The sequence below is a fragment of the Helianthus annuus genome, chromosome 17, assembly GCF_002127325.2.
Source record: "Helianthus annuus cultivar XRQ/B chromosome 17, HanXRQr2.0-SUNRISE, whole genome shotgun sequence".
In the NCBI taxonomy this organism is placed as follows: domain Eukaryota; kingdom Viridiplantae; phylum Streptophyta; class Magnoliopsida; order Asterales; family Asteraceae; genus Helianthus; species Helianthus annuus.
In genome coordinates this window covers 137613132-137685220 of record NC_035449.2, presented here as the reverse complement: position 1 = coordinate 137685220, position 72089 = coordinate 137613132, and the positions used below count along the sequence as shown (strand labels likewise).

At 37.4% G+C, this 72089-nt stretch overlaps 4 protein-coding genes across 4 annotated transcripts; 2 read left to right on the top strand and 2 right to left on the bottom strand.

Annotated features, from left to right (window-relative positions):
• The first annotated feature begins 7141 nt into the window (after window positions 1-7141).
• On the top strand, window positions 7142-9024 carry LOC110924623. Its single transcript, XM_022168615.1, has 3 exons — window positions 7142-7238; window positions 7325-7782; window positions 7879-9024. The coding sequence occupies exons 1-3, from the start codon at window positions 7142-7144 to the stop codon at window positions 9022-9024; spliced, it is 1701 nt and encodes a 566-aa protein (XP_022024307.1).
• A 20820-nt stretch (window positions 9025-29844) lies between these two features.
• On the top strand, window positions 29845-40879 carry LOC110921436 (ABC transporter G family member 29). Its single transcript, XM_035986489.1, has 22 exons — window positions 29845-30241; window positions 30722-30937; window positions 32100-32184; window positions 32272-32431; window positions 32893-32969; window positions 33059-33112; window positions 33225-33315; window positions 33785-34086; window positions 35467-36065; window positions 36250-36410; window positions 36535-36644; window positions 36716-36869; window positions 37372-37446; window positions 37526-37668; window positions 37797-38132; window positions 38266-38556; window positions 38626-38709; window positions 38877-39010; window positions 39088-39315; window positions 39866-40037; window positions 40222-40476; window positions 40559-40879. Exons 1-22 carry the CDS (start codon window positions 29871-29873, stop codon window positions 40829-40831), a joined length of 4371 nt encoding a protein of 1456 aa, XP_035842382.1. The 5' UTR covers window positions 29845-29870; the 3' UTR covers window positions 40832-40879.
• A 15864-nt stretch (window positions 40880-56743) lies between these two features.
• On the bottom strand, window positions 56744-57217 carry LOC110924622 (DNA-binding protein HEXBP-like). The gene has a single exon (XM_022168614.1). It carries the CDS (start codon window positions 57215-57217, stop codon window positions 56744-56746), a length of 474 nt encoding a protein of 157 aa, XP_022024306.1.
• A 1258-nt stretch (window positions 57218-58475) lies between these two features.
• LOC110924621 (proline-rich receptor-like protein kinase PERK2) lies at window positions 58476-59105 on the bottom strand. Its single transcript, XM_022168613.1, has one exon. It carries the CDS (start codon window positions 59103-59105, stop codon window positions 58476-58478), a length of 630 nt encoding a protein of 209 aa, XP_022024305.1.
• Between the last annotated feature and the right edge of the window lie 12984 nt (window positions 59106-72089).

The window sequence follows — 72089 nt, the reverse complement described above, 5'->3', positions numbered from 1 at the left end:
CCTACTATGGTCATGCCTTTGGATAAGGCTATTGAGAAGTACGTAGACGGTTTTCCAGATCCTATTCAGGATATTTTCACTGGAAGCAACCCTACAACCGTCCGACAGGCCATTGAGCTAGCTGCAACCCTTACTGAATCACAAGTCAAAAAGGGTAAACTCCACAGGAAAGGTGACAAGAAACAGAAACAGTCTGATAGCACCACTGAGAAAAAGGGCAAGAAGGCTGCTGAGTCTTCCAAGAAATCTAGGAAGCGTAAGGCTTCCAAGAACTTCGCTGTTACTACTCAGACTAATCAGGCAGCCCAGAATCAGCCTGCACAACCTGCTGCCAAGAGGCAGTATGCTGGGAATGCACCTCTGTGCAACAGATGTAACAGCCATCACCAGCCACAGTTGCAATTCCACATCTGCACAAATTGTGGCAAATCTGGTCATCTTGCGAATACCTGCCGTTTTGCTCCGAACCAAAATCAGGCAGTTCAAAACCAAGTAGCACAAAACCCTGCCCAAAATCCTGCACGACCTCACTATCCGCCTGGTTCATGTTTCAACTGTGGGGATCTGACCCACTACAGGAACAACTGCCGAAGGTTGGCAAACGCAAATCAGGCACCGGCTCGTGGTAGATCTTTTAATCTTAATGCAAATGAGGCACGCGCAGATAACGAAGTGGTGAATGGTACATTCCTTGTTAACAACCATCATGCTTCTGTTCTATTTGATTTGGGTGCCGATAAAAGTTTTGTGTCCTTAGCATTTGAGCCTTTGCTTTCGATGACTAGAACAAAACTAGGAAAGCCCTTGACAGTAGAAGTAGCTAGTGGTGAACCTGTTGTACTCGACTCTGTTCTTCGAAATTGCCAGTTGAACCTTAACAACCATCTTTTCCCTATTGACCTCACACTGATGCAACTCGGGAGCTTTAATGTAATAGTGGGAATGGATTGGTTAGCCAAATACCATGCTGAGGTGGTTTGTTTTGAGAAGATTGTCCGTATACCGCTTTCGACTGGTAAGATCTTAGAAGTTCGTGGGGAGAAACCCGTTAAACTCATGTCTTGGATGCAAGCCCAAAAATACCTACGAAAGAAATATGTTGCTTTCTTGGCACATGTCGTAGAGGAGAAAGGTAAGGGTAAGACTATCCAAGATATCCCTGTTGTTCGGGATTATCCTGAGGTATTTCCTGAAGAATTACCTGGTTTACCCCCTGTACGCCAAGTTAAGTTTCGTATCGATCTTGTGCCTAGTGCAAATCCTGTTGCTAAGTCACCTTATCGTCTTGCACCGTCTGAGATGCAAGAGTTATCTAAGCAGCTTCAGGAGCTTTCTGATAAAGGATTCATCCGTCCGAGCTTTTCACCTTGGGGTGCTCCTATCCTATTTGTGAAAAAGAAAGTTGGATCATTTAGGATGTGTATCGATTATCATGAGCTTAACAAGCTTACCATCAAGAATCAATATCCCCTACATCGCATTGATGATCTCTTTGATCAGCTACAGGGTGCTACTTGCTTTTCAAAGATTGATCTTCGTTCTGGGCATCATGAACTTCGAGTTCTCGAAGAAGATATTCCCAAGACAACTTTTCGTACCAGATATGGTCATTATGAGTTTACTGTTATGCCCTTCGGTTTAACAAATGCTCCTGCTGTTTTCATGGACTTGATGAATAGGGTTTGTAAGCCTTATTTGGACAAGTTCATCATCGTTTTCATTGATGATATTCTGATCTATTCTAAGACTCGAGCTGATCATGAGCAACATCTCTGTATTACAATGGAGCTCCTAAAGAAAGAACAGCTTTTCGCCAAATTCTCCAGGTGCGAATTCTGGCTTAAGGAAGTTCAATTTTTTGGGCACATCGTCAATGAACAAGGTATTCATGTAGATCCCGCCAAAATCAGTGCGATTAAGGATTGGGATACACCTACTACTCCTACCGAGGTTCGTTCTTTTCTTGGTCTAGCGGGTTATTACCGCCATTTCATTGAAAACTTCTCCAAAATTGCAGTTCCTCTCACAGCTTTAACTCAGAAGAACAAACCTTTTGAGTGGGGATCCAAACAGGAAGAAGCTTTCTAGTCCTTGAAACAGAAACTCTGCGATGCAACTATTTTATCTTTACCTGAGGGCAACGATGATTTTGTGGTGTACTGTGGTGTATCTAATTTAGGCCTTGGCTGCGTTCTTATGCAAAGAAACAAAGTCATAGCTTATGCATCAAGACAGCTGAAGGTACACGAGAAAAAATACACCACTCATGATCTTGAGTTCGGTGCAGTAGTATTTGCTCTCAAAATCTGGAGACACCACCTTTACGGTACAAAGTGTGTAGTGTTCACTGACCAAAGATTCTCCAGCATATCTTCAATGAGAAAGAACTAAACATGAGGCAACGATGTTGGGTTGAACTCCTAAATGATTACGATTGCGAAATTCGCTACCATCCTGGTAAGGCGAATGTCGTGGCTGACGCATTGAGTTGTAAGGAACGTGTCAAGCTTCACTGTGTTCAGGTTCGATCTGTCATTCAAACCCGCATAATTTAGGCTCAAAATACTTGTGTTACACAAGACTTAATGGGTAAAGAGTTACCGTGTCACATTAAACCTGACCTGGAACTGAAAGACTTTGGGATATTCTATTTCATGGGTCGTTTGTGGGTCCCAAATATAGACAATCTTCACACCTTGCTAATGGATGAAGCTCACAAGTCTCGTTATTCTATTCATCCTGGTGCAGACAAAATGTATAAGGATTTTCGAACCCAGTACTGGTGGCCAGGTATAAAGAAAGACATTGCCTTATATGTTTCCAAATGCCTTACTTGTCTTAAGGTTAAGGCAGAACATCAACATCCCTCTGGATTATTGGAGCAGCCAGAGATACCAGTTTGGAAATGGGAAAACATCTCTATGGATCTCATTACTAAGCTGCCTCACACTAAAAAAGGTCATGACGCCATTTGGGTTGTTGTTGATCGTCTTACAAAGTCAGCACATTTCTTGCCGATCCGTGAGGATTTATCTGCTGACAAGCTTGCCCAGATAGACGTTGATAAGATTGTATCTCGACATGGTATTCCTTCGAACATTATATCTGACAGAGATGCTCGATTCTCGTCTCGCTTTTAGAGAACCATGTAATCTGCCATGGGTACCCAACTTAATTTAAGCACAGCGTATCATCCGCAAACGGATGGTCAATCTGAGAGAACAATCCAGACACTGGAGGATATGCTTAGAGCTTGTGTGATTGATTTTGGTGGTAGTTGGGATTCGCATCTACCATTGATCGAATTCTCCTACAACAATAGTTATCACTATAGCATTAATATGGCTCCGTTCGAAGCTTTATATGGTCGAAAATGTCGTTCACCGGTCTGCTGGAATGAGATAGGTGAAGCTTAGCTTAATGGACCCGAACTCATTCTAGAGACTACAGATAAGGTCAAGAAGATTCGCGATAACCTACAGACAGCTAGAAGCCGTCAAAAGAATTACGCGGATCGACGACACAAGCCCTTAAAATTTCAAGTCGGTGATCACGTCCTACTCAAGGTATCTCCTTGGAAAGGTGTGATTAGATTTGGAAAGAAAGGAAAACTTGCACCACGCTATGTTGGACCATTCAAGATCATTGAAAGAATCGGAAAAGTAGCCTACAGACTTGAGCTACCTCCTGAACTTGGAAATGTTCATCCAACATTCCACGTGTCCAATCTCTAAAAGTGTTTAGCTTATGAGAACCTCCACATACCACTTGATGAAATTCGTGTTGATAAGACGATGCACTTAGTTGACAAACCTGTGGAAATCATGGACCGTGAAGTCAAAAAGCTCAAACACAAGCGCATACCTATTGTCAAAGTTCGCTGGGAATCTAAATGTGGCCCAGAATTTACTTAGGAGCATGAAGATCAGATGAATGCGAAATATCCACATCTATTCTCACAAGTTTCCTCCAAATAAATTTTGGGACGAAATTTCCTAAAGTAGGGGAGCATGTGACATCTGTGCTTGTGTAATCATTTTACAAACTCTGAACAATTCAATATTAATAAAACAGTGTGTTTTGATCCCAACATTTGTTATTTATGTTTGACATTATGCACGTTTTGATTTTTGATTGATTTTAAACTCAATATCGCTTTCTGGAAAGTTATACGCAAACTGATGCGTAAACGCGATCAGTTTAACACGACAAACACCCCAGAACAATAACATAAGCTTAACATACCTTAAATAACCTTTACATAACTTAGAAATAAGTTTTGCAGGCTTTGGTATGGCAAAAACAAGTTTATTCGCTCACAGGGACTATTTGCGTCAACTTGCAAAAGTCTGCCGTTTCGTAAGGCGACGTACAGTCTGGAACTTTTCCATAAGCTAAACATACCATATATAACCTAAACATGGCTTAGAAATAAGATTTGATAGGTTTGGTGTGCGAAAACATGCTTATATGATCTTACAGGGACTAAAAGTGTCAAAAACGGCGTAAGTTTGCATTTTCGCGCATATCTTACGTTCTGACCACATATAGACATCCAAAATTTTTGTACACACTAAAATATTTTTATTTTTGGGGATCGGCATACAAAAACACCGTTCGTCGCTTAATTTGGACCGTTTTCGCGTCCGTTCGAGTTTCGTCGTAATTTGACAAATAACGCGACCGTACGACCAAACGAGCCGACATCCGAGAGTTTTCTAGGCATATTTTGAGTCCTCTATACTTTGACCACCTTGTAGGGCCTTGAAAATGGCTTAACGGGTGTTAAAAGTGCTAGAAATGAGCTCATACACATGCAGGGACTAAAGCTATCAAAACTGAAACTGTTGCTGATCTGCTGATTTCACACGGGCCGCATAAGCCCTATCTAAATCTTACGCGGGCCTCCTGAAAATGCCCAGTTCTAGAAACTTGTTTTTCAGCAACTGTTTGATAGATTAGGGGCTGTTAATGTAAAATCTTTGTGCATTAACCAAGTTAACACCTCTCCTAGGCTTCTAACCTGCATCAAACACATGTATGGCTAGGATTTTATGCTTGGAAGTTACACAAACACTTGTCTTGATCTTGTTTTTCATCAACTACTATAAATAGCAAGCCATTTCATTCATTTCAATTCACCCTTGATCTGATTTTCTCTAAGTTGAAGTCATTTACTTCATACCTGAGATTATTAGATCAAGTTCTCCCTAGCAAGGACCCTTTGTAAGCTTCCTTCGTTCTTTTATCGCTTTCCTAGCGTAAAAGTCAAACAGTGTTTGACTTTCAGCTTTGACCAGTCAATGGTCATCGCAAAGTTCGTTTGAACTTTGCAACGTTATTGTAATCACGATGGTTATAATCCTTAGCGATTATACCTACTGATTACCACGTTAACTAGGCGTAGTGACGAGTCAAAGTTTCGGTCAAAATGCGTTTTAGCACGCATTTTGCAACGGAACAACTTTTAGGTATCAAAACATTTTGTTTTGATACCAAATCAGTTTTCTAAGTAGGTTAAACATGTTTTGACATGTTTAACTCATCACTATTAGTTTAGTGCTTGTTTAGGGTCGTAGGTTAAGCGGTCTAAACAACCGCTTAGACTTTCGAACCCGACCCGTTTGGTCGATCATTAGGATCCGACAAAGCTTGGTTGTTAGCAAACTAGATGTTTTCGGGGAAAACACTAGACTTCAACCGAAGAGAATTTTGAGATTTAAGTCCAAAATTCTCGAAGCCAAAATTTTTAAATAAACATGGAAAAATTTTATCATGTATGAAAACCATTGCGTGTTTATGTGCATACGTGATTTTCTGTTTATTTGGGCCTTATGTGTTATTATTCATTTAACCACACACTTACTTGTACGGTTATATATGTGTCACAGATGTCGCACGAGCACGAGGTCATCGAGATCCATGACTCAGGTAGCGAGCCAGATTTCGAGACTTCACCCAGATCCATTTTACCAGAGATACCTATCACGACTCCACAGATGGTTAGTATTGCCGAGTTTGCTTCGTCATTCCACGTCGACCCTGCTGCTTTTGCCAGCAAGGTAGACCCCCGATACACTTTCACTAGCAACGGGTGGATAAATGATGACGATGATGTTCCTCTCTCAATTCATGAGACGGGACAATCATCTGGCACTGTACCAGTTGTCGATGACGTGATTAGAGGTGTCCCTATTATCGGAGGATCTCTCAGTATCACACCAGTGGTGGACGCTACTATTGTTACGGCTCGACCATTAGAGCCGTCAGTCGTCCCACCTACTGCTGTGATCGAGCCTGTTGCTGAGATCCCTCCACCTGTTTCTTCTGAGTCATCTATACCTGTCATTGAGTCACGCGCTCCTACTACACCTCTTTTGGTTTATTGTTGTTGTAGGAAGAGGACTATGCCTGCTGGGGAGATCGCACCTACGTCACATGCTGAGACGGCATCTGCTTCCAAGAAGCAGAAAGGGGTTTGGATAGACCGATGTTGCCACTGTGATCGACAGTTTGCCACTCTGCGCGGAGACCTGGATTCAGCCAAGGGTAAGATGAAGGACCTCGAGGGACAAATGGATTGGTACGATGAGTTGAAGGATTTAGATAACAGTGCGATGGACCAAACGCACTGGAGGATAGTGGATCTGGAGGAGCTTGTCAGGAAGATGCTAGATTTCTTGGGTTTGAAGCGTTGATGCTTGTTGTTGTTTGTTTGTTTGTTTTTGTTGGTTGTTATGTTAGACACTTTTGATACTCTCTATTTGGGGCCTGCGTGCCAGTTATATTTTTGGGATATTATGTGGAAATTTTGTTTGAACTTGTTTTGGGTGTCGACGTAGACATGCCAAAGGTGGTCAGTTTGTACTAGAAACAAGTTTGTTAATTTCTATGATAATATCAGTTGAATTACTTTTGGTTAAATTTTTTTTTTCCTGATTAATATGTGGATATTATACATGCGCAATGTTTGGTCCACTAGCATTTAATGATTGAATTATTTTTGGTTATCGTCTTATGTGATTATTATTGTTGTAATAACAAAAACGATGAAATGCCGTGAAAAGTAAGATAGGGTTCTTGACTACCTACCACACGGGAAGAGTTGGCACAACTCATAGCCCAACACGTTAATACTGCCATGGAACAACATAATGCTAACCAAAATGATGGCCAGGGACATGGACGTGGTGCTCATGGGCGTGGTTTTGGTGGGGCACAGATTGGAAACCCTCCAAGTAAAATATGATCGGAAAGTTTTAGTAGTTCATGTGTTATGATGTAATCGGAACGTATTCCTGTTTTTCATTAACTTTATGAACAGTGCACAGATGTACTTATAAAACATTCCAGGGCTGTAACCCACGATCATTTACCGGTGCTGAAGGACCCTTAGAGATCACTAGGTGGATTGAGAAGATGGAATCCGTCATGGCAATCAGTGGTTGTGCTGCTGATCAACGGGTTAGGTATGCTTCTTGCTCTTTTCTTGATGAAGCACTATCCTGGTGGAACTCGCAAGTTCAAATCTTGGGTGAAGACGCTGCCTATGGTCTAACCTGGAATGAACTTAACGAAATGCTCCTGAAGGAGTATTGCCCGCGCAGCGAGATACAGAAAATCGAGACCGACTTCTGGAACCTAACCGTGGAAGGTCTGAACATCAGAGCTTACACTTCTCATTTTAACGATTTGGCAAGGTTAGTTCCACGAATGGTTACTCCTGAGTATGTAAAGGTAGAGAGGTATATCTGGGGGCTGTCGCCACGGATTCGCAGCATGGTTACATCAGCGAAACCCACTACCTACCTAGAGGCTACTACTTTGGCGAAGTCATTAGCGGATGAAGCTGCTCGTTAAGGTGGTCTTGACAAGAAGGAGGAATCCGGGAAGTCATCGGGCAAGGCCAAAGCAGATGTGAAATCTGAATGGTTGGGGCGTTCTGAGTCTAAGTCAGGAGATTCGAAGAAGCTCAAGTCCGAGAGCTCGAGGAAGGAAACCGATGAGAAGCGTGACAGAAAACGCTGTTTGGGGAAGGCGTATGTTGCCAGTTCTAGCAGTTCTAGAAGGGATAATGCCAGGGATGGCAGGAGTGGTTCTGAGAAGAAGACTCATGAGGATGAGCAGAAAAAGTGTGCCAGATGTGGCCGAACTGGGCATGTTACCCGCGAGTGCTATGCTAAAAGTACTTCGGAGGGAGCGAAGCTAGAGGGATGCTTCCAGTGCGGTGAACATGGACATTTCAGGAGGGATTGTCCTAAAGCAAAGGGTCAGAATGCCAGGGGTAGAGCGTTCGAGCTAAACACTGGAAAGGCACGTGACGATCCTACTGTTGTTACCAGTATGTTTTTTATCAATAACCATTCTGCGTTCGTACTCTTTGATACTGGAGCTGACTTTAGTTTTGTTTCGAAAAACTTTGAACCATTTTTGTGTTCTCCAACAAGTAAGCTAAGTAAAAAGTACTCGATAGAACTAGCAAATGGTATACTGATAGAGACTAACGAGGTCGTTCGCGGTTGTAGTATTCAGTTAGATGATCATAGTTTTAGTATCGACTTGTTACCAGTGGAGCTGGGGAGTTTTGATGTTGTTGTGGGGATGTATTGGCTATCCAAGAACAAAGCTGAGATTATTTGCTCGGAGAAGCAAGTGAGGATACCTCGTCCAGATGGTGGTGAAGCGATAGTCGTTCACGGAGACCGATCGAGTCAAGTGTCGAGTGTCGTCAGTGGTATGAAGATGCTCAAGTTGTTGCGAAAGGGTTATCCTGCGTTCTTAGTTAACGTGGTGGATACGAAGGCCGAAGGTAGGAAGATCGAAGATATTCCTATTGTTCGTGATTATCCAGAAGTTTTTCCTGAAGACTTACCTGGAATGCCCCCTGTAAGACAGATCGAGTTTAGAATTGATCTTGTACCCGGTGCTGCACCGATTGCAAAATCTCCTTATAGATTAGCGCCGTCAGAGATGAAAGAATTGTCGAATCAGCTTCAAGAGCTACTAGACATAGGTTTCATATGACCGAGCTTTTCGCCTTGGGGTGCACCTGTTTTGTTTGTGAAGAAGAAGGATGGATCCTTCAGGATGTGTATTGATTATAGAGAACTCAACAAGTTGACTATCAAGAATCGGTACCCTTTACCGAGGATTGACGATTTGTTTGATCAGCTACAGGGATCTAGTTACTACTCGAAGATTGACCTGCGTTCAGGATATCATCAGTTGAAGGTTGCTGACGAAGATATTCCAAAGACTGCTTTTCGAACACGATATGGCCATTACGAGTTTTTAGTAATGCCTTTTGGCTTAACTAATGCGCCAGCAGTGTTTATGGATCTCATGAACAGGGTATGCAAACCTTAATTGGATAAATTCGTGATAGTATTCATCGACGATATACTTATCTATTCGCAAACCAAAGAAGATCATGAGTATCATTTGAAGTTGATTTTGGAGTTGCTGAAGGAAGAAAAGTTGTATGCCAAGTTCTCTAAATGTGAATTCTAGATTCGGGGAGTTCATTTTCTCAGGCATATCATAAATGAGAAATGTATACACGTGGATCCGTCGAAGATTGAGGCAATCAAGAATTGGGAAGCGCCAAAGACTCCGTCAGAGGTGCGACAATTCTTAGGACTTGCTGGGTACTACCGGAGATTCATTGGGAATTTATCCATGTTAGCGCAGCCGTTGACGCTATTAACCTAGAAGGAAAGGAAGTTTGATTGGATGGAAAAGCAGGAGGAAGCTTTTCGGATGTTGAAGGAAAAGTTGTGTAGTGCCCCTAATCTTTCCCTTCCTGAGGGAAGTGATGATTTCATTGTATATTGTGATGCGTCACGTTTGGGCCTTGGATGCGTGCTTATGCAGAGGGACAAAGTGATAGCCTATGCATCCAGACAAGTGAAAGTGCACGAGAAGAACTACACGACACATGATTTGGAGCTGGGAGTTGTTGTATTTTCCTTAAAGATCTGGAGGCATTATTTGTATGGCACGAAGTATACGATATACACTAACCATAAGAGCCTCCAGCATATCTTTGATCAGAAGGAGCTCAACATGCGACAACGGCGCTGGGTAGAGTTACTCAACGACTACGAGTGAGATATTCATTATCACCCTGGAAAAGCAAACGTTGTTGCGGATGCGCTCAGCAGGAAAGAGTGGGAGAAGCCTCTACGTGTGCGCGCTTTGGGCTTAACCATACAGACAAGTTTGACTAATCAAATTCGCAATGCGCAACGGGAAGCTTTGAAGGATGAGAACCTGAGAAGAGAAGGTTTGAGAGGTTTAGAATGCGATGATACCAAAAGCGGATGAAGTAATGTACTTCATGAACCGGATTTGGGTTCCGCTTAGAGTTAACCTACGTGAACTGGTTATGAACGAAGCTCATAAATCCAGATATTCCATTCACCCAGGTTCTACCAAGATGTATCAGGATATCAAGGAGTTTTACTGGTGGCCGAATATGAAGAGAGACATTGTGGTCTATGTGGGTAAATGTCTGACGTGCTCTAAGGTTAAGGCTGAACATCAGAAGCCGTCTGGGCTTCTGCAGCAACCAGAGATTCCTAAGTGGAAATGGGAACATCTTACGATGGACTTTATCACCATGTTACCCTGTACATCGCGGGGATATGATACGTTATGGGTAATTGTGGATCGATTAACAAAGTCTGCTCATTTCTTGGAGCTTAAGGAAACAAACAATATGGAGAAGATATCGCAGTTGTACCTTAACGGGATTATAGCCCGTCATGGAGTACCGGTGTCAATTATCTCAGATAGAGACAGACGGTTTGACTCCAGGTTTTGGCGATCCCTTCAAGAGTCGTTGGGATCTCGTTTGGACATGAGTATTGCGTATCATCCTTAAACGGATGGTCAGAGTGAAAGAACCATTTAGACTTTGGAGGGTACGCTGAGAGCGTGTGCGATTGATTTCGGTGGAAATTGGGATTCTCACTTGCCGTTGGCAGAGTTTTCTTACAACAATAGTTACCACGTTAGTATCAAGGCCGCTCCGTTTGAAGCCTTGTATGGAAGGAAGTGTCGATCGCCACTTTGTTGGGCTGAAGTCGGCGAAAAAAATTTGACCGGACCCGAGCTTATCAAGGAAACTACGGACAAAGTTGTCTAGATTAAGGGGAGGTTGAAAGCTACCGCGGATCGATATAAGAGTTATGCGGATAACCGGAGGAAACTATTGGAGTTTCAGGTCGGTGATTGGGTTATGTTGAAGGTATCGCCTTGGAAGGGCATTGTGAGGTTTGGAAAAGTGGGAAAGCTGAGCCCGCGTTATATAGGTCATTTCGAAATCGCATCTCGAGTTGGATCAGTCGTATATAGGCTTAAGCTACCACAAGAATTGAGTGGAGTTCATGACGTGTTTCATGTTTCCAACTTGAAAAAGTGTCTGTCTGATGAGACACTGATTATACCCCCAGGTGAGTTTCGAGTGGATGATAAACTGAGATTTATCAAAGAACCAGTGGAGGTTCTGGATTGGAAAATTCAGAAGCTTAGGAGGAGTAGGATTAAGTTGGTCAAGGTTCGCTGGGATTCTAAACGTGGACCCGAGTTCACTTGGAAACGACATGACCAGATGCAATAGAAATATCCTCATCTCCTCCCACCGAGTGCGAAAACCAAACCTGTAGAGTAGAATTTCGCGGGGGGGGGGGGGGGGGGGGACGAAATTCCCTAAGCAGGGGGAGACTGTGACACCTGGCTTTTCAGACCGTACCGTACAATTGTAACACGTGTCATGAATAGATAAAAAGGTTGTATTTGAATGATTTTGATATTTATATGTGATATTTATTGTGTTGGTGAATCCAAACATTGGTAAAAATTATGTTGGCAACAATAAAATAAACGCTTATCGCGTAACGATTAAAACGCGAAACGAACGTCGGTGACCACTCGATCAGTGTTAAAATCCTAAAAATAGTTTGTTATGATTAGAATGGTAATTTTAATCATGTTCGTGAGGAAAAATAAATTAAAACGCTAAGAAACTCTATTTTTCGAGTTTGAGCACGTACCGCGCAATACTGCGCGTATTTGACAAAATACTGTCAACGCAGCCAGTCAAGGCAACTGGTAATTATTTCAGTAATAATTTAGTGTGATTATTTTTATAGAATGATAAAAATAATTTAAAACGCACTAAAACATGATTAAAATGCTAGATAAAATACCCGGTATCCAGTAAAATACCAGTTTTTACACTATTATATATATATATATATGTGTGTGTGTGTGTGTATGTATGTATCATATTTATGTGAAAGAGGGGCTAGGTGGCGGCAATTGGGCAGCCCACCTTTTGCCATTTCTTGTTTCTCTTGCCAAGTGTTGATCTTGGAAACTACATATGATTATTAATCATGTAAAAGCTTCCATAATCTCACCAAGATCAACACAAACTTTTCAAAACTCACACACACACTCACTCTCTCTCTCTTACTCTTGGTCAAAACACCCCTCTACAACATCCATTTTCATTTTCCAAATTGTTCTTGAGTATTCAAATTCATTACAAGGTGTTTTCAAGTCCATTTGGTGGTTTAGAAGTGGTTTCAAGGTGTTTCAAGCAACAATCAAGTCCCATATCATCAATCTTTACTAAAAATCATTCAAGAACTTGAAGGTATAAAATTTATCTTAAAAACCTTGTTTTTGATTCTTGATGATCTTGATGATGATGGAAGTTTCTCTTGTTCACGAGTTTAATCACGAACTTGAAACTAAAAACAAATGGATTTTTGAATGAAATAAAAATTGGTGTATATATGTATGTATTTGTGGCGTGAGTGTGTGTGTGTGTAAGTGATTGTGTTTTTGATTTTGATTGAAAGATTCTTGATTAGCATGTTACTTGAAAAGTAGAATGCATGCAAGAATCAAATATATCATAAAGGAATGTTCTAAAAGTGTTTCAAGATTTGAAAGTGACATGATAAAAAGTGAACTTTTGGAAGTTCATATGTAAATATGTATGTCGTGTATATGTACGTATATATGTATGCATGCATGTAAAAGTTTGTCATATATTCATAAATGTGAAGAATATTTGCATTTATGTATGAATGACTGGATGATCATGATGATATATGTTGTGTTTTGTAAGAACATGATACTAATGTGTTCTTGGGGATGATTAAATCATAAGTAATGATGATGATGTTGTATGAGTGCATTAGATGCACATACATGAACATGCATGATGATATGAAAGCATGAAATGATGATTTAAACATGATTTGATAAAAATAATTTTTGATCAGATTATAAACATTAAAATATGATTATTTTGAAGTGTTTAATGATATAAAACTTTGTCATAAAGTTTACTAGTCTGACATGTTGTACTTGGTGCATTAGGAGTTGTAACTTACATGAAATCGCATGATTTATGTGACTTACACAAAAACTGAACTAATCTGATTATAATCACTATTTTAATCAGTAAATAACATGTATTGTGTTAAAATATCAAGTCATTCCGAGTTGGGATGGTTATAGTAACATTTAACGCAAAACTATGCTTTAAAACAGTCAAAAATTGGCTTTTCGAACGATTTTTATTAAACTGATTTAGATCAGTAAGTAAACTGATATTTTTAGTTTAAAAATAAGTATTTTAACTAATTTTAAGTTTACTTGGTGTTTGGTTGGTCATACGTGATTTCCGATGCCCAAAAACGTTACCGAATCACTAAAATACGCGTTTTACAATAAACACTAGTATGGGTTATTTTTGGGTGAACCTTATGTGCTGAAATGTGTTATGTGATTTAAACATGTGAATGTGATAATATGTTAAGTGTTAACACGATAGTGGGAAATTTAGACAATGCATGTACACTTGTGCGTTTTATGCGGTAGAAACGGTAAAATCGCGTTAAATGTGTAACTTATTTGTCGAGCATGAAATTTGATACTTATGAGTTATATTATGTATGCATGCCTTAAAAATAACAAAATAAATAAGTTAACGATATTACGCATGTTACGATGTTGATTTATGTGTACGTTTATGTATATATATTACGACGCGCAAATCGTAGATATATTACGTATAAACGGGTGTGTTAATGGATTTACATGATAACAGTCACCAATAAAATCGTTCAAGTCACAAAATCTTAAAAACATATATATATGGACTCATATATATATATATATATAGGGAGCCGCTAGAATGAGAACCACCTCGAGTTGTAAGAACCGCGAGAACTACACCCCACGGAGGGGCGTTCGGCGCGATTTTTTTTTTACAAGTAGATGTGTGCATTATAAACACGGCCGTAAAAAATCACGGCGAACGCCCCTCCGTGGGGTGTAGTTTTTTACACCTCAAGTTTGGTGAAAAAAAAAGAAAAAAGAAAAAAAAATTAAAAAACACCAAACTTGAGGTGTAAAAAACTACACCCCACGGAGGGGCGTTCGCCGTGATTTTTTACGGCCGTGTTTATAATGCACACATCTACTTGTAAAAAAAAAATCGCGCCGAACGCCCCTCCGTGGGGTGTAGTTCTCGCGGTTCTTACAACTCGAGGTGGTTCTCATTCTAGCGGTCCCCTATATATATATATATATATATATATATATATATATATATATATATATATATATATATATATATATATATATATATATATATATATATATATATATATTAACGTGCCAACATAATCTAAAACAATAGCTTTTCGAGAAAATCTCAAAGTTATGCGAAAATTCTAAGAAACGGAGAAACTTAGGATTTTGTGATATATTGATTTCTAAATCGTTCCTACGTATAATAAGACGTGTAGAAATCAATCTGTGGGATTGCACTATTTAAAAATACGCACCCAAAGGTGAGTGTCACTAAACCCCCTCTTTTACTGTTTTGTATATGTTTTGGGGGAAGAACATGCCAAAAAGGATTTAATAATTTTTTTTGGAATAAAACATGCCTTTTTGATATAAATTATATACTTTCGTTGAAAATATATGGATTTGTAAATATATTTGTTTCGGGATGAAATGATTTTGGTATAAATATGTTTCGGGATGAAATGGTTTTGTTGAATATATGTTTCCGGGATTAAACGGTTTTGATGAATATATGTTTCGGAAATGAAACGGGGATTGTACGGTGTTTCATAGAAAACGACTGTGTTGTTGGGATGGATTTGCTTGGTCCAATGGATTTCAGTAAATTCGTACAACATTTTATATTAAATTTGTCATATTAGTAGGATATATATATATTGTACGTGAGGCAGGCATCATAGATGGCCTCAATATGGGCCATGCGCAAGTGATGTCATTTAATCATTTAAGTATTGCCCGCGAGAAATTGTTGGTAGATCTATCGGGTTGACAACCCCGTCGTGATCGGTCACTTCGTGTCAAGTCAAACGACGAATTGATATTCTGTTTATTTTCTAGCTTTGATTATCCCTACACTGCAAACATATAGTTCGTAATGTCTAGCTAATTTACGAGTCCGAACATTTGATGCAATAAATTAAATATGTAAACTTGGGAAGATGCTTAGTTTGAAGGTTTCTAGGAAACGCTTGCGGCGGCTGACCCTTGGATTTTTGTTAAGGAAATAAATTGAGTGTCGTAAATTGTATGGATGTTTTTGTAATAAACGCATAATTGGAAAGTATTTCCTTGGGATCAAATTACTTTAAATTTGAATATGTGAACTCACCTTCCTTTGTGTTGACACTTGATTTTAACGTGTTCTTCAGGTACTTGAGTTCGGCTTCGGGAATCATGGCGTATCTTGTGGTTGTTGATGCATGTTTTGTCATTTAATATGTTGGACTAACTTTTAAAACTTTCTGGGACAAATGTAATAAGATCCGTGAGGATCAAAACAACTTAACTATGTCGTGGTTGTGTCATGTTTTGAAACGTTATGTTTAAAACTTATGTTTTAATTAAGTTATCATGTCCAAGAATTAAATGTATTGTTCAGCAAGATATTAATGGGCACCAACTTCCGTCACCACTACGTTTTATATTCCGCTGCGACGTTTTTGGGTGTGATAATAATTACCCGAATAAAAGAAGAAATTTATATTTTATTTATTTGGGTTTATACCTATAAAAACAATTGAATTGAATATGGGTTCTAGCCCATTTGTTTAATATTAAAAGTTTGGTGTTTTACAAACTCTGAAATGATTTCTTAACTACGATCCTGATGAAAAATTTTCCACTGCTTATTTAATAAACACCGATACCACTTGACTGGTTCACGGCTCCCGCTCTCAGGGTCGGGTCAGCGGATGTGACAGAAGGTGGTATCAGAGCCACTGGTTTAAGCTATTTAGGTGTTCCTTTAATACCTAAAATTAAACAATAAAGTCAGGAAATTAATACAAAGTAACATATGTGTTATTTTTGTAGATTTAAATATATGTATATATATATATATATATGCACATATGATTCTTGAAAGTATTGTTTTGTTTTATGTATTCTGTGATATTAATAATTGAAAATCTTTGTAATTTAGATGTCAAATGAAGTATCACATAATCTAGAAGTTCATACTAATAATAAAAATCCTTTGGATAAAAATGCTATAGAAAATATAATAGCCCAAGTAATAGCCAATGCTATACCTCTAATAATTAAAGCAGTTAAAAACCCCTTAGAACCCACCAAAGTTGTGAGTAGCAAGCATACTCGTGATGACAGTTTTAGCCATAGTGTCAATGGAGACAATGATGATATTATCAAAACCCCATTTCCCAAGAAAATGAAGGCGATGACTCTCGGGTGTACCTACAAAGAATTTCTAGCTTGTAAACCAACTGAGTTCACCGACATTGAAGGAGCCACGGCTGCTCTACGATGGTTGGAAGAGACGGAAGCTGTTCTTAAAATCAACAAATGTGCCGAAGAAGATAATGTAATGTATGCTTCCAACCTCTTCAAGGAAGAAGCCTTAGAATGGTGGAATACAATTCTTCAGGCAAAAGGAAGTGACATGGCTTATGCCATAAACTGGGGAAAATTCAAGAAAATGGTAGAAAGGAAATTTTGTCCCCCTTATGAAAAGGAACGAATGGCTAACGAGTTCCTAAATCATAAAATGATAGATGTGAATTGTCGTGAATATACGACAACGTTTTTCGAATACGCAAGACTGGTACCAACTCTGGCTTCACCAGAACCCGTACTAATTTCTCGTTATATTTGGGGATTAGTTAGCGAAATCCGAGACATAGTCAAGGCCGCTAGACCACAACCTATTGAAGAAACAGTTGAACTAGCTAACACCCTGCCAGATGGACTAATCCGCACTAGAGAAGAAAACAAGAAGAAAGAGTTAGCCCAGAAAATTTCCCAAGAATTCAAGAAGAAAGGAACTGAACCGTCATTGTAGCAACCTACCTGCAGAAACTGTAACAAAAAGCATTCAGGAAATGGCCGTTCTAGGAGAACACCCTACTGTAACTTCTGCAAGATGACTGGACATATAGAGGCATAATGTAGAAGGAAAACTAATATCTGTTTCAGTTGCGGAGAAACAGGACACATCAAATCCTATTGCCCGAAACTGACTAAAGCACTCGACAACAACGCAAGAACAACAGACGGAGCTAAGAAGAACGCGCGAGCATTCGTACTTACTACGCAAGAAGTAGAAATGATTCCAGACGTAATCACTGATATGTAATATCTAAGTTAAGTTATTATTTGACCATAGTACAAATAAAAGTTTATAAATAAATGCATCCTATCAAGTACTTCATCTATTCAAAAACCATAACAGACTTGTTTGGTCTTCCCTTTCATTGAATCCTGTTTTTGGTTACGACAACTTGTGATGGCGTTTTCTTTAATTTGAAGCTTGAGCTAATCTTATTTCACACATGATGTACGGATTTAGTTATTTAATTTCTGTTGGTTCATTATCTTAAACAGTCTTAATACAATTATGTGTTAAGATAAGAGTACACAAATTCGTATTATATTCCGATGTACCTCTAAAGATTCTTTCATCATTGATCGAAAATTTTATGATATTTATTTGGTCTTTAGTCATCAATTGAAAATCCTATAATATTTATTTTAAATAAATATCCAAATTTACTTCATGAAAACTTTCAGTTGATTACGAACAAGGTGAATTTGTTCGGTCACCGTAATTATTGAACTATTTCAATCATTACGACACCTTGCGGCGTCAGTATAAACTTGTAGTTTGGGCTAATCATAATCATACAATTCACGCGAAATCATGTACCTCTTTCATTTGATTCATCATTGAAAATAGTCTTAATGCAATTATGTATTAAGACAATGATACACTAAACTCTATTGTATTTCGGTGTATCCTTGCAATTCAATATTGTCAACACATTGATTTTTCTCATGTCATGGTTTGATAGTTGACAAATCATTTTCGGGCTTCTATTTCATTTAAGCTTATTGATTCTAAGTCTTCCTTGATTGATGATCAAAGTAAGTTTTCTTTTGGCAAAGAATTCTGTTGATTCTAAAAGTCAATCACAACTTGTAAACATTCAACTTAGACATCTGTTGATCATATATCTCTTTCGGCTTGAACCTAGTTACCTTGGAAATTATATCATTTCATCTCGTTCATTTGACATCGACTGGAACTAATTCAGTTGAACCATTGAGTCCTATTTATTGTAAAACTCATATTCACAAAATTTGATGTTTTGTTTCTGTATCATTTACCTTAATACTGTTCTTATTAACTAAGACGTGACATAACTCTAAGAAGACATCGTATCCCAAATCTCGAGAACGAGATTTAAAACAAGGTGGGGAGGATGTATCCTTTCCATTTTTTTGTCATATAAGAGTTATAGATTGTTTAAATTTATTAACCACTAGTAACTAGTTTTATTTTTAATATAATTATTCGACCCATTTTATTGTTATACGTTTTCACATAGTTTTAAAAAAATTTCATATATAATTGGTTGGAGTGTTATACAAATTAATTGACTTGTATATATATATATATATCTATATATATATATATGTGACGTGTCTATTAAAATAAAGTATATAAAACTTATATTATTAAACGGGTAGATGACCGATAAGTTGACTGTTAGAAATATGAAGTACCTAGACGGACCTAGGAACCGTTTAATAATTAAATTATAAAAATACATTACAGATGAACCTACTCCGTTTTTAATGAAACTTGGTTCAAAATGTAGATACAAATATTCTCGTTCTAATGACATATTCATTGTTTTATAAAACATCATATTTTAGAAGTTATAAGCGCCAAATAAATGAAGCAGTTGAATTAATTATAATATATAAATTAATAAAATAATATTGAAATAAAAAAACTAAAACATTCACATTTTGAACGTATATGTGGCTTTCAAAGAAAAGAATAAAATAATAAAAAAAATCATCCGCAAATTCTACATTAAATGAACAAGCTTAGGTATCTTTGAAAATTAATTGAAGGTGTACGTGTAACTTGTGTACACTCCAAGCATCTTGGAAGAAATTTCATATAAATAGGATACATAACCTTCAAAGAACTTTGCTCAACTTCCTCTGCTCTCTCTCTAGGTATCACCAACCTTTTCTCTCTCTAATATTCTTTGTTTTCTTTCTTTTCTTTTAAGCAGTTATACTCCAAAGCCCTACCCCGTTTTAAGTGTTTTAACCCCTGATCACTAAGTCGATACCCTGTCCGATTGATCTAGGGCCCCGTAACGCATGTCAAGGCTCTGCCTGACTAAGTCCGTTGGGGTTCTGTCTCGGGTCGTATTGATAAAATTGAATTTGGGTTATTATACTTAACACGAGTGCATTATATACTTTATTAAATAGCTCAGGAGTTATACCCAAGATTATAATAGGAGTCTTTTAGTTGAACCCTAAAGTTACAAAGTGAGTCATTCTTCTCTTTACCACCTTTTTGTGATACAGTTATATTTAAAAATACTTTCCAAAACCCTAAATATTTATGAATTATACTTACAGTGATTAAATTTTTGTATTCTGTAATAGCTGCTAGTATGTGGGGTTTTATACATTACTTGACACTCGTTACTATTGGCGAAAGAGTTAGCCAATAGTAACACAAATATGGTTTAATATGAGTTAGTGGAGGCATGAACATTCGGTGCCATATATTAGTATTAATATATTTAAACCTTTATTTATGTCTTTGTTATTTAAAAATAGTGTTATATTTAATGTTTAAATATGGGTTAAATATTATATTTACTATTTAATATAGTATATTATGGTTCAAATATTATGTTTAATATTAATAAAATTCAACAAGATGTATATCTAATGCATATTATTAGAGATTTCATATAAAAAGAAACTAATATTATATTTGACATATGGGTAACTTTATTGTATACACCTAGTTACTAGTGGTCATATCTAGTTACGTGATCTCTATGTGATATGTAATATTAGTTTTTATGTAGTGTAAAAAAATTAGTGATCTAACTATGCCTTAATTGAGTGCAAACATTTGTATTTAACACAATTATGTGTAATTGTTTAAGAATGAAAAGTGTGCAAAATATATCGCAAGCATATATTGTGAGTACTAATTACAACTATCTATGATTTGTAAAATAATTTTTGATGAAGTATGATAATATATAGAACAATATATTTTATTTAACTTTTAATATAATAAGATATACATCGGGAATTATATTTTAAATCTTAGTCCCGTTAATATATTAAATAATTGTATCACAATTATTTAATTATTATATTACATTTAATAAAGTTATAACTACCAGTTTGACAGAAAATGATATATTTCTTTTTCTGGGTAAAATTGTTTTGAGCCATAAAAAATATGTTTGACAAAGTAATATCATGGGTTTTATAGTATATACTACTAGAGTCACTAGTTGAGAGATTGATCAATAGTGATATGACCAAAGTCATTAGTTGAGAGAATGACCAACAGTGATATGACCAGAAATATGACTAGAGTCACTAGTTGAGAGAATGATCAATAGTGATATGACCAGAGTCACTAGTTGAAAGAACGATCAACAGTGATACAACCCCAATCACTAGTTGGAAGAATGGTCAACAGTGATTTGACCACCGTCACGGGAATTGCCTAGTGACAAATACCTTTGAATAATAGTAAGATATACTATATATGTCTATTACTTGATAAACTACACTATTGGACGAGAGTTAGCCAATGAGTGATATGACCACCGTCACACCGGAATTGCAACCATGTGACAAATACTGATTGAGTTTTGGGTAAATATAAATAAATATAAAAACCCTTAATGCTGTAAAGTATAACAATATATTTTTATAAAAATGGAATGAACTCACCAGTATTTATTACCGATAAAATGTTTTCAAAACACGTTTCAGGTAATTTGCTATAAAGATAATAGAAGCCAGCTATGGAGCACTGAAGGCTTAAATAAAGTGGCTATAACTACCCGAATAAAAGAAGAAATTTATGTTTTATTTATTTGGGTTTATCCCTATAAAAACAATTGCATTGAATATAGGTTCTAGCCCATTTGTTTAATATTAAAAGTTTGGTGTTTTACAAACTCTGAAATTATTTCCTAACTACGATCCTGATGAAAATTTTTCCGCTGCGTATTTAATAAACACCGATACCACTTGACTGGTTCACGGCTCCCGCTCCCAGGGTGTGGTCGGGGGATGTGACACAAAGGATTTGTGCATAGCCTGCCACAATACGGAGGTGAAACGTGGGTCTCGATCAGAGATAATGGATGTTGGCACCCCGTGCCTAGCAACTACTTCCTTCAAGTTGATAGCTTCAAGTTTCGAAAACTTGTCGGTTTCTTTGATTGCGAGGAAGTAAGCAGACTTTGTTAAACGGTCTACGATGACCCAAATGGTATCATTTCCGCTTTGCGACCTCGATAAGCCAGTAACGAAGTCCATGGAAATCTGTTCCCATTTCCAGGTTGGCAACTCTGGTTGTTGCAGTAATTAAGCCTGACGGCTTTTGGTATTCGATCTTGACTCTAGCGCAAGTCAAGCATTTGCTAACGTACTTAGCAATAATAGCTTTCATGTTAGGCCACCAGTACAAAGTCTTGAGATCGTGAAACATCTTGTCTGAACCGGGATGTATTGAGTAGCGAGACTTGTGTGCTTCATCCATCACAAGTTCTCGTAGATTTCCGTAAGATGGAACCCAGATACAGTCCATGAAGTAGTGAATGCCGTCATCTTTGAGTTCGAGCTGCTTTTCCATGCCCTTCATAGATTCAGCTAGAAGGTTCTCCACCTTCAATGCTTCGACTTGAGCGTTTCAGATTTGGTTAGGGAGGTTCGAGTGAATGGTGAGCTGTAAGACACAGACACGCTTAGGTTTGGTTTCTTTTCTGCTGAGGGCGTCAGCTACAATATTAGCCTTGCCTGGATGATTCTTAATTGCGCACTCGTAGTCGTTTAGGAGTTCGATCCATTGGTGTTGCCGCATGTTCAACTCCTTTTCTGGTCCAATATGTGTTGGAGACTCTTGTGATCGGTGTAAATCGTGCACTTGGTACCATACAAGTAATGTCTCCAAATCTTGAGTGCGAAGATTACTGCTCCCAGTTCCAAATCGTGTGTTGTGTAATTCCGTTCATGGATCTTGAGTTGTCGAGAAGCATAAGCAATAACTTTCTCGCGTTGCATCAGCACGCAACCGAGTCCTTGAATGGACACATCGCAGTAGACGACAAAATCATCAGTACCTTCAGGCAACGAAAGAATACGGGCACTACAGAGTTTCTCCTTTAGCTTCTGAAATGCAGATTCTTGAGCATCGTTCCACTTGTAAGCAATATCCTTCTGGGTAAGAGTTGTGAGGGGTTGAGAGATCTTCGAGAATCCCTCGGTGAATCTACGATAGTATCCAGCCAATCCTAAGAATTGACGGATTTCGGTGGGAGTCTTAGGTGTTGGCCAGTTCTTGATAGAGTCAATCTGTGGCCAAGGTCAACTACTCGACCGCGACCAGCCCCTTGGCTCTCCCAGATGTGCGGAAACCCGACCTCCACCCACCCGGTGTCACGGTGGTTGACACGTCGTTCCTTGCCGTTCAAAAAAAAAAAAAACTTGTATATGCTTTATCATTTTATAAAAAAACTATGCTATAAATTTGAGAATTGATGGGGGTCTAAATTATATATATTTTTATATAAATATTTCTTAACTTTTGAGTATTATTTATATTTTTAAATAAATATTTCTTAACTTTTGAGTAGATTGAGAGTGGTTTTTATTAATTTTACAAAAGAAATATAGAAATATAGTTTACTAAAAAGAAATATTCTTTATAAACCACGTAAAAGAAAATCACTTCAATTTGGAGTTACATATCTTTTGTCATGAGTTGCTTAATTTAGGTGTAGGAAATAAATCATGTTAACTTTAAAGTTTCAATGGTTTGGATTTGGGTCATCGAATGAAAGCAAAAAGAAACGGCAGAGGAAGAAACCACAGAACACATTTTTACTGGCTGTGATCTTTCGACCGGGGTTTGGAACGGGGTCTCCAGATGGTGTCGTATTCTGGATATTTTTGTTTTTCATGTTAAAGACTTGGTTAACTTGCACAACTTATGTGGGATTGTTGGTATTAAGAAGGCGGTGGTGCAGGGGGTGATTATAATTGCTTGCTGGGTTATGTGGAAAGCAAGGAACGACAAGATTTTTTCTAATAAGGAGTCAAAGGTGGTGGAGTTGGTGGCTGACATCAAGACTTTGGGCTTCCTTTGGTACAAGCACAGATTCAAAGATGGTGTGGTGGGTTGGGATAGATAGACTAATTTTGATTTGATGTAATCCGGTTTGATTGTATAGTTTTTGGCTTGTTATCTCCGTCTTGATGATAGCTTGTCTTTTTTAGGTTTAATGAAAGTTAATCTTTAAAAAAAAAAGAAGAATGAAAGCAAAAAGAAACAATTAAGTTTCAATGGTTTGGAGTAATTTATTTGAATGGAGCCCATTTGATGTAGGTTTTGGAACCCAAAAAATATCGGCCTATAGGGAAACTTGGAAAAGAAGGAATGGGATACTTGAAGACCTACTAATTTGAAGATATACCATACATACCACCAGTATCCAACCTAAAAATTCAGAACTATCCCAATTTATTTTTCTTGGAGATCAGAGGTATCCTTTGTATAAAAGTGAAGAATTTTTTTTACACCATACATCAATCAGAGGAAGGTGGCGTGGATGAGTTGTAGAAGGGATACGAATTCAAAAGCAATAAAAGGACGATTCTTGGTGGTCGAAAGTTGGTGGTTCAAGTACAAGATTCCGATTCAAGATTTGTGTCAGGGTTCGCAAACGAGTTAGTTTTTTTTATTACTTTGTGTTATTAAAACTATGAACATGATTTTTTTTTTTTTTTTGTTATTCAATACTTGTTTCTTGTTTTTTACTATGATTCTTGGCTAGAACTTTGTCACTGCCTAGGTCGATGAATACACTTGTTTGATAATTGTTTCTTTCGGTTTTGGATTTAGTTGTGGATTTAATATTTAAAGTAAAGACCTGGTTATTATAGTTTGTTGTGTATGCATACTAAATCCTGTTTGTTGAATGTTATTCGCTTCACATGTCCCTTGTTGAATGTCTTTCATATAATAGGTTCGTGTTAGATCAACTACCGTGTGATTTTTATTAGTTTATGGTTGATTGGCCAAGATACCATAGGAGTGATTTTCATACTTCGAATAGGGTTGAGTGTTCTACCAATCTCAATAGCTTTGAGGTGAGAGGTTGTCGGTCTGTCTTTAGTGTTAGATTGCTAGGGTTATATACTTTGTGAGAAGATTCCCTTGGTTTCCCTTTCACTACTTGCTTTTCGAGTCTGATCATAACTCCATAGTTACCTGTGACGTTCGCGTTGTCAGGTAAATTGTCTAGAGGAAACTTTATTATTACAGTAAGAAAGCTCGTGAAGGAATCCTTGAAACCGGTAGTTTAACGGAGTTTAGGTTTCCGTAGGTTTCTTTTCTAGAAGGGTCAAGGGTCCTTTATGTTATCATTTAAGTTTAGTATCTTGAGATCCCAGTTTCCACAATATAAGCTTGTCACACATGTGTAAAATTCTGACCTAGGTGGTGTGTTTCTCATATCACCTGAATTCGTCTGCAGTTAGTTCGTGTCCGTGTTAACTTTAGTTAATTTTTGTAGTTAGTTAGAAAACCCCCCAAATAACCAAACAAATTAGTCGAGTCATTTTAGATAAGTTAGTCGAGTCTAGTATACGTAATTAGTAGAGTCTCGTGTGTTCAATATTCGAACTTACTTAAGCTACTACCTTGACTGGTACACTTACCGGTTGTGTGGTCTAGGTTTTAGAGAGTCTTAGGTTATAAATTTAAAACTTAGAGTGTCTAGTTTAGAGTTAATTTAGTTAGTTTTAATTAAACCACTTAGAGAACATTAAGAATTTTATTATCTTTAATTTGAGTATTATTTTTATAGGTAATTTTTTTTTTCCAATAAGATAGGATGTAATTATCGTAATTATCGTACATGATACGTAATTATGCACGTAATACGTAATTATACTGCTTGATTTTGAACAATTATAACGTTGCATGATTATATACACATGATACATTATTACAAAACATATGATACGTGATTACATATGTGCAGTTTTGCCCATCGCATAAAATACATGTGTCGCATTTTGATGGCTTCCTATCTTCTCAGGGAATTAAGCCTTTGTACAGGAACCACCCTATACACACATAATCCAGATCTAATATAAAGAATATTAGAAATGTGCAAATGTGCCGTGCACGAAATGTCAATGGTTAAGATTTAGGCGATAACATGATCGTACATAGTAAAAGTTAAAAATGAGTCTAAAGGGTAAAAGATCATAACGTTTATTGTTGACTTTATTTCTGTTTTTATATAAATCTAGTTCTATCATTTCTTAAAGCTTAAATAAGTTTTTTACACTTCGCAGTTAATTTTTTAATATCAAGAATATTCTTATCTTCAATTCAAGCATAGTATTGTTATAAAAACACACACATAGGGGCCCATCAATTAGTTATATTGAGAATAGTGAACCACATAATAAACTTGTACCTTTCATAAACATAATAAATCATCTTATATTTTCCTCTTTTGATGATTTGGTTATGAGTAGTTATCTTTCTAAATCAGACTGTCTACAACTTTTTCCCATTCACTTCATTAGTTTATTTTTTTTTTGTTTTCACTATTCTCAATTTCATTGATTACATATTAAAAGATAACTTAGTATTAAGAACTATTGTGTTTATGGATTGATATCCGGTATCTTACCTCCGTTATACTTATTGATGATAGAGAAGTTGTAAACGTATTGGAATTGCAAGAGGAATTGAGTGGGAATCCTCCCACCTTTCAAGTATCGCATTTAAGGAAATGTTTAGCTGACTAAGAGGCATACATGCCACTTGTGGACGTCGACGTGGAAGATAAACTAAACAATATTGAGGAACCTGTAGCAATCCTCGACAGAATGGATATACAACTTTGAAACAAAGTGAAATGATAGGTAAAAGTCCAATGGAAGCACATAAAAAGATTGGAGGCTACATGGGAATCTGCAAAGAGATGAAAGAGTTTTTCCCACGTTTGTTTTCAATGTAACACGTTTTCAGGACGAAACATCCAAAATTATTAATAAATTTGGCATTTTTGGAGGGGCAAAATGGTAAGTAAAAGAAAAAAAAACATGTGTGTTATGTATTGAATTATAAGATATTTCCATTATGGAGAGAGTGTGAAATGGAGTGTGAGTTAACCCATTTTCACAAAGGAGATCAAGGCCGGTGTTATCTCTCTTCATCATCGAGCGAGCTCTACGGAGGTATTAAGGAGTTGATTCTTAACTGATTTTAAAGTTTTCAAGTTCGGTCTCTCAATTAGAGGTAAGTTTTTCAGATAAACTTAGTGTTTTCATTAATGTTTATGCTTGGGATATGTAAGGATTGCTTATGGATGCACAAAATTGATGACTTGATGTGTTTTAGATTCACACAAGAAGTCGCCATATAACAGCCTGATCTAGTGTTTTTGAAAACATGGATGCATTGAAACTATAACTAGAGAAAAATAGTATTTCGCACGGTTAATCCATAGTTTATGATAAAAACAAATACTTTACTTTGAATACAACTATGTTTTCAACAAATTTATATTGGAATTTTGAAAAAAAAGTAAACATAAATGTATTTCAATTTTTTTTTAAAAAGTAACGTATGTAAGTTATTAAAGAAAAAAATCAAATCAAACTAAATTATAAATCAAATATTATTTGAAAAGAAAGATGCGGTTACATGAAAAAAATTTACTAGGAATGTTATTTTTTTCATATGTGTTTTTGTTACCTATAAATTAGATATTAATATGTTATACATTACCAAATTTGCGGGAAATTAGATTTAAAAAAAATCCGAACTTTGATCTATTGGTCGAGATTAATCACAACTAAGGAAATGTTATCGACACTCCTAACATTAAACATATTTTCTTTTAGCAATTCCATACCTCCCATATCAATTGAAATTAGTTAACCTAATTAATTTTTGCTAACGTGGACTGCCACATCAAAAATTTGCCACATAAACAGTCTATGTCATCAAAACTTTAACTTTTTACTATTATTATTATTATTATTATTATTATTATTATTATTATTATTATTAAAAATCCTTGTAGAGCTATAGGCGTGTAATGAGCCAAGCCGTTCGTGAGATACTCTAAATCAGGTTGTTAAAAGTTTGAATTAATCCAAACTTAAACGAGCCTTACGCTTGTTTAATAAAGGCGTTTGAGTTTCACTTATCAGGCTTAAACAAACATGCTAGCTTAAATTATCCTTGAAATTTCCTTAAGGGTCGTTAGCCATTACGGATGATTTATTTTAACATGTAATGCATGACATCAAACTTGGAGCAGTTAAATTACATCAAACTAATCTAGCATGTAATGCGCAATCGGACTTACTTTTTCTAACTCATCTAGTTTTTTTTTTTTTTTTTTTAAACGGTGAATGTTATTCTACTCACACTCTTAAATTACATCAAACTAATCTTAATCTACGTCATCCAAAGAATTAAACTCATATTTAGGTATTCTCCTCAAGAGGCTAAAACCTCTACTACCCGTCAAAGCTAAAGCTGGAATAGCTCATCTAGTTCCTTTAGTTTAATTTCCTATATTTGTAAGATCTGATATTAGACAAGAAAATACAATAAAACATATACGGTTCTGTAATTAATGGAGGATTCAACAAATATTGTACTCAAAGATTCTCCTGCCGAATAACACTATGCAAACTAGATATAATATAAATATGTATATATCAATACTCACTTAGTCAAGTTTCGTCACAAACAATAATGACAGGCTTCATAATCTATCAGTATAAACAAACACATAATGACAACTCTTGCAATTTATTGTTTCTTCTGTCATCGGACTTATCCATCTACAGCATAGCATATTTGACTCCATTGATGCATCCAAGCCGATCATAGGGATCGAAAACCACCAACAGACACCCAAAATTAATTACCAATACGCAGAACGAAGAAAACTATACAATGTTTAATCATATCGACACTTATTAGCACTCACAATTTATAACCTATTTACCCAAAAGATGAATTCCACAAGAATAAATTTTAAAACTTACAATTTTTATGACTGTTTTATTAATAAAACATTACAATTTTTACAAATTTCGACCTACTAGCACTTGTTGTCTAAAGTGTACCGAAATATATACTACTTTGTTAAAATAAAGAGTAAATTACTTTTTGAGTCCTTGTGTTTTAGTAGTTTTAACTAGTTGAGTCCAAAAGCAAAAAGTTTAACGACCTGAGTCCCTATAAACATTTTCTTTAACCATTTGAGTCCAATTTTGTTCATTTTATAACGATTTGAGTCCAAAATATTGGACTCAAAAGGTTAAATTTTGGACTCAAAATGACTCAAATTGTTAAAGAAAATGTTTATAGGGACTCAGGTCGTTAAACTTTTTGCTTTTGGACTCAACTAGTTAAAACCATTAAAACACAGGGACTCAAAAAGTAATTTACCCTAAAATAAACCTTTGACCAATTGGGTTTTAGTAATCCAAATTATCACCTATTGGCTAATAATAATTCATACTTACAGTTTGACCAACCATGATATTAATTTTCATTCTTTCACTTCCGTTGGCAAGAGCAATATAGCATACTTAATTTCTCTCACAATGATGATTATGAACGAAAGGGAGAAAACATACAAGTGAAATCAAGTATATAACGAGTGTAAATCTATAATACTTATGTTACTAGGATTTCCCTTGTCAAGATAAGTGCAAGCGTGGGAGTGTCATTGATCACGCTATAAATATGGATTGATATCGGCCAATGGGTCATAGTTTGAATTATTAAAATTCATGACGCAGTGCCGTAGTGGTCTAGTGGTATGATGTCCCCACACTCCCCCCACATACACAAACGTGATGTGGGTTCAAAACCTTGCAAGTGCAATGTCCGGTGATATTTAGGTGTAAAAAACATGTTAAAAATGTTATTTAAAGTTTCAAAAAAAAAAAAAAATCCTTTTATTCTAATCCAACTTTTATGACTGTTTTAGGAATATTTTTTATAGTAAATCAATATATGCATGTTACTATATATATATGTATCTATCAAATGTGGATGGCTATTTCTTTTGGCTAGTGTGAGAGACATGTAAAACTATGCATTTGGCCAGATTAGTGCTTGAAAACTAGCTATCAGATAACACTGTTTCATAGCTTCATAGTTGTAAATTATGTCCACTGAGATGGAGGTTGGGAAACAAGGGAATCCAGAAACACAAAGCAGAAGCCAAAGTTGGAGCATGGAAGAATTATATGTGAGTGCAACCGACGGTGATAGCCGAAGAAGCAGTGGTGCAGAGAAAGAGAAAGAGGGCGATGCACTAAAATGGGCAGTGTTAGAGAAATTACCCACTTTTGATCGTTTACGAACAGCTTTCTGGGTGTCTTATGATATTGAAAACCAGCAAAGGCATGTGCATAAACAAGTTAATGTAAGAGATCTTGGTGCGAATGTTCAACGACAGATTATCGAGACAATGTTTAAGGTTGCTGAAGTGGATAATGGAAGGATGCTGAGGAAGATAAGAGAGAGATTTGACAGGTTAAAATATTCTTACTTGCTTTCATCTCAATTTTCAAGCACTCATCAAAATATGTTTTCCAAAAAGGATGCTAGTGATTTCTTAGTGCAACGAAAAAAAGGATACTAGCATGTTCATTCAATAATTTTTATATTTTTTATTTTAGGTGTTTTAGCAATGATAAGTGCTTCTAGGAGGTTCTTGAAAGTGTTTTGTTTCCTGGGAGTCCACTCTGAAAACATCTAACACCATAGATTTACGTGGCAAGCGAACTCCTCGAATACTTAACTTATACGAGGAAACTCAAAAAATATAAGTCTGCTCCTTTGACTTGCAAATTCCAATTAACTTTGCTCTTTTGACTAGCAGACTCCCTAGAAACGATAACATGTTGAAGAATATAATTCTAATCATGTTGAAGAAAGCTAACGTGTTTCAACAATTTCATAGTTACAAGAAGCTCATTTGAAGTCTCACTAATTACATATTTTGGGTTGCAGGATCGGTGTTACTCTTCCAACAGTCGAAGTTCGTTTCGAGAATTTAACAGTGAAAACTATATCTAACTGCTATGTTGGTAATAGAGCTATACCGACGCTAACAAACACAGCCCGCAACATTGCTGACAGGGCTTTGGGTTTTCTTGGTATTGGACTATCCAAGAGAAGAAAACTTGCAATTCTTAGTGATGTTTCTGGGATGATCAAGCCTTCAAGGTAACATTCTCTTTGTGTGAATGATGTAGATTTCCACCCCTATTGACATATTGATCAATAAAATACGGAGTAGTAATTAAATTAATTATGGAATATGCTAATAGAAAAACGATTTATGTCAAAATTCCAAATTGGTCATTATAACTAGAGTTCTAAATTCAAACTGAGCCACCAACATATATATCTAAAAGGTTGTAGTACATAAGGCGTAACAACATGACTTAGGAGTTACGACACTATAAGGAGCCCGAGTTTACGGACATCTCATATGAACCGGCTAGATGAAGAAAAACATGGCAGAAAAGGTTCAAAACAATGAAGGGAAAGGTCTTGATGGGCCAAGCTATCTAGCAAACATCCAAAATAGGAGTTTGGCCAACCCGTTAGACCCAAGTTCCTTAATTTTAAGACTACAGTTTCGTCACTCAAGATTTTCTGCAATTTCGTCAATCTTCAATCATTTTTTAGTCTAAAAAGTGTAAACCGTTGATAAGCCTAATTTACACGTCTATTTATGGTTTTTGTTTTAGTACTTGGCCCTTAATAGGTAATTCCCAAAATTTGGTAAACCTGTCAATGTTAGATCTTCCCGTAAAAGGGCACCGATATAACAATTTGATTATTCAGTTTTATATCAATCTTCATTTGAGAACTAATTTAGAAACCCGTAACATAAATAAATTAAATGAAAATTTAGGAATTATAAAACGACATTTTAAAATAAGATGTGACTGATATTACGTATAAATAAGCACTTTAACTAATAAATCAATGATATTGGAAATGAAAACAGATACTTATAATTCATAAATCTGCAATGACTTATTTTTTTTAATGAAAAGAGTCAATTAACTTTTTTAGATTTAAATTTGATTGAGAAATAAATACAAATAGGTGAAACAAGAGAATCGAGAAAAAAAATACTGGTTTCAAAGAATTGTGACATGTAACGTAATGAGTTACTTATTTCTCAGATATAGATTATATTGTAAAATGCAATGTTATTGTATGTAACATACTGAAGTTTCTACCAGTAATTGAGCATGAGTGATTGAAATCTGCTATTTACATTTATATACGTATACATGAAAATCTCAAAAATGAGGCACCATTTTGGGTCAACACAATACATAAATTGTTCATTTTTCTTCTTCTTATGCAGGATGACCCTTCTATTAGGCCCACCATCCTCCGGAAAGACAACACTATTGATGGCTTTGGCAGGACGGTTAGACCAAGGTTTAATGGTCAGATTACGCAATAGCCTCATATATTGTTCAAATCATCTGAAGATGCAATACATAAATTGGATCACATTATATTTGTCAATATAGGTCGAAGGAAAAGTCAGGTACAACGGGCTTACACTTGAAGAATTTGTTCCACAGAGGACATCTTCATACATCAGCCAAACTGATGTTCATGTAGGAGAAATGACAGTCAAAGAAACTCTTGATTTTTCAGCTAGGTGCCAGGGAGTTGGATCACGATATGGTACTCGATGATTTACACTTTGTTAGATCTCACAATTTAGACTAATTTTCACTCTGATTATGTTTGTTAACTCTAATGGGCCAAATGTATAAAATAAATAACAGCTACAATGGTCAATCGTCCAAAGTTTATTTTTATACATGATAAAGAAGTTTGCCTAGTTAAAAATATACTAGGCTTGAGGGAATTTGTATATGATGTTAAATGAGTTTTTTCTTAACCAATTGATATGAAAAACATATGCCTCTTTTATAGATATGTTACAAATAAGTACATGAGAAAACCAACCATCATAGCTACATTAATGTTATGATATATGATTAATATTCTAAACAAACAAAGCCTCCCCAATCCTTGTTAAAAGTTGAATTATTATTATAACATTTAATTTTGTAATCATATTTGACACATATATTGTTTATTATACATGGAAAGGTTTTTGAAAGTATAATGTATTACAGAATCGCTTGCTGAGGTTGATAGAAAAGAGAAAGAGGCTGGGATATTTCAAGAAGTAGATGTTGACCTCTTTATGAAGGTAGCAGGATTCATAATTATATGAGATAGGAATTTGTATGATTTCATTCCATTATATATATTGGTCATCATATATATTCCTTAATTCAGGCTACATCAATGGAAGGTGTTGAGAGCAATATAATTACTGACTACATTATCAAGGTAAGCTGGTGTTATTCACCTCTAAACAAAACTATTCAATGTTTTTTTCATTTTATCATATCATATCAAGATAGATTATGCATTTCATTAAATTTTGGTTATATCAACATAGATATTGGGACTTGAGATATGTCGGGATACTGTTGTTGGGAACCAGATGATAAGAGGAATATCTGGAGGACAAAAAAAGCGACTAACAACGGGTAAACAGTTATATCTCATGTTCAATTATGCGCGCCGAGATTACATGATAATAACAACAGTATGCTATTAAATCAAAATATGATAATAACAGAGTTGGATATGAAAGGTAACAATCATGGAACATGCAACTACACGTTAAATCTAGATATCACAATTTTGACCCATGTATGTGTGCACGGGTCAATTTGCACCTTCTTTATTATCTCACGCGGGTCAAAGTAAATATTATCTGCTAAAAGGGAAAGATATCAAATTTTAGACATTTTGAAAGCCATCCAAACTCTTTGTAATGCCAACAACCTCTTAATTCATTTAATTCAAATAATATTGTCACTTTGATGATAATATTCTATTTGTATGATATATAACAAGATATATAACAATCTAGAGTGAGAATGCAATATTTTTATTACTAGCTTCACAAGTTATATAACAAGAATCCAATCAACAGTCATTGAATACAAACAGGTGAGATGATGGTTGGATCAACAAGGGCACTATTTATGGATGAGATATCATCAGGCTTAGATACTTCAACAACATTTCAAATAGTCAAATGTCTGCAACAGATAGCACACTTGACAGAAACCACCATCTTCATGTCCCTCCTCCAGCCTTCTCCAGAGACCTTTAATCTGTTTGATGATATCATCCTTTTATCACAAGGCCAGATTGTATATCAAGGCCCAATAGAGCATATTGCTAACTTCTTTCAGAGTTTGGGATTCATATGTCCAGAGAGAAAAGGAATTGCTGATTTTTTACAAGAGGTAATTAATAAGGTCCCCATTAATTTCCTTATGTTTGATCCCAAAGTTGTAGATTATACATTTGAATTACCTTTAGAATTATAATCTTGAAAAAGCACGTTCAAGAGATTTTTTCAAGCAACACAAGTCAAAACATCATCTTACAACCAATGGTAGAGGGTATTTGGATGTGCATTTTAAAGTGATTATCAAATTGAAAGTCATATAATCAGTTGCTTAAAGCTCGGAACGGTGGCATGTTTTTATGTTTATTTCTCTAGTCGTTTTCCTACATCAAATCCTTTCTAATTATCCAAATTTGATTATTTTGACCTTGACGATTAATCTATCCGAGCACTCAAAATTGATTATTGTAACTTCAAATGGAATATAGTGCGTATAAGTTTAATCATAAAGGTATCTTAAAACTTCTGGTTCCTCTGCCAATTCTTAATTCAGTAATAACTAATTTTTGGTTCCTCCGCCAATTCCTAATTCAGTAATAACTAATATTTTAGTAGTTCCTTTCTTGGAATGGTAATATTTTAGTATTTAATTATATGAATTTGGATATATTTATGTTTCCTTACCAATTAAAACATGAACTATCCTATGGCGTTATAGCCTAGTAGCATCTTTGGGGTGAGATAAAGCTTTAGGGACTCGTTCGATTCCCACAAGAGATTTTTCCCAGATTTATTGGGTTTCCTCATTTATTGGTGTATAGTCATTATTGTCTAGTGGAGATGAATATGATCGGGTGGATCCACTCGTGGCGATGATAGGTCCGTCAGTGATCCAATGTTGTTGTTCAAAAAAAAAAAAAAAAATTAAAACATGAACTAATTACGTGTTTCTCGTTGTTCATCCTACATCCCACTTTTCCCTTCAAGTATTATTATGATTTGTTTATTAATCAATTGTTGTTTGGTTAATTATGAAAGTCATGTAACTAGGCAATTTCCCTTAAGTAATTTCTTTTTAGAACTTTAAATTTATCATTTAATTTTAGCTCAAATTTTTCCTAGCACATAAAATACAAAAACAATTAGAAGTAATATATCTTACAACAATATCATTGCACTTCTAATATAATAAATATCAAATAAAGTGTATCTAAAATGCAACGATCATTTATGAACTGGTTAAGGTCTGAAAATTCAAGTTTAGTTACATAGTCACTTGGAAACTCATATTTTTAAGTAACAAAGATTGAAAGTAGAAGTGAATATCCCACCTCAAGAGATATTGCATTGTTAAAGCTTAAACAAATTCAGTTGATAACAAAATTTGGATAAACTCCACCTTTTGGAATTAAGATATCAGTTTTGCAAAATCTGTGATTATTGTAATGGAGCACACTTTTAAAACTTTCTTTTTGCAAAATTTGTATTGCAACAGGTAATCTCTCAGAAGGACCAAGAACAATATTGGGCCGATAAAAGCAAGGCGTATACCTATGTTCCAGTCTCTCAATTTGCAGAGTATTTCAAGCAATATCATGTTGGCCAACAGCTACAGAATGAGCTTCTTGTGCCATACAAGCAAAGTGAGAGTCAAAAAGCAGCACTAGTCTTCAAAAAGTACACCATCCCTAAAAAGGAGCTTTTTAAGGCATGTTTTGATAAAGAATGGTTACTTATTAAAAAAAGTGCCGTAGTATATATTGCCAAGACTGTTCAAATCAGCTTTGTGGCAATTATTGGTGCAACAATGTTCTTGAGGACTAGAATGCATTCAAGAAATGAAGAAGATGGTGGTGTTTATGTTGGAGCCCTTTTGTTTGCACTCATTACCAATATGTTCAATGGGTTTGCGGAACTTCCAATGACCATTGAGAGGCTTCCTGTGCTATACAAACATAGAGAGCTCCTTTTTTATCCAACATGGGCATACACGGTTCCAACGATTCTGTTACGTGTCCCTATATCATTGGTAGAGTCCATTGCCTGGACAGTAATGACCTACTATGTCATCGGATTCGCCCCTGAATTCAGCAGGTACAGATACATAGTGTTACTGAGAGTATATTATTTCAGTAAGAACCTAATAAAATGGTTTAACCCATTATATTAATCAATGATATAGTTTGGGAAACTTTCAAGCTGTTTTGTTTTATACTACTGTTTTATTAGACCCCTTAACCACAACTGAAGCAATCATATTTTTTGGTTTGCTTGTCAGGTTCTTTAAGCACCTCGTGTTAACGTTTCTGATTCAGCAAATGGCATCAGGAATGTTTAGGCTAATTGCTGCAATTTCCAGAACAATGATCATGGCTAACACTGCTGGAACACTCATTCTTGTGTTATTTTTCCTTCTGGGTGGTATTGTCCTTCCTAAAGGTTAGTTCTATACACACAAAGTCTATCTTTAATTGTACGACCTCATTTATTGTTCTACGTACTTAACTGACTTGGATAAAAGCAATAGTGTTCAGAACCTGATGACCAACTACATATGTAACAGATCGAATTCCAAACTGGTGGCAGTGGGCCTATTGGTTTTCACCTTTAAGCTACGGTTTCAATGCTTTAACAACGAATGAACTGTTAGCTCCAAGGTGGATGAACAAACTGGTATGTTGTTTCTACATCTTGTTTATTCATTTATTAACAATAATACCAACAAAAATATTACTGGATTTCAGGGGTCTGACAACAATACCAGACTAGGTGTAGCGATTTTACAGAACTTTGGGGTGCCCCCTGAAAGAAACTGGTTTTGGATAGGGGCAACTGCTCTTCTTGGTTTAGCAGTCCTTTTCAATATTCTCTTCACTTTAGCTCTTGCATATTTAGATGGTAATTTCGGCACACATTTATTTTAGAAATGTACATGCAAAGAAATATGTTCACATTTATAGGTGTGAAAAAAAATCATAAGAAATATCAAGCTTAGGGGAGGGGGGTGGTCAGTAGTGATAAAATTAAAAAAGAATGTACAAACTAAAAAAAGTATCAGGAAATATACAGCTTATCTACACAATTTTTCACGCAAGAGAACATCGGCATAGAAATTGACAACCCTTGGCATGAAGAAATTAGCTGTAACAATTGATATATACATTGTTTGGTGTACACAAAGTCTACATTTTCTCCATCCTTCAAAGTACACACATTTTTTTCTTATAACTTTTATATATGTTTCAGACATATAAGTGTGTACATTTTTCATGCATTTTTAAGTGTTAACAACTTGATAATGATTTACATATTCTCTAATTCGTGAAGACATAAAGGCATATAATTTGCGTAGTACATGTGGCATTTGACATATTTTAGCGTTCTTTTTGACAAAAAATAGCTCCTGGAAAGCCACAAGCAACTATACATGAAGAAGCAGCCAATGATGATCATGTTTTTGTTGCAAAAAACTCAAGTAAGGGATATTCCATATGTAAAAAGACATTGTAGTTTGTTATGGATGTCCTTTCAATTAATTGGCTATATTTTTCTAGGGGAAATGGTGATCCAGAAGAGCCATAATATAAATGAAGAATCAAGTGTTGAGGCTGCTTCTCCCAAAAGAGGGATGATTCTTCCATTCACTCCACTCTCTATGTCATTTGACAACATAAACTACTATGTGGATATGCCCCTCGTAAGTGTGTTATATACATGTGGCCATCTAAATCATCATTGACGAACTAAGACCATTTGTTATAATAACCACTTATCAACAGAATGAAAGTATGAGATGATATTTTTGTGTTATCGATGAATCAACAGGTAATGAAAGAAGAAGGTAATACAAAAGATGACAAGCTACAGTTACTTACAGAGGTAAGTGGCGCATTTAGGCCAGGTGTCCTAACTGCATTGATGGGAATCAGCGGAGCCGGGAAAACAACTTTGATGGATGTCTTATCGGGAAGGAAGACAGGCGGCTACATAGAAGGCGATATCAGAATCTCAGGATTCCCAAAAGTTCAACAAACTTTCACTAGGATTTCTGGATACTGTGAACAAAACGATATCCACTCATCACAAGTGACTGTCTATGAATCTCTTGTGTTTTCAGCGTTCCTTCGACTCCCTAAAGATATCAATAGAGATGAAAAGATGGTAAGGAAAACAGGCAATATTTTTTCCTTTTGTTTATGGCACTACATTTCTTCTTCTAATATGGAATATAAAATGGAATGGTGGACTTTGAAATTCTAAAATTTTGTTTCTTTTTTATATTTTTCTTGATCAGCTTTTTGTGGAGGAGGTGATGGAGCTGGTTGAACTAAAGAATCTGAAGGACATGATTGTAGGGATTCCAGGTGTTAGTGGTTTGTCAACTCAACAGAGAAAGAGATTGACGATTGCAGTAGAGCTCGTTGCTAATCCTTCAATAATATTCATGGATGAACCAACAACTGGACTTGATGCAAGAGCAGCAGCAATTGTTATGAGAGCAGTGAGAAACACAGTGGACACAGGGAGAACCGTTGTTTGCACCATCCATCAACCTGGAGTTGATATTTTTGAAGCCTTTGATGAGGTATTTGTATTTCATAAAAGATACATAAACTCTTTTGTGATGGCACTTATATGTTGTATTATGCACCAGCTACTGCTAATGAAAACAGGAGGACAAGTAATTTACGCCGGGCCATTGGGCCTAAAGTCAGCGGAACTTGTTGAGTATCTTGAGGTACTTGAGTCATGATTAAATGTTTTTTACTGATCAGTAATTACATGTGACCATCTTGACCCATTAACTTAAGAAAGTCCTCTAAAGTATCACTATATAACATATAAACCCTCTTAATATTAGTATATAGAGATTTGGATTCATATTATAATAATATTACAATCTAGGGAATTCCTGGGGTCCCAAAAATCGTAGACCAGCAAAATCCCGCAACATGGATGCTTGAAGTCACCTCAGTTGCAGCAGAAAAGAGGCTTGGGATCGATTTCGCACAGCAATATAAGTCGTCAAGCCTGTATGAGTAAGTAATATGACTGTAACTTGTTTTATGTTTTATACTTATATATTCCCAACTAACACACAAGTCTCCTCAAGTAGAAGAAATAATGCTCTTGTCAAAGAATTAAGCATACCTCCTTCAGGAGCAAAACAACTTTTTTTCTCAACTCAATATTCCCAGTCCATGTGGGGCCAATTCAAGTCTTGTATGCAAAAACAACGGCATAGTTATTGGAGAGCACCTGAATATAATCTTGTTAGATTCGGCTTCACTCTTGCCACTGCACTCTTGATTGGAACAATTTTCTGGAAAGTTGGTACTAAAAGGTTTGTCTCCCGTAATTCTCGAACTCATCTACCTACCATTGGGTTGTGTTTTATCTTAAAGGGGTCCAATCAAAACACATTAGCTAAAAAGAGGATCAAAAGTCAGAACTATTTTTAATGCATACAACCTCATTCGTATTGTCATATTCAGTAATTTAATTACATGCTTTTGTAATTAAAACTAACATGCTAGCTAGCTATATACAAATAGTTTAAAGAACGGACAAAAACTATTTGTGGGTCAACCCAACCAGGCTAGGCCGGGTTGTTTTAAGCGGTACAAGTGGCGAGCTTCACCCCACAATCTTTTTATGTGTCCATAAGTGACCCAAAAGCTAGCGGACTCATACTTGGACCGCTTGGACAAAGGAAAACAGGGTAAAAAGGGTCCAAGTTAAAAATTGCATAACTTAGGCTACGTGTAGAGCTACGGGGCCATAAGTAATGGATAGAAAGGGTCTTACCGCCTGTATATTCTAGACCAGAGGATCCTCAATCACTTTAACAAAAAAAAGTGTCAACATGTGAATAATGTTAGTTTCCATTTCAGGGAAAACAACACCGACTTGACAATGATTTTTGGGGGTTTGTATTGCGCTGTATTGTTTGCTGGAGTCAACAATGGAAACACAGTAGTTCCAATAGTAGCCTTTGAACGAACTGTATTTTATCGTGAGAGAGCTGCAGGGATGTACTCAACCTTACCATATGCCATGGCACAGGTTACAAAATCATTTTTCAACTATCTGATTACTTCAAATTACATTTAGTTTATATCATCAAAGAGACGATATAATTTCTAGCTAAAGATCAAAGTAGCTATATCATGTTTACATAATAGATATGACTAAAATTTCAAAGTTAAAAGAAGTTGTTATGAGAACATTTTGTTTGTTTGGGTTACAGGTAATTGTGGAAATACCTTACGTGTTTTTTCAAACTACATACTACACTCTTATCGTATACACCATGGTGAGCTTCGAATGGACAGCAGCTAAATACTTCTGGTTTTTCTTTATACACTTCTTAACCTTCCTCTACTTCACATACAATGGGTTGATGGCTGTTTCACTTACATCTAACGACCAACTTGCATCTATCATCACATCTGCTTTCTATACCATATATAATCTCTTCTCCGGCTTCTTCATCCCCAGACCGGTAATTTCCCCTTTAATTTTGTTTTTAGTTCTCAAATGGTAACTTCATATATTAAACATTTAACCTTTCTATATCATCTCAGAAAATTCCAAGGTGGTGGGTATGGTGTTATTGGATAAACCCACTAGCATGGACCTTTCAAGGATTGATTGCTTCACAATATGGTGATGTAAAGGAGACCACTAAAGTCTTTGGAATGTCATATGACCCAACAATCAAATGGTACGTCGAAACCCATTTTGGATATGAAGACGGATATTTGGGACTAGTGACTGCAGTTTTAGTTAGTTTCACAGTATTCTTTGCAGTTATGTATGCATATTGCTTGAACAAATTGAACTTCCAGACAAGATAGAACAAAATTATGTAGCATAATAATTTGATTGCTTATAGTTGTGGATGATTTGTACCATGGTTGCAAAAGTCGCTAGGCGCTCCCTAGTCGGTCGACCGGGGAGTTGAGAGTACTCGGCTAGGCGGAGAGTACACGGGGAGTACTCGGACATGTTAAATTATAAAGAAATTAGTTTTTGGAAATTAAATATATGTCTAATAACATAAATTTACTAATATTTATAACAAAATACGTGAAAATGATATTCGTTATTTAATATGATAGTCATATAAATTATGTTTTATTATTTTTTTAGTCAAACTCGACCGAAATTGACCTACTAGATCCGATTTTGGCCGAGTTTGACCGCGTTTGATCGATTCCTAGTAATTAGGCGGAGTTAGAGAAAGTCGCCTCGGCAGCCTACCTTGTAGCGACTACTCGGGGAGTACTCGGCCTTGGAAACCTTGTTTTACAACCATGATTTGTACACATATGCTATTTGTAACTACCATTTAATACAAAACTTCTTATGTTAGCAAGTTAGCAACCAAAACTTTCACACTAATGTTCACATATATCACATGTTGTGAAGCACTTCTTTCATGTTTTCCATTATAGCTACAAGAATTGGCTAGGCATACCATGAAATATTTATATTTTAACTGCATGAAAATCTTAGGACTTAATTATTGCGAGAACCAAAAGAACAAACCTAAACGTTTTATTAAGAAAATATGAGGTCAGAAATAGCATATAGCCTAAAATTGACATCATGACAGGCTTTTGTTAGATCTTAGGAAATAAAAAGAGAGAGTTCATCATGGGGTTGATATAAAAGAAAAACAATGGTGATTCTTCAATGGTCAAGATGATGATACATCCAAGGGTGGAAAACAACCTATTTGGAGACCACTTTTTAAGCTAAAAATTGCGAATGGATTGACCATCAAGCCTCACCTTTTGGGATTTCAGAGGAAAATTTAAATTCAAATTGAGATGAAAAGATTGAGTTACCAAAATTATACACTTCAAGCACTTGTAACCTTATAGTGAAGCACCTGGATGCACATAACCTATGTGAAGGAATCAAATACCAAAATTCTTGAAACCCCATGTTCTAAATATTAAATAGAGTCTTGAAAACAATCTTGGTCCAAGTGTAAAATACTCAAAAAGCCATTCAACCGACAATCTGGGCTCAACTTAAAAACATATGGACCGGTCCATTTATTTGACTCATGTGCAAATTGACCCAAACTCCGTGTTATCAGCCCACTATGAATTCTAATAAATTTGGGATTCCAACAAACGAACTAGAACCGGATTACAAGAAAATATTACCGGATTACAAACCTAAATATTTGCTTTTGACTTTACTATTTTTAGAGCATTCACAAAACTTCTCTATTTGCACCTTATTTGTATAATTTAGGGAAAAAAATGCTGGATTCTTGTATTTACATGCTCCACAAGTCTCTCTAAAATAGAGACCAATTATTGAGACTGAAAAGTGATTCTCTAAGTCTATGGATTCATCATCATTTTAATATTTATTTTCTATAATATTCGTGAGTGGTTGTGTCACACCCCGATTTTCGGTTTATGCGGAAGCGTATGGCGAGGTGTAACGAGAGCGGCAATCGTTACAATTAATCGAGTAAACAACATATTTGAAACATAAAAGATGTTCATCCATACATTTGATTCAAAACCATAATTTACATTACATATGTCTTGTTTGAAACTTGAAACAACATCAACTTTAACTACATTATTCAAAGTTCAAAACATAACAACCAAAAACGGATGACATCACAAAAGGTTGCGTTCTTGATAACCACTTGAACATATTTTTCCATAGCCGTCACTAATCTCCTGTAATACATGTTAATTTTGAAAACGTCAACAAAAGTTGAGTGAATTCATGTTATTTTGTTTTCGCATCAAATGAGTCTCCAAAACATTTGAAGTAATAAAATTCGTTTTTGTATAGTATGATAAAAAAATTGTATGATCATTAGTGTGTTGCAAGGACACTAATATGTATGCCGAATAGGAGGCAACCAAACCTTGACAATTTACAGTGTGTGTCAACGACACTAGTTTGGACAAAAAGGCACTCTTAACGATCGTGGTTATCGTTGTCGTTAAGAGTGGGGCTTGCCAAAACCCAAATAGATCTATCCGTTTGTTCCTCGGTATTTGTTTATTCATTAATGGTCCCTTTATTTTAAACACCTATCCGCATGTGATCAAAATAGTTTCATCGTATCATCATACTATTTGTAACATGTATACATCCCCGAAAGTTTAAAACTATAAACATTCAAAGTAAAAGGTGTAGAATCGTGTTCTGACCCAAACAAGTCCTTCAGAGGAGTTTTACTTTGTTTCAGAGGCGGAAACTAAGAAACAAAGGTAGACACAGCTTGAATATCACTTTAATACTCTTTATGATTGATTTAACAGCTAATACATCCACAGGATAAACCGGCAGCACTTCGGTATCCTATACAAGATCACACGTACAACTACTTACTGATTCCGCTCGGAACTCCTATATATAGACACACTGATTTCGCTTGAACATGCTCAACCGGAATCAGGTTCTCAAGTGGAACCTCAACAATATACTCAAGCGGAATCTGATCATTTGATTTCGCTTGAAACTGCTATGAGCACTTTCAAGCGGAATCAGCCTAAATAACCCTAACACTGGCTATTTCCTCGTACAACGTGCTCTGATCTAAACATATCTAGTCTAAGACTCGATACAAGACGAAGTCGACAGATGCATGCACTAACAGACTCCTCCTCAGATGTTGACGAGTCTTACGGTGTCGAGTCTTTGCCACTTCAGTCTTGAACAGTCTCTGGGCTTCACTCTTTCAATCAGCATCAACAGACTCCCCCTAACGATGTGCTGGAATTCCTTAAGTTCATCAGCATCATCAGTTTCAGGATCGTCTGGCTTTCACAGGTTCAAAATCGTTTCCTGGTTCAACCTTTGTCCACCGAGTCTTCAGGTATCGGAACCTGGCTCTTTAAACACAAGCTTCTCAGGATCGATCAACCTGGCTTTTCATATCCAAACACTCTTTGATGCTGTTCCATGATCGTAACATGGCTCTCATCTGGCTCAAAATCGTCACCTGGCTCAGACTTACACCTGCACAATCTCTACCTCAAAGTAAATACACACATTTAAACATTTCAACTTTTGAAATTCAGACTTTTCCTCAAATTTAACTATATTCATGATGAACCACTTGTAAAAATGATTAAAACACATTTGTTTTCAAACACAGACTCCCTCTCACAAAGATATCATCATGTTTAGCACTTGGAACTTTGAAAATTAGCTTTTCAACACCAGTTGTCAATTTTTTTTTTAATTTTTCAAAATTTATGCTAAAACACACTAAAAATCTTTTTGGATTTTTGATAATAAAAATGCAGTAAAGAAATATTTACAGACAATATTTTTGTGAGTTTGTGTAAGAGGATCATATCAGTTTTTGAGACAAATCACCAACACCGTTAAGCTTCATTTCATTTTAAGATCTAAACAATTCACCTAGATTGTCAGTATATTAGTCCACTTAAATTTTCACACAAAGTTCAACTGTTTCGAGATACGATATTAATGTCTTAAGCACTTCAACTTATTCGCGTGTCCCACTACTTGAATATACTCCCGTATCCAGATCCCAATATTCAGTCTTACAGGTGAGTATACCACAGATGATATCTGTAAAGGGGTTAGGTGCGAAACCGTGAGAGCTCAGGTCAGAAGTTCCGTTCAGCAGAGAGATGACGGTTTGACTTTTGGTGTGTCCCCTTTAGAGGATCTTTTCTTCAACAACAATGATTATCAATTTTATTGTTTCATCATTTTGCTGAGGGCTGTGCTATATTTCAAGCATTTGCATAAAGTATTATACGGGGACTAGGTCAGAATTTCCATTCAGCAGAAGTCCCGGGATAATACCCAAGATATCACTGAGTATAAAGACCTAGTATCTCAGAAAGAGGGACCTTTCAAACAAGATTTCAGGGGTTACCCATATATCCAGGAAGTTGTTCCCCACGATATAAGCAAGTTTGAATTTTTAGGTTTATATCTCGTCACAATCTACTAAATGTGCAAAAAACCTACTGGTATATCCGCAGTGAGATTTTTTATCACATTTTATTTTCCATTTCTTTAGCATGTTGTGACAGTCCACTGATGTACTATCATTTCCTCTTTTATACACCAAAACTCAATTTTGATTTTATCATGTTTTTGGCTTTTTCAAATTTTCTAATGTTTTTGGATTTTCTGAAATTTTTACTCCCCCTAAAATGCAAATACATTTTAAAGAAAGTTTGAAAAACCAAACTAAGCTCTTGACCTACTTTGAAACAAATTTTGAAAACAAACTATACAAGTAAAATGACAATCGATATCGAATTGCTTCAATTCGCCATCCACTAGGCATAAACAATCAGAACTTCCCCTTTTAACAAACTATTTTCTCAGTTAGATTTCAAAACACTTAAGTTTGTTTTAATCAAAATGATTTTTCCGGAAAATAAGTTTGTTTTTACCACTTGTAGGGATTGGTTCATCATCTTGTTTTTCAACCATTTTAATGAGGATTACATCAAGTTCAACTTAATGACCTTGAGTAATCACTTTGTTAGTACAAACCACTGTACCACTTGGAAGTGAAATTTTGTAAGAAAATCAAGTACAACTTAATGTCCCTGATTTACCACTTGTAAGAACACAAACACCTGCATCAAGTGTAGGAATAACACATCTACACTCAAACATTTTACCAACTAGAATGCCGATTCCTGCTTCGCACTTACCAACCTGGAAGCTCCGGCATAGTCCTTCACCTGTAAAATTTTAAAATTTTAAGATTCTTTTCACAAAATCAATTTAAGAAAGATGCCGATTCCTGATCCACGATTACAAACTTGGGATCTCCGGCATAGTCAGATTTTCAAGGAAAGAGAATTTCCACCCAAGTCTTACCAACCTTGGGTGTTTTTAACTCTTGCTCAGTAGGGTTATAGGTTGCTTTCTTTGTCACATAAAAATCTTTAACCCCTTTTACTTTCCCATCAATCATTTTCCCAAAAATTTTCTTAACATTCCCATTGAATACTTTCTCAATATCAAATTCTTTCTGATCAGAAAAGAATTGATTTGAGATCTCAACCTTACCAACTTTTTGCTTAATATTTTCAAACTTCAAAGATGGAATTTTAACATCATCTACTAATGTCACAGATTTTACCTTTTTAACTTCAACCTGTGGCTCCTCTGATTTTCTGGAATCAGATTTATTGCCGATTTTTTCATCACACTTCTTGACAACCCATACTTGATTGTCCTTGGCTTTCTTTTTGTAAAAAAATTTCTTTGAATACTCACCAACTTCATAAGTAGAATTTTCAAAAGTTTTGAATTTTTCAGTTGGTGGCTCAACATCGACAACTTTTTCTTTAAGTTTTTCAGATACTCCCTGTTTTGGTTTTATCATTTGAGAACAAGTTGATGCAATGTGACCAACTTCATTGCATTTAAAATAGATGCGAGTATCTTTCCGGTGAAGAACTCCAGTTCCTTTTCTCTTCATTTCAGCAAGAAACTCCTGGTTTGATTGTCTCCAGAATGGTTTCTTCTGTTCTTCTTCAGCACTTCCACCTTGAACAAATTTTGTGTTTGTTTTAGAAATTTTATCATTTTTATAATTTTCAGGTGGTGTAAAACCCAATCCTTTCTTTTTATAGCTACCATTATGGTTTGGTTTCTTTTGAAAACCAGAACCAGAATTATAACCCTTTTTCTTGTTTAACCATTGTTGAACTCTTGAAGTGTATTTTTTAGGTTTTCCAGTAAGATTCAAATCTTTTATTTCAGAAATATTAATTTATGTCATTTTGAAAACCTTTTTGATCATGTCAAAACGAACACTTCTTATTGGAAACTCTTTGTCAGAATATAACTTGTCAGAATCATTCAAGGTATATGCTACTTTGAATGTTTCATCATTCAAGTTTGATTTTGATAACAAAAATTCTTTACTGTAAGTCCTTTAATCCATCGGTTTTGAACTGTTGACTGACGAACTTGATCCTCCAGACTCAGACTTTGACTCAGACTCCTCATCAGTATCCAACACCTGATCAACCACCTTTTTGATTAACTCAGACTCATGATCAGTATCAGACGAGGTGAACGTGACGTCAATGTTTTCTGGTAATTCATCAGTTGTTTCGGATTTTAGTTTTATATTGACTGCCTTTTGGACTTGCTCCTCATTTGGCTTTCTGGGAGAATAACCTTCCCAGATTGGAGGCGGACACTTGTTATAGCTAACAGTTGGTTTCTTACCAGTATCTTTTTTCTTTGGCTTGTCATCTTGGAATGCTTCAAAACCTGCAACAGTCGGATAAATTCGATCAATAAGATAATCAGAACTAGAATAACTTTGTAATAAACGTCTGATCCTCTCATTCTCAATTTTCTCCTTTTCCAACTCTTGCTTTAGCTCAGCATTTTCTTCAATGTAATGATTGATTGCTTTTTGTTTTGTCATCATTGTAGCATCCATCATTCTCAAAGCGTCTTCTCTCTTGGAGTTTGTCTTTTGAAGACTAGTTACTGTTCTATTCAAAACGTCATAAGACTCCTTCACATAGTTAAGATTGAACAGTAATTGTTCCTTCATTTTCACAAGCTCAGCCAACTTCTCATCTTTTGCTGCACATTCCTTGCATGGTTCTAAACACTTTGTGCAAGGTTTGATGACTTCTACAATCTTTTCTACTTCGATGATTTTCTCAACTTCAACCACCTTTTCTGCTTCAGTTACCTGCTCAGTTTCAGCATTTTCCTCAGCAACACTTTTAACTTCTTCATTTTGAACAGTCTCACCTTCTTGAGCAACACTTTCAGACTTCATCTGCTTTTGTTCTCTTGCTGCTCTTCTCTCCTTCAGCTTTTCCAGTCGATCTGCAAAATAAAAATGAAAACTTTCAGGAGAGAGATGAGATTTTGCAACATTGATATGTTTTTCTTCCTCATCATCACTACTGTCATCAGTTGGTGATTGATCAAATTCTACTGGTTTGTCAGAACTATCATCTGAAGAACCAGAATCAGATGGTGTTTGATAAAAAACAACTTCTCTTTCTGAACTTTCATCACTTTGTAAACTCTCGTCTGAACTCTGTGAAGATTCTTCTGATGAAACAGATTTTTCCTCTTCATTCTTCACACTAACTCCAATAGATTTCATCCATTCGGTGAACATGTCTGGTTCTTTCACAATCTTAGCAATGAAAGCTTTGAAATCTCCCTTTTCATCAGTAAACATATCCCAGCTAAAGCCTTCAGGTAGTCTTTCATCATCTTGATCGATTACGCATGCTTTGCTGACAGATGAAATGTATTTGTTCCAATCAAAATTTTCTTGGTTCACCAAACACGCTCTCTTTGAATCCTCAATCACTTTTCTACCATGAGCCACTTGTGGCTCTTGTTGTTGTTGCTGACCAACTTGTTGATATATAGCTTTCCGGTAGTAATCATCTTTACCGAGCGAATTCTTTGCATCATTCGCTTCTCTATTCTTGCATTCCCTCTTGAAATGACCTTTCTCCCTGCATTTAAAACAAGTAACTTTAGATTTATCAAAACCTAAGTAGAAACATGTGCATCAAGAAAGTCATTTCTCCCGGTAATCATCGTAAACTTCTCAACTCTTCTAAGGACACTAGCTAGACACCATTTGATGTCCATTAGTTCCATCTCTTCAGCGTCTATCTGATCGTAATCCTCCTTTGTTAGCATAGGATTCCCGATCCGCCCTGCAACTAAACCTTCATAAGATAGAAGCACGGAACCAAGTAATGCCATGTGATCCTTTGCAACTTCTACAGAAAAACTTTGACCATCAGGAAGATTCAAAGCAATGTTGCATTGTATCACACAACCATTTCCATTTTTAGAACTTTGATGCTGAAAGCTTGATGTTGTTTCTTTTGGATTAACACTTAGATATGAAGAAAATCCACTGCTTTTGTTTGAATTTTGATCAATTTTTTCAGATGAATCTCCAGCACTAAAAGCAGTTTGAATTTTTGGGCTTCTTTCAACTTCTGGAACACTTCCTTTGTAGTACATTTTCACGTCTTGTTGACCACTCGGACTGTTCATCCTCGCAATCTTTTGCTGTTCCAAATCTTGACTCTCAATTTTCTCGATGAATTGAGAAATTGTTAACCCATCATAAACTCCCGTGTTCTTCAAGATCATCAAGTAAGTACCCCACTCTTTTTGAGGTAAAGCATCAGCTAACTTGTCAACCCACTCTTCACGATCTTTAGTTATACTTAGCATTGACATGGATCGCACCAAGTGGCAATATCTTTGAATTAACTTCTTTGTATCTTCTCTGGGCAAACTAGTGAAAAGATCAAATTCTTTCTTAAGTAATGCCTTTTTGCTCTTAATCATATTCTCACTACCCTCAAACTTGACTTTAAGAGCATCCCAGATTGATTTTGAGGTCTTGTCATGTTGAAGTAACACAAAGATGTCTTCTTTGATGGCCTGCTGAAGTAAACTGATCATCATCTTTTCAGCTTTGTACATTTCCCGTTCATTGTCATTAAACTCAGAAATTTGTTTTTCAGTTTGCAATTCAGTACGTGGTAGAACATATCTCTTCAATATACACTCCCACGATCTTAGATGGTTAGCTTGAACCCAGTTCTCGAACCGATCTTTCCATCCGTAGTACTCCTCTATGCTCATTAGCTTCGGGCGCTTTTGTGTAGTTCCCATTTCGTTTTCCAGATTCATGTTTTGAGCAATGGAAGCCGGATTAATCGAAGATGTGGCGAACGCGTTGAAAAACTCTTCACTCATGATTCTTGCAAGTTCATGCGAAATATGATAACTTGTTCAAGCGGAATACCTGAAACACAACTTCAAGCGAGATAAGCTGTTCAAGCGAAATAAGCAATTGAAATTAAATGACCTGATTTCGCTTGAAAACTCAAGCGGAATAAGACCTTTCAAGCGGAATCAGGAATTTCGAGCGAAATCACTGATTTCGCTTGAAACTATTCAAGCGGAATAGGGTTTTGAAGCGAAATCACCACAATTTCAAGCGGAATAGTAGATTTCGCTTGAAATGTTCAAGCAAAGTAACCCAATCTCGAGCGGAAGCACTACTGTTCGGTCAAGCGGAATCACATCCAAGGTCCAATTTAACCATTTTTAAGCCGAATTTTAATGTGAAATTTTCAAGGGTTTTTAAAATGCACTTTTACACATTTTGTGAAAAATTGAGCTGATTTTAACCGTTAAATTTTGTTCAAATGAAGAAAGAAGGTGTAGAAGTAAGAAAATGCAATGAAAATCAGCTGTAATCTGCAGAACTCCTCCTCCTGAGCTCTGAAACCACTTGTAGGATCGTGTTCTGGCCCAAACGAGTCGTTCAGAGGAGTTTTACTTTGTTTCAGAGGCGGAAACTCAGAAACAAAGGTAGACACAGCTTGAATATCACTTTAATACTCTTTCTGATTGATCTAACAACTAATACATCCACAGGATAAACCGGCAGCACTTCGGTATCCTATACAAGATCACACGTACAACTACTTACTGATTCCGCTCGGAACGCCTATATATAGACACACTGATTTCGCTTGAACATGCTCAACCGGAATCAGCTTCTCAAGCGGAACCTCAACAATATACTCAAGCAGAATCTGATCATTTGATTTCGCTTGAAACTGCTATGAGCACTTTCAAGCGGAATCAGCCTAAATAATCCTAATACTTGCTATTTCCTCGTACAACGTGCCCTGATCTAAACATATCTAGTCTAAGACTCGATACAAGACGAAGTCGACATGCACTAACAAAAGGGGAAACATGAACTCACAAATTTGCGTTCCAAGCAAATCTTGTTTCGATTTCAAATTATGTGCTTGTTTCTCAACCTACAAGTGTTCTAACTTCATTAGACACTTAGGTTTATGTTTGTACAAGTATCTCATCTTAAATTTCGTTTTTGGTTCTTGTATTCGTTTGCTTTCTTTGTTTATGTTTGAATGGCCTAGCCCATGTGTTCTTATAAAAGTGGGTTTACCTTAATAGGTTGGATTCATGTTTAAAGTTTACTTTAAGCTTGTCTGGGTTATGCCTGATAACCTAGATGTCCAGATAACTTGTCTTGGTTATGACTAATAACCTAGATACCCATATAACTTGTCTGGGTTATGACTGATAACCTAGATGACCAAGTAAGTCGTCTGGGTTATGACTGATAACCTAGATGACCATATAACTTGTCTGGATTATGACTGATAACCTAGATGACCATATAACTTGTCTGGGTTATGACTGATAACCTAGACTGATAACCTAGATGACCAAGTAAGTCGTCTGGGTTATGACTGATAACCTAGATGACCATATAACTTATTTGGGTTATGACTGATAACCTAGACTGACCATATAACTTGTATAATCATGATTAGAATTTCCAATCATTTTTAATCAAATTAATCTTTAGTTAAAGATATTTAAATCATGATTAAATTTTATAAAAATTTTGCCATGGTTTCCCTTAAACTATGAACTTTTCCCATGTTTTATAAACATGATTTCATATACTTTTTCAAATAAAAAATTTTCCGATCTTCCAAAATAACAATATAAACTTAAAAGCTTATCACGAAGCATTATGAACTTATATGAAACCCTGTTTAGTTCAAAAATCATGTTTTAAAGTGTTCATCTTTATTTTCTAAACATGTTCATGTAACTTTTCGGTTTAACAAAGCCTATGTAAACTTTGTTTATATATTTTTAAAGACTTCATTTTGTAACATGATTTTTATACCAATCTATGTATTTCATGTTTTATAAAAACATTTTTAAACAAAATTACAAGTTCATAACATTCATGTTAATGGATCTTGCTAGATCTAAACATGCATGTGTTTAGATCATACTTTTTAAAATGAAGATGCAAGATCAAGTTTACTACATGGTCATAACTTCAAAGATTATCAAGAATCATCATAGTTAACACATAATCATAATGGTTTTGTTTAGTCTTTGTTAGTGATTCATGTAATTTTTAAATATGCTTCAAGATGATTACTTGTACATTTGTGTTTAAACATAAATCACAAAAATGTAAGTACAAGATTTGAAGCTTACTACTAGCACTTGGCTAGGGATGAACAAGTTGAAAAGATGATAAAAAGATGAAGATCCAAGAGCTTCCAAGCTTGAGCAAATGCTTCAAGTGTGCTCCCAAGTCTTGAAAATGCCTTAAATCATCTTTGAACCTCCGTGTATATATGAAATTCTAGTGTTTGGATTTTGAAAAGTTGAAGATGGAGGTGTTTGTTCTTGAACGATTTCTAGAGGGTGAAAGAGAGTGAGTTGTGTGTGTTTATTGTTTATGAAAAAAACTTAGAGTGAAATGGTTTGTGAGATGTATTTGTTTAAGTGTTGTGAACTTGTGATCATCTCTTCTTCTTACATATCACCAACACTAATCACTTCTCTAAATTTTACAACACATCAATGGAAGATGAGTTGGTGGGGGACCGACTAAAACCATGGACATGGGTGGTTTAAGGTTTTATGAATTTTTATAAAAACTTTGTTATACTTTATAAACTTCATAATCTTTAATAATTTAGATGAGGTTTTCTATAAAGTTTCAAGGTCCAACATTTTAAAGTAATGTGACACTATATAAAACTAACTCACTAAAATTGGTAGTTCGGTGTTCGGTTGAAAATTTTGGTTTAGGTCCTGTACCGGGTTAAATACTGACACCGTGTTTAGTTTAGATAAATACATAACAAAAATTATTTTTGCACATGTTTTATTATCCAAATAATTAATCTAACTTTTTAGACTAAAAATTTTATTATTTTTGACACGGTTCCGGTACCGGCTTTGCTGACTGGCAGCTTACTGAACTAGCTATGCAACTTAACGAAATAAGATTCGATTGCGGATTTTGTGTCATTTTTAATACCCATTATATTATTTATGTCAAATAATATTTATCTTTGGGTTTTTCGGATAGTTATTGTTTCGTTCTGCGGAATGCTGTATCTTTCCGAAGGATTGCCGTATTTTTCTGCGGATTTGGACAATTTGGTTTTTAATTGTAATTTTGTAAATAATAATGCACATATTATTTTTAGACAAAGCTTTTTATATAATATTTGTGTAGACATAACTGTATGTCTTGTTTTCATTGTGTCAGACTGTACCACGACTAGTACTGACAAGTATCGTTTATTCGCGTTCCTATTGTTAGTCTAGGATATTGTTTCTAATCGCAATGGATTCGTTATCATAATTCACTATGATTTTTATAATTCCTAGACTTTCAAGACTTTAATTAATTAAAATCAAGTCAGATACGTGAAAATAATAGTTGAAATAGTTGTTCAGGTTGTACGGAATTACCGGAATTTTGCCGATTGTCACATTCTCCCCCTGTTAAAGAAAATTTCGTCCCGAAATTTTAAGCTGCGTCACTTCTTTGTTGGGATTTTCTTAAACAAATGAGGGTACTTCTTTTTTATTTCATCTTTTCGTTCCCATGTGAACTCGGGTCCTCGTTTCGAGTTCCATCGGACTTTGATTAGTTTGATACTACTTCTCCTCGTTTTGTGAATCTTTGAATCCAAAACCTCAACAGGTTCTTCGATGAAATGGAGTTTGTGGTCTACATGGATTTCGTCCGGGGGAATAATAAGTGATTCATCCGAAAGACACTTTTTCAAATTCGACACATGAAAAGTGTCGTGAAAGTTACTGGGTGTTTCAGACAGTTTTAACTTGTAGGCGACGTTTCCAATCTTTTCCAAAATCTCATAAGGTCCTACGTATCTCGGGCTAAGCTTCCCTTGCTTACCGAATCTAGCTACGCCTTTCCACGACGAGACTTTTAGCAACACCTTGTCTCCAACCTCAAAGGATAACGGTTTGCGACGTCTGTCCGCGTAGCTTTTCTGTTTGTCTCGAGCCGCCTTGATATGGTCTCGAATTTTGAATATTTTATCGGTAGTTTCTTGAACTAACTCAGGACCTAACAGTTGTTTGTCGCCTAGTTCTGCCCAGCATAGCGGAGATCGACACTTACGGCCATATAATGCTTCAAATGGTGCGGCTTTAATACTCGTGTGATAACTGTTATTGTATGAGAACTCCACTAGAGGCAAGTGAGTATCCCAATTTCCACCTAAATCCATCACACAAGCACGCAACATATCTTCCAAAGTTTGAATTGTGCGTTCACTTTGGCCGTTTGTTTGGGGATGAAAGGCCGTGCTCAAATTTAATTGGGATCCAAAGGCCTTTTGAAAAGACTGCCAGATCCTTGATATAAAATGATCGTCTCGGTCAGAGATTATCGACAAAGGTACACCATGTCTTGCTACAATTTCTCTGAGATAGATTTTAGCTAACTTCTCAGTACTATCTTTCTCACGGATAGGCAAGAAGTGAGCTGACTTGGTTAATCGGTCGACGATTACCCAAATCATGTCGTGACCACGAGAAGTCTTGGGTAATTTAGTTACGAAATCCATGGAATTATGTTCCCATTTCCAATTAGGGATTTCGGGTTGTTGTAGCAATCCAGAAGGTTTTTGGTACTTGGCCTTAACTTTAGCACATGTTAGACATTTTCCAACATATGTTGCAATATCACCTTTGATATTAGGCCACCAATAAAATTCCTTGAGATCGTGATACATCTTATCTGTTCCAGGATGTATCGAATACTTGGATTTATGAGCCTCGTCAAGTATTAGCCTCGAAGACCACCAAAATGAGGAATCCAAATTCTATTCATGAAATATAAGGCTCCGTTCTCTTTCGACTCTAATTGTTTTTCCATACCTCTAAGCATTTCTTCTTTGATATTTTCTGGTTTTAATGCTTCTTGCTGAGCATCAAGAATTCGAGAGGTAAGGTCTTTATGAATTGTGAGCCTTAAAGATCGTACACGCAAAGGTTTAACTCGTTCTTTCCGACTTAATGCATCCGCGACAACGTTCGCTTTGCCCGGATGATATTTGATCTCGCAGTCGTAGTCATTCAACAATTCAACCCATCGTCTTTGGCGCATATTTAACTCTTTTTGGTTAAATATATGTTGAAGACTCTTGTGATCCGTGCATATCGTGCATTTAGTACCATAAAGGTAATGACGCCAAATTTTTAGTGCAAATACCACTGCACCTAACTCTAGGTCATGTGTGGTATAGTTCCTTTCGTGAATCTTTAATTGGCGTGATGCGTATGCAATAACTTTCTCTCGTTGCATCAATACGCATCCTAACCCTTGTCGTGAGGCGTCACAATAGACTACAAAATCATCCGTACCGACTGGGAGTGACAGAATTGGAGCATTACAAAGTTTGTCTTTAAGCAGTTGAAAAGTTGCTTCTTGTTTCTCTCCCCATTCAAATTTCTTATCTTTTTTGAGTGAGAGAAGTGAGGGATTGTGCAATCTTCGAAAAGTTCTCAATGAATCTTCGATAATAACCGGCCAATCCTAGGAATTGACGTATTTCAGTCGGTGACTTTGGTGCACTCCAATTCTTTATGGCTTCAATTTTTTATGGATCAACGTGTATGCCTTTCTCGTTGACTACGTGTCCGAGAAATTGAACTTCGCGAAGCCAAAATTCACATTTGGAAAATTTCGCATACAGTTTCTCCTTTGTCAACAGCTCAAGGATAGTTCTAAGATGGTGCTCGTGTTCACTCTTGTTTCGTGAATATATCAATACATCATCGATGAACACTATCATGAATTTATCAAGGTAAGGCTTGCACACGCGGTTCATTAAGTCCATGAACACCGCTGGTGCATTTGTTAAGCCAAAAGGCATAACAAGGAACTCGTAATGACCGTAGCGAGTTCGGAATGCTGTTTTTGGAACACTTTCGTCTTGAACTCTGAGTTGATGGTATCCTGATCTCAAATCGATCTTCGAATAATAGCTCGATCCTTGAAGTTGATCGAATAGATCGTCAATCCTCGGTAATGGATACCGATTCTTGATTGTGAGTTTATTCAACTCCCGATAGTCTATGCACATCCTAAAACTTCCATCCTTCTTCTTCACGAACAACACTGGAGCTCCCCAAGGTGAGTGGCTTGGTCTGATGAAACCCTTATCCAACAACTCTTGAAGTTGTGTGGATAACTCTTGCATTTCCGAAGGAGCTAATCGGTATGGAGACTTTACCACAGGTGCGGCACCTGGAATTAAGTCTCTTCGGAATTCGACTTGTCGTTGTGGAGGTATTCCCGGCAAGTCTTCTGGAAAGACTTCAGGGAATTCCTTCACAACTGGGATTTCCTCAAGTTTTAACTCCTTTGCCTTCTTGTCAACAATGTGCGCTAAAAATGCTATACATCCTTTTTGTAGGCACTTTTGGGTTTTCATACAGGAAATGATTCGTAACGGCATTTCGTTTTTCTCACTATGAACAAGAAGTGTTTCGTTATTAGGAAGGGGGATTCGAATGATCTTGTCGTAACACACGACTTCGGCTTGGTTGGTGGATAACCAATCCATTCCAACTACAATATCAAAACTACCTAGTTGAACGGGCATTAGGTCAATTTTGAATCTTTGTCCTCCTAACTCTAAGGAGCATCCTTTAATATTGTTATTGGATTCAATCACCTTTCCATCCGCTAATTCGATAGTGAATGGAACATCTAGTTTAGTTGAATTTAGTCCAAGCATATCTTTAAATTCTAAAGATATAAAACTAAAATCTGCACCGGTATCAAATAAAATAGAAGAGAAATGATCGTTGACAGGAAACGTACCGGTGATTACGTTGGGATCCTATCGCGCTTCTTTGGCTCCAACCACAAAGGCTCGTTCGCGGCCTTTGATTTCTTTGGGACAGTCTTTCTTGAAGTGTCCCATATCACCGCAATTGAAACAGCCTTGGTTTTGTCCTCGTTCATTATCGTTTCTGTTGCTTCCTTCTTTCTTAGTCACCTTGTTGTTACCCCAACATTTTTCTGTGCGGTGCCCCATCTTTCCGCACTTGTCACACTTGATATTTCGACAACTACCTGTGTGATGAAACCCGCATCTGTTGCACTTAGGTGCATTCCCCGCATATCCTTTCGATTCTGTTTCTGCTGCTGCTACGAATGCCTTCCCCGACCTCTTTGGGGGGTTCTCCTTTTTCTTATTACCCGATTGAGATCCTTTCTTAAATTTTGAGAACTTCCGCTTATTGTCATGTAAAGCGGATTCTCCTTGTTTTTCCTTCGCTTTCTCGGTACCCTTCTTATCAAATTTATTCATCCTCTTTGCTTATTCGGTTAGACTAACGGAGATTGTGATGGCTTCAGTGACCGTGGTAGGATGTGAAGACGTGACCAAACTCCGGATTTGGGGTGCCATTCCCCAAATATACCTTTCAACTCGTTTAAACTCTGGAGTTACCATGTACAGGACTACTCGTGAAAGGTCATGGAATCGTTGTGTATACCCGTAAATGTCTGGTCCGTCCATTGTTAGATTCCAAAACTCCGTTTCTAACATTTGTAACTCCGCCCTCGAACAGTATTTCTCCCTCATCATCTCCTTCAGTCTATCCCACGTAATGGCATACGCGGCTGCATCTCCCAAAATTTGTATTTGTAGATTCCACCAAGACAAGGCTTCAGCCATGAACATACCCGAGACATATAACACAGTCTGATTAGGGGTACAGTTGCTCATGCGAATGACGGAATCCATTTTCTCTGTCTAACGGACGAATGCTACGGCACCACCCGTGCCATCGAAATTCATGGGTTTGCAATCTAGGAATTGTTTATATGTGCATCTTGAAATGTTGGTTCTCAAATTGTCAAAAATATATATTTTTCAAATAAATATTAATGAGAATTCCTTTGAAAGGTTAAGAGTAACCAACCATTAGTAGGATTTTGGTCTACTGGTGGAGGTTGAACTCTCGACCCATCATTTCGATTACCACGGGTTGCCTCGTGCTGTGCAATCGCATCCGCGATGCGTTGGTTTAGTAAGGCATCAAGCTCAGCATGAGTCGTGGGTAAAGGATTTTGATCGTTACGTAAATTCCTCCTTCTTGGCGCCATGAATCTTCATATGAAAATCATATAGAAGAATTTAGACCAATATTTAAAATAAATATTGTCGTTCATGGGCTCAAAATAGAATGTAACACATCATCTCAACACATACAGACATCAAAATAGGGTACATCGATCATATCTCGCGCGAAAACATCCATGCCAAAATCATCACCAACATAAAAACAAATCCAACAATAACAAAGCATAAAAGAAGAGATACCCCATACATATATATAGATGTCAACTTGTTACAAAACGTTTGTGAAGAAACAAAATATAGTTAGGAGTTACATTACTCCAAAATTCATGTCATAAACAAAATACAACTACAAAATAGATTTTTCTTCACATGGTTCTTCATTGTCTTCAAGTTGATTTTATATATATCTTCAAAAAGTCTCTTCTATTAGTCTTCCAACCTGCTAAGGGGATCTACCTCCTAATATGACCACATACCAAGACTAGAGTGGGGGTGGGGGTGTAGATGCATCAATGACCCTTCGGATATAAGCCATATCCTCCTCTAAAGCGCTAACGCGCCCCTCAATAGACGGAGGTGGGGCATGGTGTGAAGGAAACAACGGTGCTGGTGGAGATGGTGGTGGATGTGATGTCGGTAACGGTGGTGGTGGAGGAGGGGATGATGTCGGTAGTGGGGGCAATGGGGATGATGATGGTGCGGCACTCGTAGGTGCTCGAGAAGCAGACTGTTGAGTACTAAGCTCATGAAGGCGACGGAAAACGATGCCGAGCTGAATCTCGACAGATGTGAGCCTGAACTCATTAGTGGACGAAGGCAAGAGACTCGGATAGTATGGGTCATGGGGACTCATGCTCAGTGGAGGATATGCATGAAGATCTGCAAAGTATGGAGACGGGTATGTGACAGTACTATGCATGGAAGTAGGGACATGATAAGGATCTCCAAACAAAGGAACTGAAGTGTGCGAAGGATACCCCGCCATAGGGTAGCTAGGAGCAGTGTAAGACGGCCCGGTAGCATACAGGTCGAAATGAGAACTGGCTGTGGATGTGACAGGGGTAGCAAAAGATCCGAATGATGGATAAGAAGGTAAATGCTCATCTGGCATAGTCGCACCACTCAGTGAGTAGTGAGCTGGTCCAGTAACAGGAGGGATGATCGGATGGATATCTAGGAATGTAGTGGGCAAAACGGGATCTGTGACAACCCTCACAAAACCAGGTATCCGTACGACTTAATTAATTATTAATTGTTGCCTAATTACTGTGCTTGACTGAGATTTCTGCTACTTGATTGTTGATACTTATACATGTCTGCATCATACTATGATTTTCCTGTCACTATATTACTTATTTACTGAACCTTAGTGACAAACATGATGCACAAAAGCACAGTAGCACTAAACGGATACACAGTGAACATGCTGATATAGCCAGCATCAGGCAAACACTGCCTCTAAAGGCCTGAATGAGCCAAAATATTTTTACTACACCCAGAGTGTGTGTAGGAATACAAGGGTTGTATGATTACGTCTCTAGGGATAAAATACAGAGATTTGGATGTGCCTAAAACATACTCTTAGCACGAAACACAGCACTTTTATCAACACACTAGCTTCTAGCTAATTAATAAAGTGCCAAAATATGAGGAATTATTCCCGACACTTTGCAGAATAAATTGTGTCGCTAAAAATATTATTTATGACGCTTAACGGATATCTTAAGCACTTTAACGGATTACTATCCGACCGAACAACCGGACAATACCCGGAACATAAAAATATTGCCAAAATTAATATTGGTACTTTTCTGAGCCAGTTAGGGTCCCTGATTACCCTAACACCCGCTTTTTAATGCATTTAACAACTAACGGGGTTAGACCTTTAAGTAACGCACTTAACATAACTGAACCGTAACTGAACGATCGGAAACGAACCGGATGCCATTACATTCTAATGGAATCGGCCAAGGTGATGTGACACGAGGGTACGTCCTTTATTATATTTAATTAGATTTCGCGATTATCGAGGCACATTTCTCTATAAATACCCCCTCTCTCTCTCACACATTTACACACACTTCACAAAAATCTCTCTCTCCCTCCCCTTGAACACCTCACGGCCGAACACCCCCCATCACCATCCATCCGCTTCGGTTTTTGATCTCTCCATTCCAAGTGCATACAAGTCTCGGTGATCACGTACAACGAAGCTTGGAACAAGCGGAACGCCAAGGACCTCTACCGTTAGCTTTTATCCACGCAGTTTTCGACTAGAATCTTCCCTAGCCCCGAGCTAGAGGTATAATGTTTAAAACTCGTTTTTAGTCATGTCTAAAGTGGTTAAAAGGATTTTTGTCGGTTGAATGTCGGTAACCCGCTTGATGAATCTAAAAAGTCTACTAAAATGCGTATATCGTTGGATAAAAGCTCAAAACGCGTGTAAATGTTGTAGTATTTGAATATGTTGGTTTTTATGGCCCGATCTATGATGTGGTGGCTCTCATCATCGTTTAACCCGACTTTGTTAGGATCACGTATCTTGACATACACTGGTTTCTTTGGTACAAGGGTTAAAAGGTGAAACTCCACCACACGGGAAGCATGAACTTGTGTAAAAATGTTTTAAACATGAAAAATAGTATTTAAAACAAGCCGATCTACGGATGTACAAGTGGTATATTCGTAGGACCGGGTGTTGAGAAAGTCATGTTTTCATAAAGTGTTAACAAATATGATTTTTATAAACTACAAGTGTAGAAACACTTGTAGAATGAAAGATCCGACGAAATAACAACTTTTACAAAAATTGTCGGGAAGTTGTAAGAAGTAAGTTGTTATCTAAAAAACGAGGTTTTACAAGACTAAATTATGTTATGTATAGATCCACTAAATATAACGGGATCTACACCGTAGTTTTTGTAAAAACTACAAGTTCATGCAACGACGCGGTTTTACATACTAGTCTTCTATTTGAAGTGTTAAAAATTGATTCGGTTGATTTGATAAATTGTTGAGATGATTTTGTAAAAGAAAATGATACGCTTGAAAGCGTGGCCACCTCCAGTTACAGGGGAAACTCTGGCGAAATTTTCTAAAAATCTAACACTTAGAATTATTTACAAGTGTTAGACTACTTTGACACGTTTTCAAATATATTTCGCCACAACTTTATTTATAAATAATCGGAGGTGGGATTTTTCACAAAACTAAGCGTGATAAGCATATATTCGGTAAATATATTTTGCCACCTCACTGTTTATGATTATTTTGTGAAAATGTATAAATATTATTTTTAGAGTAAAAATAATATTTACTAACCTTGTCAAGCCCGAAATAATACAAACACTTGTACGTCAAGAATATAAATTACAACGGTGATTATCATTACCACTTAATCGTTAAAACGTAACTTACGCTTTATTCGGAAATATTCATAAGCGCATGTGTTGTCAAAATATTATCTTGGGAAAATATTATGTGGAAAAGGAAATATATTGTTTTTGAGAAAAATGAATATATTTTGGAATAAGAAATAAAATATATTAGGTGGGACTTAATAAAATGATATAAATACACATGTATTTAAATCCCCCATCCTTGGGAAGGAGAATGCGTATCAAACATATATACGGAACAGTTGTCTAACTGTTTCCCAAAAATATCAACTATGAAGCTAAAGCACGGCCATCCGTCTAATAGAATTAGCACATGTAGGTCGTTGCGCAGCACACGGATATTCGGATTACTGATTTAGTGACGCCTTCACTGTGAGTTCATGTCCCCCTTTTCTCTTAACTGTTTTCAGTTTTATAAACTGCGGGGGTGAAATACATGTTACAATGATTATGGATATGTTATACATGGTATGGTTAGCGTAAGGAGGGTTACTTAGATCATGTGAATGGGTAGGCGGAAACTTGAGGTCATTAATCCTCAGGGTAGGACCGAGGGGCAGGAGCGGTAGATCTATTTGGGTGTAGCGAGCCCAGTCCCAGGTCCAGCAGAACGGACCTTGGGATGACTTTGTTCCCGACGCATAAATTTGCTAGGTTTGAGCCTTCCTACTTGCATTTACACATATCAATGGCCTTGCAAACCATTGGTGATCTCTTTTTCCTTATTTGCTACATACCAGGGTTTTTGATAAAGATAAAGGTTTATTTACTCACTTTCGCATGAACTCGCTCAACATTATTGTTGATTTTTCAACTTACATGTATTTCAGGGAATTAAGGATCTGGCACGGTTTAGCAGGATTTCCCGCTGCATTTAGACTCAGAGTCATCCGGGTTCAAGGCTTATGGCTCTTTCCTGGACAAGCCATAGCCCCTGAACCATGTTTATTTATGTTTGCATTATGGTAGTAGTTGTACTGTTTAAGACAAGTAATGGTTGTTGGGTGTTTACCCATTTAGACAAATGTTTGACAATTTTATTTTCAATGGATGACTTTGCATGATTTTAAATTCATATAGCTTGTTATGGTTAAGCTATGGTATTAAGAAGTCACACCAAATTAACCACGCTTCCGCAAAGCCAGGGTGTGACAGCTTGGTATCAGAGCTCTGATCATAGCGAACTAGGATTCCTTCTCGAGTCTAGACTATGATCACTAGGGCTCTCACGAAAACATTTTCTGCATACCACTTAAGTCCAGATCCAAAACGTTTTTACAAACAAATGTTGAGCACATTTCATTTATTCATTATTAGGCTCAGTCCTGAAGACTGAGGCTCGGTCTTGGAGGCCGAGGCTCGATCTTAGAGATCGAGGTAGATGTTTGTTGTTTTAGGCTCAGTCTTGGAGGCTGAGGCTCGGTCTTGGAGGCCGAGGCTCGATCTAAGAGGTCGAGGTGGATGATAGAGCAGTCTTAGAGACTGGGAGGAATTTGGCTAGTGGGACTAGGAATGTCAGTCTAGGAGACTGGGAGGCTAGTGGGACTAGGAGAATTATTTGATTGATTATTGTTGACTTACATGTTTATATGAATATATGATTGATTATTATACGTATGTGTGTTTGTGTTACAAACGTCATGCTTTCACCATGTACTAGAAGGATGGGCACTACAAACCCCATGGCCATAGTGTCAGGCGACATAGTTGCAGCGGAGCACGAGGTGTACATTTCCGATACTACCGGCATAGACGACTTTCAGCCCCTTTTGCGCCGCCTAATGTCGTAGCAGTGCCTACTGATGGCCATCTTGTTGGGAATTTGCCACTCGTGGTGATCCCTGTTCCTGTACCCCTTGCCGCTTATCCTGTAGTTGATATGCCCCCCGACGTGGCCTCTGATGACGATAGCGATCTACTAGTGGAGGACCCATTCGAGGGCGAGGCCCTATTGCTGCTGGAATTAACCTACTGCTTGCGGACGCTCCTGCAGGGGAAACTTATGCCCATTCCCCTGTCCCAGACTCATTTGAGTTCCTGACATCCGCCTTTTCGCATATATAGGGAGTGCAGCACCATTCACTCGACGCCGACCCTGATATGGCATCATCAGCTGCACCAGTTCCCTCAAACAGCTTGAGTTTGATCACAGTATTGAGGATGATCTTGATCCTCCACCTGGTTTTGATCCGGACCATGACCCTGAGTTCATACGCTTAGGCCAGCCCTTGGAGGATCCTGTAACCCCCTGTGATGGTTGATCCAGTTAATTTTGAGATAGAATTTGTTGATCCAGAGCCAGCCGTGGCCCTGAGCCAGGCATTGCTCTTGACCCCGCATTAGAGCATGACCTTGTTCATGTCAATGCACCTGCTGTCGCTCCTTGGTTGAATCTCCTGCTTGGACGAGAGAAAATGTGGGGTAACTGTGCAAGACAATTTATTATTACGGGGGCCCACGTAATAACGACTTGTAGTGCACAGAAATCCTGGTTGACTCTGCGGGTCAAGCTAATGACAACCAATGTAGCAGGAAATAACTCGAACACGAATGACCAAGGCGATGAAGCCTCGAGTTCATTCCATTTCAAGCAACAAGCCATTGGCAAGCCTATGAGAAGGCTCAGAACATTTATTTCCCCCACCCATTCATTGAGTATATTTATGTGTAAAATTGGGTGAGTACATGATGGCTTACGGTGCTATGTATCTCATAGACAATTGGAAAGTTGTCTAACCCACTTCATGCCATTCCGGCAGAAGAGAAGGCCACCCAGGCGTGACACAAACACCAGTATGTTGCCAAGGATAGGAGCCGAGCTGCAAAAACGCAACTCACAGGCAATTGCACGACATGAAGCTCTCCGCTTTTAGCACGGCAATGGCACTATTGGAAATAATCCCTAGCTGACCGCACCTATAAGCAGTTCCTAAACTGCAAGCCTTTGAACTTCGACGAAACAGAAAGCGCCATTGCATTTGTTCGTTGGCCTGAAAAGATTGACTCCATTCTAAGAAAGACAAACTGTTCGCCCCAAATGAAGTGATACCTTTACCTCAAGGACATTACTAGACGGCACACCCTCATGGTGGGACCATCATGTTCAGGCCCTTAGCACGGATGCTACTTATGCACTGAGCCGGGATGAGCTCAAGGAAATGATTGAGAAGAGATGTTGTTCTAGGACTGGAATTCAGAAGCTTAAGGTGGAATTCTGAAATTTGAAAATGGAGAGACCTGAGATTCCTTAACATGACCAGCGATCGCACGACTTGCCTAGGGTCGTCCCCTACTAAGTCATTATTGTTGTATGATACAGTTATGTACGTATAAGCTTTACATTGTGGTCTCGATTTGTGGTAATGCAATCGCAGTATTCTCATCACTTGTGATGTTTGATCTATGGTTTATGTTCTATGACATGAGATGTTATGTGGCTGATTTATTGATAGCATGAGATGTTATGTGCTGATATTGTTGAATACATACATTTTACCTGCTACGACCTAACCTATGTGAAACATCTTTTAGAAGATGCCACCAAGACGCGAAATGCGCATACCCACCAACGAGGCGGAACTTCAGGAAATCATTGCTGCAGTCATCGCACAATACGAGGCCCATCACTCCGAGCGCAACGGAGGTACCTCGGAAGACAACGGTTGTCCCTACTGGCACTTCCTCAACTACAAGCCTCCGAAGTTCGACGGCACTGGAGGTGCCATAGCTTTTGTGAAATGGATTGAAAGTATGGATTCCATCTTTCGAATGAGTGGTTGTACGCCAGAACAACAAGTCCTATACGTTTCTGAGTTGTTTCAAGATGGGGCTCGACTATGGTGGTACCTTCAGGTTCAAATGAAGGGCGAAACCGCAGCATATGCATTATCATGGGATGAACTGAAGGGAATGATGCATGAGAAGTATTGCTCCAAAGAGGAAACCCAGAAGTTGGAAGGAGAATTCCAGAGCCTGATAACGGAAGGTCCAAAAATGTTGGGATACATGCAAAGACTTCATGACTTGGCACGAGTTATTCCCCACTTAGCGGAACCAGAAATGAGGAAATTGGGACAGTTCATTTGGGAACTGGCACCACAAGTCATGAGCTTAATGGCAGCATCTACGCCACCAACAACTATTGCTGCAAGCAAGATGGATTTGGCACTCGTTACGGAAGCCATTAGACTAGAAAAACTTGCAAACCCTGATAGGGAGACTCAGGTAGAGTCATCTGGAAAGAACAAAAGGAAGCTTACCGAAGATACCCGAACGAATAATGATGAACAAAGATCTATTCGAGGTTGTTTTGACTGCGGAGACAAAGGGCATTTCAAGAAAGATTGCCCTAACAACAGACAGGCCAATGATAAGATTTGCTTAGAGACTAAAGCAAGACGTGCTGGGTGCAAGTATCACCATGAATGTGGATGTTGGAAGCCTAGGTGCGGGAGAAAAGGGCACAACAAGGATGGTTGTGGGATGAAGAGTCCCAGACAAGGAGAAAACCGTAACAACGCCCAAGGTGGAAGCAGGAAAGGAAATGGCCGAGTGTTAGGATGCTTCCATTGTGGGGACATTGGACATCTTAAGAGAGAATGCCCGGGATTGAAACAAGGCCGTGAGAGAACACCCAGCATCGGAGTTTGTGAAGCATGCCAGGATCCAGGCATGATTACTGGTACGTTCTTTAGCAACCAAAACCTTTGCATCTATTCTATCTAATACTGGCGCCGATTATAGCTTCGTATCATTAGAATTTAAGAATATGCTTGGTTTAGCCGCTAGTAAGTTAGATATTCCATACTCGATCGAATTAGCAAAAGGGAAATTAGTAGAAGCTAACGAGGTGATTCGAGGTTGCGTGATAGAGTTGGGAGAACGTGAGTTTGCTCTCGATCTACTACCAGTCCAGTTGGGGAGCTTCGACGTGGTAGTAGGGATGGATTGGTTATCGAGTAACAAAGCGGAGATAGTTTGTCACGAGGAGATTATTCGTATCCCGACCGATGATGGTGAGACCATTGTTGTTCATGGAGAGAAGCGTGAGACGCCGTTAAGGATGATTAGCTGCCTGAAAGCGAGAAGGTGTTTGCAGAAAGGATGTGTTGCTTTTCTAGCACCCATTGTGGATAAGAAGGCTGCTGAGCCGAAGATCGAAGACATCCCTGTCGTGAGGGAATACCCAGAAGTCTTTCCAGAAGACTTGCCTGGCTTGCCACCTCAGAGACAAGTAGAGTTCCACATTGACTTAGTTCCAGGCGCCGCGCCTGTGGCTAAGGCACCCTACAGACTTGCTCCGTCTGAGATGCAAGAACTGTCGACACAACTTCAAGAGTTGTTAGACAAGGGTTTTATTCGACCAAGCTTCTCACCTTGGGGAGCCCCAGCTTTGTTTGTGAAGAAGAAAGACGGCAGTTTCCGTATGTGCATTGACTACAGAGAGTATTACGAAGACAGCCTTCAGAACTCGATATGGACACTACGAGTTCCTCGTTATGCCGTTTGGGTTGACAAACGCACTTGCTGTGTTCATGGACTTGATGAACCGAGTTTGTAAGCCATACCTGGATAAGTTCGTGATTGTATTCATCGACGACATCTTGATTTATTCAAAGACGAAGGCTGAGCACGAGCAACATCTTAGAGCTATTCTAGAATTGCTGAAGAAGGAACAGTTGTACGCCAAGTTCTCTAAGTGTGAGTTTTGGCTAAGAGAAGTGCAATTCCTTGGGCACGTGGTGAATGGAGATAGAATCCACGTGGACCCCACCAAGATCGAGGCGATCAAAGATTGGGAAACGCCAAAGACGCCAACCGAGATCCGGCAATTCTTGGGTTTGGCTGGCTATTATCGAAAGATTTATTGAGGATTTTTCAAAGATCGCTCAACCATTGACGCTCCTCACGCAAAAGGATAAAAAGTTTGATTGGGGAATCAAACAGGATGAAGCATTTCAGTTGTTGAAGGATAAGCTTTGCAACGCGCCAATCTTAGCTCTACCGGAAGGTACCGACGATTTTGTGGTATACTGCGACGCTTCGCGTCAAGGATTGGGTTGTGTGTTGATGCAACGTCAAAAGGTTATCGCCTACGCATCACGCCAACTGAAAGTGCACGAAAAGAACTATACCACGCATGATTTGGAGCTAGGCGCAGTGGTTTTTGCTTTGAAGATTTGGAGACACTACCTTTACGGGACAAAGTGTACGATCTTTACAGATCACAAAAGCCTCCAGCATATATTCAACCAGAAGGAGTTGAATATGAGGCAAAGGCGATAGGTTGAGTTGTTGAACGATTACGACTGCGAGATCAAGTATCATCCAGGGAAGGCGAATGTGGTCGCCGATGCCCTAAGTCGCAAGGAGAGAATCAAGCCCATAAGGGTTAGGGCTATGGAAATGATTATCCAAACCGATCTTTCCTCACGCATTCGAGCAGCGCAAAAAGAAGCTCTCAAGGAGGGAAACCTTGAGAAAGAATATCTCCGTGGGATGGAGAAGATATTGGTTCCAAACAAGGAAGGAACGATATGTTTGAGAAAAGGATTTGGGTTCCTTTGTTTGGTGATTTAAGAGAGGTTATTTTTGATGAAGCTCACAAGTCACGGTACTCTATCCACCCGGGAGCGGATAAGATGTACCAAGATCTTAAGGATTATTATTGGTGGCCTAGGATGAAAGGCGATGTTGCTATCTACGTGAGCCAATGTTTGACTTGCGCTAAGGTTAAGGCAGAATACCAGAAGCCTTCGGGACTTCTGCAGCAACCAAAAATTCCCCAATGGAAGTGGGAAGAAATATCCATGGATTTTGTTACAAAGTTGCCAAGAACGCCTAAGGGCCATGACACTATCTGGGTGATAGTGGATCGCTTGACGAAATCAGCACACTTCTTGCCGATCCGCGAAAAGGATCATACAAGCAAATTGGCTGAAATTTACATGAGAGAAATTGTCACTCGCCATGGAGTACCTCTCTCGATTATATCCGATAGAGATGGAAGGTTCGTATCGAGGATATGGCAATCCTTCCAGGAAGCTTTTGGCTCGAAGCTGAATATGAGCACCGCGTTTCACCCGCAGACCGACGGCCAAAGTGAGCGGACGATTCAGACATTAGAAGACATGCTGAGAGCATGCGTGATGGATTTAGGCGGTAGCTGGGATAAGCATTTACCCCTGGTTGAGTTTTCATACAACAACAGCTACCACACCAGTATTGGTGCCGCGCCATTCGAAGCTTTATATGGGCGCAAGTGCAGGTCGCCGCTCTGTTGGTCTGACGCAGGTGATAGACAATTGGTAGGTCCCGATGTAGTTCAGGAAACTACAGGTAAGATCGCGCAAATCCGAGATCGCATTAGCGCGGCTCGTGATCGCCAGAAGACCTATGCAGATCTGAAAAGGAAACCTCAAGAGTTTGAGGTTGGGGATATGGTTTTGTTAAAGGTATCACCCTGGAAGGGTGTAGCACGCTTTGGGAAGCGTGGGAAGTTGAATCCACGCTACATTGGTCCTTTTAAGGTTTTGGAGAAAATTGGAACCGTAGCATACAAGTTGGACCTACCTGCTGAATTAAATGGTGTTCACGATACATTTCATGTATCCAATTTAAAGAAGAGTCCAACTCAAGTTGAAGTTGCCATTCCTATCGACGAGATTCATGTTGACGACACGCTCCACTTCGTTGAAGAACCTGTTGAGGTCACGGATTGGAAAGTTAACAAGACCCGCCAGAGCAGTGTCAAGCTCGTCAAAGTTCGCTGGAATGCTAGACATGGTCCTGAATTCACCTGGGAGCATGAAGACCGGATGAAAAAGAAATACCCCCACCTGTTTCCTAAGAACCCTGCTTCTTCAAGCAGAACCTAAATTTCGGGACGAAATTTATTTAACGGGGGGAGAATGTGACAACCCTCACAAAACCAGGTATCCGTACGACTTAATTAATTATTAATTGTTGCCTAATTACTGTGCTTGACTGAGATTTCTGCTACTTGATTGTTGATACTTATACATGTCTGCATCATACTATGATTTTCCTGTCACTATATTACTTATTTACTGAACCTTAGTGACAAACATGATGCACAAAAGCACAGTAGCACTAAACGGATACACAGTGAACATGCTGATATAGCCAGCATCAGGCAAACACTGCCTCTAAAGGCCTGAATGAGCCAAAATATTTTTACTACACCCAGAGTGTGTGTAGGAATACAAGGGTTGTATGATTACGTCTCTAGGGATAAAATACAGAGATTTGGATGTGCCTAAAACATACTCTTAGCACGAAACACAGCACTTTTATCAACACACTAGCTTCTAGCTAATTAATAAAGTGCCAAAATATGAGGAATTATTCCCGACACTTTGCAGAATAAATTGTGTCGCTAAAAATATTATTTATGACGCTTAACGGATATCTTAAGCACTTTAACGGATTACTATCCGACCGAACAACCGGACAATACCCGGAACATAAAAATATTGCCAAAATTAATATTGGTACTTTTCTGAGCCAGTTAGGGTCCCTGATTACCCTAACACCCGCTTTTTAATGCATTTAACAACTAACGGGGTTAGACCTTTAAGTAACGCACTTAACATAACTGAACCGTAACTGAACGATCGGAAACGAACCGGATGCCATTACATTCTAATGGAATCGGCCAAGGTGATGTGACACGAGGGTACGTCCTTTATTATATTTAATTAGATTTCGCGATTATCGAGGCACATTTCTCTATAAATACCCCCTCTCTCTCTCACACATTTACACACACTTCACAAAAATCTCTCTCTCCCTCCCCTTGAACACCTCACGGCCGAACACCCCCCATCACCATCCATCCGCTTCGGTTTTTGATCTCTCCATTCCAAGTGCATACAAGTCTCGGTGATCACGTACAACGAAGCTTGGAACAAGCGGAACGCCAAGGACCTCTACCGTTAGCTTTTATCCACGCAGTTTTCGACTAGAATCTTCCCTAGCCCCGAGCTAGAGGTATAATGTTTAAAACTCGTTTTTAGTCATGTCTAAAGTGGTTAAAAGGATTTTTGTCGGTTGAATGTCGGTAACCCGCTTGATGAATCTAAAAAGTCTACTAAAATGCGTATATCGTTGGATAAAAGCTCAAAACGCGTGTAAATGTTGTAGTATTTGAATATGTTGGTTTTTATGGCCCGATCTATGATGTGGTGGCTCTCATCATCGTTTAACCCGACTTTGTTAGGATCACGTATCTTGACATACACTGGTTTCTTTGGTACAAGGGTTAAAAGGTGAAACTCCACCACACGGGAAGCATGAACTTGTGTAAAAATGTTTTAAACATGAAAAATAGTATTTAAAACAAGCCGATCTACGGATGTACAAGTGGTATATTCGTAGGACCGGGTGTTGAGAAAGTCATGTTTTCATAAAGTGTTAACAAATATGATTTTTATAAACTACAAGTGTAGAAACACTTGTAGAATGAAAGATCCGACGAAATAACAACTTTTACAAAAATTGTCGGGAAGTTGTAAGAAGTAAGTTGTTATCTAAAAAACGAGGTTTTACAAGACTAAATTATGTTATGTATAGATCCACTAAATATAACGGGATCTACACCGTAGTTTTTGTAAAAACTACAAGTTCATGCAACGACGCGGTTTTACATACTAGTCTTCTATTTGAAGTGTTAAAAATTGATTCGGTTGATTTGATAAATTGTTGAGATGATTTTGTAAAAGAAAATGATACGCTTGAAAGCGTGGCCACCTCCAGTTACAGGGGAAACTCTGGCGAAATTTTCTAAAAATCTAACACTTAGAATTATTTACAAGTGTTAGACTACTTTGACACGTTTTCAAATATATTTCGCCACAACTTTATTTATAAATAATCGGAGGTGGGATTTTTCACAAAACTAAGCGTGATAAGCATATATTCGGTAAATATATTTTGCCACCTCACTGTTTATGATTATTTTGTGAAAATGTATAAATATTATTTTTAGAGTAAAAATAATATTTACTAACCTTGTCAAGCCCGAAATAATACAAACACTTGTACGTCAAGAATATAAATTACAACGGTGATTATCATTACCACTTAATCGTTAAAACGTAACTTACGCTTTATTCGGAAATATTCATAAGCGCATGTGTTGTCAAAATATTATCTTGGGAAAATATTATGTGGAAAAGGAAATATATTGTTTTTGAGAAAAATGAATATATTTTGGAATAAGAAATAAAATATATTAGGTGGGACTTAATAAAATGATATAAATACACATGTATTTAAATCCCCCATCCTTGGGAAGGAGAATGCGTATCAAACATATATACGGAACAGTTGTCTAACTGTTTCCCAAAAAATATCAACTATGAAGCTAAAGCACGACCATCCGTCTAATAGAATTAGCACATGTAGGTCGTTGCGCAGCACACGGATATTCGGATTACTGATTTAGTGACGCCTTCACTGTGAGTTCATGTCCCCCTTTTCTCTTAACTGTTTTCAGTTTTATAAACTGCGGGGGTGAAATACATGTTACAATGATTATGGATATGTTATACATGGTATGGTTAGCGTAAGGAGGGTTACTTAGATCATGTGAATGGGTAGGCGGAAACTTGAGGTCATTAATCCTCAGGGTAGGACCGAGGGGCAGGAGCGGTAGATCTATTTGGGTGTAGCGA

Coding starts and splice junctions, on each gene's coding strand:
- LOC110924622 (XM_022168614.1), bottom strand. CDS start 57,217: ATGAATAAATTTGATAAGAAGGGTACCGAGAAAGCGAAGGAAAAACAA.
- LOC110924621 (XM_022168613.1), bottom strand. CDS start 59,105: ATGCCAGATGAGCATTTACCTTCTTATCCATCATTCGGATCTTTTGCT.
- LOC110924623 (XM_022168615.1), top strand. CDS start 7,142: ATGGAACAACATAATGCTAACCAAAATGATGGCCAGGGACATGGACGT. Junction 7,239..7,324: donor ACAGATTGGAAACCCTCCAA/GTAAAATATGAT, acceptor CTTTATGAACAG/TGCACAGATGTACTTATAAA. Junction 7,783..7,878: donor CGCCACGGATTCGCAGCATG/GTTACATCAGCG, acceptor CTTGACAAGAAG/GAGGAATCCGGGAAGTCATC.
- LOC110921436 (XM_035986489.1), top strand. CDS start 29,871: ATGTCCACTGAGATGGAGGTTGGGAAACAAGGGAATCCAGAAACACAA. Junction 33,113..33,224: donor TTACTGACTACATTATCAAG/GTAAGCTGGTGT, acceptor ATATCAACATAG/ATATTGGGACTTGAGATATG. Junction 33,316..33,784: donor AAAAAAGCGACTAACAACGG/GTAAACAGTTAT, acceptor GAATACAAACAG/GTGAGATGATGGTTGGATCA.